At 34.0% G+C, this 60,948-nt stretch overlaps 3 protein-coding genes and 1 long non-coding RNA gene across 6 annotated transcripts; 2 read left to right on the top strand and 2 right to left on the bottom strand.

The window, feature by feature from the left end:
- Window positions 1–225: 225 nt before the first annotated feature.
- Window positions 226–27,924, top strand: LOC128996193 (translation elongation factor 2). The gene is made up of 16 exons (XM_054421332.1): window positions 226–336; window positions 8,802–9,016; window positions 10,035–10,437; window positions 10,695–10,819; window positions 11,192–11,300; window positions 12,472–12,585; window positions 13,068–13,214; window positions 14,091–14,192; window positions 14,630–14,768; window positions 16,584–16,669; window positions 17,171–17,362; window positions 17,831–18,010; window positions 19,274–19,483; window positions 20,237–20,552; window positions 27,173–27,297; window positions 27,551–27,924. The coding sequence occupies exons 1-16, from the start codon at window positions 334–336 to the stop codon at window positions 27,617–27,619; spliced, it is 2,535 nt and encodes an 844-aa protein (XP_054277307.1). The 5' UTR covers window positions 226–333; the 3' UTR covers window positions 27,620–27,924.
- Window positions 27,925–31,055: 3,131 nt separating this feature from the next.
- Window positions 31,056–35,124, bottom strand: LOC128996626 (uncharacterized). 2 transcript variants are annotated; one of them, XM_054422030.1, is made up of 4 exons: window positions 34,609–35,124; window positions 33,336–33,439; window positions 33,054–33,112; window positions 31,056–32,788 (listed from the first exon to the last, which is right to left on the bottom strand). In XM_054422030.1, the coding sequence occupies exons 2-4, from the start codon at window positions 33,415–33,417 to the stop codon at window positions 32,486–32,488; spliced, it is 444 nt and encodes a 147-aa protein (XP_054278005.1). In that variant the 5' UTR covers window positions 33,418–33,439; window positions 34,609–35,124; the 3' UTR covers window positions 31,056–32,485. The 2 variants fall into 2 exon arrangements, with proteins under 2 accessions (XP_054278005.1, XP_054278006.1); XM_054422031.1 differs by lacking the exon at window positions 34,609–35,124 and adding an exon at window positions 33,969–34,150.
- A 494-nt stretch (window positions 35,125–35,618) lies between these two features.
- On the bottom strand, window positions 35,619–48,191 carry LOC128997186 (uncharacterized). Of its 2 annotated transcripts, XR_008491102.1 has the most exons (4): window positions 48,076–48,191; window positions 46,889–47,059; window positions 39,162–39,449; window positions 35,619–35,807 (listed from the first exon to the last, which is right to left on the bottom strand). XR_008491102.1 is itself a non-coding variant. In XM_054422783.1 (3 exons), the coding sequence occupies exons 1-3, from the start codon at window positions 48,091–48,093 to the stop codon at window positions 39,213–39,215; spliced, it is 426 nt and encodes a 141-aa protein (XP_054278758.1). In that variant the 5' UTR covers window positions 48,094–48,191; the 3' UTR covers window positions 38,193–39,212. The 2 variants fall into 2 exon arrangements, 1 of the variants encoding a protein (XP_054278758.1); XM_054422783.1 differs by lacking the exon at window positions 35,619–35,807 and having other exon boundaries at window positions 38,193–39,449.
- Window positions 40,745–44,894, top strand: LOC128997187 (uncharacterized). The gene is made up of 3 exons (XR_008491103.1): window positions 40,745–40,860; window positions 42,244–42,346; window positions 42,829–44,894. It is a non-coding gene; the product is annotated as an uncharacterized LOC128997187 (long non-coding RNA).
- Window positions 48,192–60,948: the final 12,757 nt, after the last annotated feature.

The raw sequence follows: 60,948 nt of genomic DNA, 5'->3' as shown, positions 1-60,948 counted from the left end.
CAATTTTATTCCCAATGTACAATACGATAAAGAAATATAAACTTTAAAATAACAGTTGCGGATATATAACAGTACATAACTTACATTATATCAAAGGTTTTAAGATAAATAAATAAACACAGAGAATAATGGTTTGTCATACATATGAAGTTGTTGGCTAGTCACATCCATAAACTGCCATCACCTGACAACCGGGCTGCAACCGACAAACATCAATATCCGCCGGAAAGTTACTCTCTCCTTCTTCGTTAGGCAATCCTCCTTTTCGTGGGGAGTCTGCCTTCGTTGGCACGTACAGTTTTCTAGTGTTAAAGGAATCCCCTAACATCCACCATGGTAAGTTATTATTCTTTGTTTTATTACTGAATTATTATTTTCATTAACATTTTGTGTTACTTTATGTCATATTTGCTCTAATTCGCAATAATTCTACTTAGGTATGCCCTGGTGAAACAAAGCATTGCACCACCACATCATAAATGGTGGTCTGTTGGGTCCACGTAGTATTGTAAAATGCCCGTAATATTCGTTATTTACTCGACAAACGTTAATCGAATTGTAAATATTGCATTGAGTCATATTTGTTTGTAAATGTTGGACACATTGTTTGCAAAATAGTGTTGACTAATTAAAGGATCGGCTATGTTAATTTATTCTTGGTGGATCCAGACTCAGACCGAGCCTAACTCATCCATCGCCATTCATATCTGAGATGTTAGATAGTGAATAAAAACTGCTTGGATATGTTTGCCCAACTAACTTACCGCCGTACACTTTTAATCTAGCTAAGCCCTAGAGTAGGCTTCCTATTATTTCTGCCTAGGCCTAGGCTAACTTATTTCAAGACAAACTTGAAATCAACAGGCAGGTCATAATTATTGGCTGTGGCAATGGACCAAATTCGTCGAATAATCTCTTGGTTTGTACTTTAACATTTATGTTTATCAGACCTAGGTAACTTACTTAATTGTAGGGACAGGCTTCTTAAGTAAGTAGGCTAACTTAGGCCTATAAAGGACTTGTCTAGGTTATGCGACAGTCACCTTGCAGCTACTCTAATAACTTGGGCAGTAGACTTAACTTAAAGCTTGGTAATTGTATTGTTAATTAGGGTCTAAGTAACTTATGCCCATTTATTTAACTTAGGTAAAGTCCAATGTTTTGTTAGACCAAAGATAATAGGCTACCAAAGATTACATATGCTACGCAAAATAGATACTGCAGCCAAGCAATTTTTGTGATATATAAATTTCCATGCGAAGCCTAGCGATTGTCTTCACAACCTAAGACTTCATTGCCGACATGACCAGCTGTTATTTACGTATTTTTTGTTGTTGTTTATTGTTATGGTTTACCTAATTTGTGGTTATTTGCTTATGTAAGTAACAGGAGGTTTATAAGAAGATGGATTAGCAAGAGTGAAGAAGTGTTAGTAGGCCTAAACTTATCCCTCTGAGGGTCACGCGTCGGTTTTAAGACGCACAAACATCGTTTACGGCGAAGGCTCTATGACTGACTGAATCGGATTGAACTGGATCGAGTTAGGTATCGTTCTTTCCGTAATATTCTAAGCTTTCTCCAGAGGTCTGTCTCTAAGCGCTATTCATTTTAGTTCCGAAAATATTGTAGCAGACAGCTGACGTGCGTGTATTTGTAAACAGCTAGGTTCCCCCGGACCGATGACTGATGTGTTTTATTACGTTTATCATTGTTTTAGTGTTAAAAATCAAAAGTAGTGATATACGTGGTGCATTATAAGAAGATTTAAGTGGTTTTGAAGTGCTGGTTGATGATCCTGAAGAAGTAGGTAGTGATATTGATGTAAATTATCAGCCAGATAATTCACGGCGTAACCGTCGGCGTACCGACGCGTGACCTATTTTTATTTTTATTTTATTTTTATTATCCTAGCTATGGTTAGGCTATGCATTCTTAGCTAAACGCTATGTACTGAAATCCGTTTTTCGCTCATAACTTATTTATTTGATAACTTACCTCGCTATATGATTATATATTTGTAATCCTCATTAAATTTAGAACAAAGTGGCTATTTTCAAATATTTATAGGCCTATAATTTATACAATTTCATTGAGCGCGAACTTATTTTTTTTTTGAAAATTTTCGAAATTATATTTTTTTACCTAAAAATTTTTTTTTTTGAAAAAATGTTCTTTATGTTTTATATATAATATTGAAGCCCATGATTTTCCAAACAAAATGGTATATAGAACATTAGAATTAACATTGTTTTAAGCTTCTCAGATCCGTTTTAATAAAACCTTGCAAAGGGGCCAAAAATAGGTGGACATTAAGGCCTAAACTATGGACACTCGGAGGGTTATTATGTGTAGTGAATTACAATTAATTGTATTATGATGATGATATTTTTATGAACAATAACTTACCAGGTATTAAGACAAGTGTAACTTATGATAAATGGCCAACTTGGCAATCAAAAAAAGGAAAGGTCTTCCCGACACTGCTTTACATTCACGTTTAGTGTGTGAACTGCATTTTGAACCTAACTTTTTTATAAATAATATGAGAAGTAAAAAGGAAGCTTTACCGACATGACTAAGTAGTTATGTACTAACAAACTATGGATGTACACCAGTTGTCACTCAGCAGTCTGCACTCATTACTGCCTCTACAGAAGATCACTGCCGTCTCGCGGCAGCCCCTTCATCATAGCGATAAATTCACCAGTAGGCCTATTTCTACTGCCAATGTCTGTTTATCTTTAGAGTCTGCATAAAAAAAGTTTTGATAGAGTTCCGAAATATATTATTAACTACCTTCATCATACTATTATGCAATAGGTAATTTGTAATTTATTGTCAATTGAAAATAGACGAACGTTGAACGTTGTGGTTTAAGTGTTTATCGACGAAGACCACTAAGAGGGAAATAAAGTAACTTATCCTAGGCTATATATTTATGGGGTTCAATTTTGGAGAGGGGTGGTTACGCAATTTCTGCTCCCAATACAAACCTGGCTACGCCAACACAACAGGAACTTACCATAGCTATACTGGGAACGCGAACGAAATGCCTGTTGTAAAATGTAGTTACAGGCTTCCGGTACAAAGTATTCGACCTATTGTTTAATATAATGTTTAAAACAGGCCATACCAGTAAATTGGCATGTCGGGTCACTCGGGTTAGTTCTCTTTCGTGTGATTGAGAGTGTGACTGACCTCCAATTTCCAACCTAAATTTCGTTTTTACACGTGGTAAAGATAACCTCTTTAATTTATGTAGGCCGACAACTAAGGTTTCGCTGTTGTTAAAACTAAGTTATGCGTTTTTAAATTTATTTTATATAGGTAGTCGTCAGTTGAAAGATTTGTTATATAAAACAATCCAAATCTAAAATCTATATTTTATATCTTATGCTCTAGGTACTACATTTTCTTTAAAGCTCAGTTGCAAAAGGCACTTACAAAACACCAATAATGTGATGAGATAGGCCTAATACGTAGTTTGAAAACAAATGACGATCTGTGTAGGTAAATGTTCTTCCTACAAACTATGTGTACGGTATATTGCTATATGTTTAAAAAGGTCAAGTAGCCATTGAATGTTAGGTAGTAGTTGACTAACCATACATTCCTCATCGTGCGAGTTAGTAGCAAGATACTGGTATTGCGTGAGTCTATAAATCCGGAAGCAAACTTTGTGGATAAAAATTCCGAAAACAGAAAAGTCGACGATCTTACAAATAGTCACCAATTATTAAAACTTGTAAGATTTATAAATTTCTAAATTGTTATGGGTTCTCTAAATGTACGTTAAAATTCAATGCAGAAAAATTAGTAGCCTATAACATTGTAAGCTTATTACATCACTGTGACTGCAATTTTTAAGGATTTTTATTAATTCATATTTATATCAGTAGCCTAAACCTTTAGTATCCTTTAGTTCTTTGTTACTTGGTCATTTTAATATTAAATTAAACGAGTTGGTGGCCCGTCCTACGTACGGGAATCGAGTTGTCAACTATAAAACAGAATAGTTCAGAACATCTAGTTTACACGCATAGACACAAATTCTGGCAGTTTTAATGGGGAAGATCACCTTATAAACAAATGTAACGTGACCACCTATTTATTCCATTCGAATATAGACCTAAAATATGGCGATATGTATTTTAAATCCGATAATTTTACCATAAAACAGCATTTGTGTCGATTTGAAAAATCTTGAAGTGAGATTGGCGACCGATTCACACTGGTTTTGAGTAGAGTAGCTACATGCCACCTCCAATTGCATACTGTACTACTTATGTACTTACCGTAACTTATCTTACCTCCGTGACCACTGAAACTTTTATGAGGATTCTCTTCTATCACCTACCTCTTCAAAATTTAGATCCCAGTCTGAGGATGCATTTCATAACTTGATATTTCCCGTCTATTGTGTGGTACTCCTTGGAATATAGGCTACTTCTTAAAAGTTTATGCACAACCTGTCCATCCAAGCTTTACCTACTTCTGGAAAGCATCCCTATATTTGGGTGTTAACACATTTCTCTTAGCTCTCTGTTCTTTTTTATTTCGACCTCTGGGCCGTTATCTTGAACTGGTCTGTATATTTGCTCTTCACTTTATTATCGAACCCATCATTAAGGTTTTTCGGTTCTTGGGCAATCCCCAAGTTTCTGAATCATCAGTACTACACGGGGATAGTTTGTATGGTATGAGTAGACTTTGGTTTCTGCTGCACCCTGCAGTTTATTTAACAGTTTTATAGAGACCTACTACACCGATTGACGCTTTCATTACAAACCAAAATTTTAGTATGCCGACATACTCACATTCAAACATACAGAAAAAGAAGTATCAACACGTAAACCACTTATATCTTAAACAATTAAGCTATAAACTGCTGAAAAAATATTTCCCAAATATGAGTTGAAATTTGCAATGCATAAACTAAATACTTACACATAGCCTATTGCATTTACGACAAAACTTGATTAAACGCAAGTGTTTGAGATGTTTAGTTCAAAATAACACATTTCCTGATAACGCAGATCCTTCGCGGTAAGGGAAAACTACCTACATTTTAAAGTGAAATAGTGTATTTTTCTAGTAGGTAATCGTGGTATGTAAGCAAACACCAACAATCAATATTTTTGTAAACAAACAACTCGTAACATAAACATTTCAATGACAGTTATAAACCAGCTGTTAGTTAAACCAGCATTGAAAAGACTTTAAATTGCTAGCGTCGGCTGCTAGACTTTTTAAAAATTAAAACTTAATTTCTATAAAACTGAAACCCTGAACTAAAATTATGGCTTCGACATTCCCTAGTTCTCATAATTATCTTTCTTCCAACACAAAAATCATGAAAATCCATCAAGTGGTTGATTCAGAATCGTGAAATAAAAAAACACTATTTCGTTTTAATATTATAGATAACTGCCATTTTTGTAAAAAGATAAAGTTATGGTACATTAATGACAGCTGTGCGCTTTCAAACTAGAGATACGACGACGGGTCGGCGTACAGGCAAGTTAATCCCGAGCACGCGAACATTACCGAACTCACCCGAACTTGAATGGTAATGCAGATCGAGACTTGACACAGCGCCTCTGTTGAGGGACCACCCAACTACGTGAAGGTGGTACCGTCTAAAAACGACTTGGCACAAAATTGCCATAAGGTGCAATATCTATTTTGCGTAGAATATGTAATCTTTGGTTAAACCTAGTTCTTATCCAGTCCTAACTAAGCTCACCAGTCCTAACTAAGCTCAAGTTAGGCTTCTCTCTAGGGAGCAAAAATCAGCTGTTGTAAACTATAAGTTGACTAACCAAACCTGCTGTAAGTTAACATGTCAAAATTCCATTTGATAACTTATTCCCCACATGCATTTTCTGTTATCAAATGTAATTTTGAAATGGTAGCCTACCTACAGCAAGTTTGGTTACTTCCTAGTTTAAAACAGTTTTTAATTTCTTAATCCATGTATTATTTCGCCTAAAATAAGATCAAATGTACCTAGTCAATATGTAATTTAAATGCTTTTGATGATCAAAACAGAAAGAATATGGATTGTCCCGGAAAAGAAAAATATCAATAGAAAAAAAATCATCAATTAATGAATGTTCCCTTTAACGGAAAGTACCCTTATTTGTTACATTTATTATTCTGTTAACTACCTAGAATAAAAATGAGAAGTGACCTTTGTAATGATGAATTAACTGTTCTTACATATGTGTAAAATTTGTGTAATGATAAACTGACTTTCTGTTATTAAAAATTGACAATTTCCCATTGTAATTTTCAATTAATTTTTATTTAGAACATACAATCATCCAGACCTTGAATGAATGATTTGGACATGGGATTTCATAGGCCTAGCTGTTTTTAACTGAGTAAATTTTTTTTACAAAAGTAACTTGCATAGCTTCAATTTTTATAGCTTGTATTCAAAGATGCTAAAATAACTTGCAGGATTACATTACATTAAAGCTGTTAATTTAATTTAAAACTAAAACTTTGATTTTCAAGGCCCATGCTGAAACTTGTGTAAGTAAGATATACAAATGTTGCTAACAGATATGTAGGGGCCTACATCTTAGGGATCGGAGGTTTCAGAACACAAGTCTAACAGATGTGTGTTTGCACACAATCATTTAGCTGATGCTTGCTTTATGTTAATGAAAACGATTTCAAACACCTGAAAGTTGTAGCGTTTATTAAGGTGCTCTATACTAGTAGGCTAATGAGTTTGGGAACATGGAACTTTATTTTTTCAACTGAAATACCCAAATTAGGCTATTCTTTGTAATGGATTGTAATGATTTGAAGGCTCAACATAAAATTTCTTATTTCTAAAATTAGCCTAGAAGTAACTACATTAATCCTTAGTTGCCATTGGCTGTATTGGCTAGCCTATTAATTAACATTCAACCTAAAAAACAAAGTTGTTTTTATTTTTTTATTTTTTTTTGTTAGTTTATCTTTCTGGTTAACTTAGTCGAATTTAATAGAAATCAGCAGTCAGTTTCAGGATACATAATAAAAATCAAGACCTTTTTGTAGAACCCTCCATTTTTACACAAACCTTTTCCAGTAGGCTACTTATTTATTTTTGTTCAGTGTTCAGGCCTATTATTCATTATGAGAGCGGCTATAATTTACAGGCTGACTGACCATTAAAAAACAAAAGGATCCTAAAAAATAATTTAAAAAAATTGTCATCGGTAGCAATCTTTTACAGTACCTATTATATGAGAAACTTGGCACGTCACAACATGTTAATCAATATTTTTTAGATGAATTAACAATTGATAAGAGAGCATACTATCAGTTCAACCTCTGCACACCAGTGATAAACTCTGATCAATTATCTAAAAATTTTCTAAATCAAAGTGTTCTCGTTATGATTTTTTAAGCATATATGCAACACATACAGCCACGTTCACAAAAATAGACCAAGAGGTTAATTATTGTGTTTGCAAGTTGAATTGCCCATATGTTAACTAGACCATTTTGTTGATCTGTCATCTTAGCTTTAGATTTGTGTCAGCCTACATGAAATATGTAAAACCAATAATCACCACAACTGCATTAAAGCATTGTTTAAGTTGTGTCTAAACCCACTCTGAGCAAATGAAAATTTTACCCACAAGCCATGCAAGCTCTAAGTTAATTGCACATTTTTGAGGTTTTAGTCTGATGCATTTTTGGACATGTCTGTGGAAGTGTGAATTTAATACCTTATGGTAAAACTATTGATGCCCTTCTCACGTTGATGCAATAAGCCTTGAAATAATACCGTAATAACAATAATAAGGGTACTGTTAAACTCAGGGCTCCTGTTAAAGGGAACATTCTTTATTGTTATTGATGATGTTTTAAATATTTTTTTGAATATTTTATTTTTCAATCCTATGTATATTAACAAATCGAATCATATCAGCTGACAACTACGATAAGTAAATATTGTTCAGTATCAACAAACAATTAAAAAATATTGAAATGAAACTGTTCTAAACTGGCCTAGCCTAACTAACCAAACTTGCTGTAACATTTCAAAATTCCATTTGATATCCCTAGGCCTACATGTCTTTTCTGTTGTCAAACAAAATTTTGAAATGGTACATCCAGTTTGCTCAGTTGTTAGGTTAGTTTAAAGTAGTTTAGTTTCTTAAACCATATGGGCTACTGCATATTTTAACCCAAACAAGATCAGTTGTCCAATTTGTAATTTAAATGCAATTGAAGATATTAAAACTGAAGGAATATGGATTGTCAAAGAAAACAAAAATATCGATTTATAGAAAAAAAATGATTGATCATAATGAATTCTCTTTAACAGGAAAGTACCAAAACAAGATGTAATAGGCTATAATTTGTTTTATTTTAACTAATATTAATTTAACGTTGATTATACAGTAGCTAAGCCTAATCTTCATGGGCTTAAAGCTGTATAATATCTTCCAGCACAGTAGAAGCAGACTCAAGTGTAGCCATGTCATCTCCGGATGATGTGTCTGTATTGATGACAGTCTGTTAGTGCAATGGAAGTACAGAAACATGGACCAGCTAACACTGCCACAGAACCGCTCTCTTGATGTTCAATTGTGGTTTAGTTACACTGGTCTTATGACAGTTAAATTATTCTTTATTACAACAATAATGTTCTTTACTTTGACCAGCTGACTTTATAGTGAGAATTATACAGCATCATTAGACAAATCCAAAGATCAAGAACTGCTGTCTTTTGTTTGTAAACCTTTAAGTCATTAGGCAAACACTTAATTTACCACTTTGTTCCTTTGCAGGTGAATTTCACAGTTGATGAGATCCGTGTGATGATGGACAAGAAGCGGAACATCCGTAACATGTCCGTCATTGCCCACGTGGACCACGGAAAGTCAACTTTGACCGACTCCCTTGTCTCCAAGGCCGGTATCATTGCCAGCGCCAAGGCTGGAGAAACCAGGTTCACCGACACCAGGAAGGATGAACAGGAGCGTTGCATCACCATCAAGTCAACGTGAGTTGAAAAGTGGTATTGAGTAGGCCTGTGTTTACACTTTTTACCGAATTTCCCCACTTAGGAAGTACGTTTTGGGTGATGTGTGGACCTTAATTTTTACCCCTAGGGCTCGTTGCCATGTAATGCTATTTTATTTGTCGTTTTATCTGGATGCCATTGGTATTTTTGCGTTTTTTCGTCAGGGGCTGGTTCAAACCCTGGTCTCGTTACTATCTTATTTAGATCTTTTGTTACAGAGCTTAATTAAACTGATAGCCTCCAATGACTAATGTCACATGCGTTGGATGGGTCCTGAAGCAAATTCGCTTGAAATTGAATCAGCAATTTTCAGATTGCATATAGCATACTTGAAGCAACTTGCAGCTTAGCTTTAATTTGGTAGGCTACTCATAGTTCATTGTTGGAACAGTTTGTAATTTTGTCAGTGTTTAAAATCTGCCATTTAGGTTTTAAGGCTAAGGATCACTTATGTTCAAGAAACTGGTCATGAAATATTAATGTTTTGGGCAAACATTGTATCACTTCTAATAAATTCATCTACACCCTTGAAATCTTTCAGCACAGTAGAAGCAGACTCAAGTGTAGCCATGTCATCTCCGGATGATGTGTCTGTATTGATGACAGTCTGTTAGTGCAATGGAAGTACAGCAACATGGACCAGCTAACACTGCCACAGAACCGCTCTCTTGATGTTCAATTGTGGTTTAGTTACACTGGTCTTATGACAATGTATGAGAAGGCTCGAACTTAAAATTTTTGTTCAGTTGAGGTTTAGAAAATTCAGACAAATTTCTTTTGCATTGTAGGCTTAGCAGTCAGTGAGTTCATTATAACAGATTGACCTCTTGGCCTCATAATTAACCTCTAAAGGCCTTTAAGGTCTTAATTTTTTGATTGTTTAAAACTTAAGTCTTAGGTAGGCTTAATTACTTCAAGGTTTTTGGGTGTATAACTTTCATAGCCAATCTATGGTCATTGGATTTTACCTAACTTATCATTCAATGTTGGTTGACAGGGCCATCTCCATGTACTTTGAGCTGGAGGACAAGGACTTGGTGTTCATCACCCACCCCGACCAACGAGACAAGGGTGACAAGGGATTCTTGATCAACTTGATTGACTCTCCCGGACACGTAGACTTCTCCAGTGAGGTGACAGCTGCCCTCCGTGTCACCGACGGCGCTCTGGTCGTCGTAGACTGTGTGTCTGGAGTGTGTGTGCAGACCGAGACTGTGCTGCGACAGGCCATTGCCGAGAGGATCAAGCCTGTTTTGTTCATGAACAAGATGGACAGAGCTCTGCTTGAGCTGCAGCTGGACTCTGAGGACCTCTACCAGACTTTCCAGCGTATTGTGGAGAACGTCAACGTCATCATTGCTACTTACAGCGACGACAGCGGCCCCATGGGTGAAGTTCGAGTGAGTAGAACATTTCTATTTCAATCTATTACTTTCATCTATGTTTCTTAATTGTTTCTGTGGCATAGCCTAATGTGGTTTTTTCCAAACATAACTTGTCCATCCAATGACTAGAAAAATAGGTTACATTAAGAGTAACTTAATAGTTATTGGTTATTGCGAGTCAGAATCTTTTTATTATCATTAAGTACAAATTCTGTTTCACTTACCGTACCATTAACTAGGGCTACCTGTTCATTTTAGTATGTTTTGTCTAGGTTGACCCCAGCAAGGGAAGTGTGGGTTTCGGGTCAGGTCTGCACGGATGGGCCTTCACCCTCAAACAGTTCTCTGAGATGTATGCTGACAAGTTCAAGATCGATGTCAACAAGCTCATGAACAGGTATGGCCATCCATCCTTTCAAATCAAATCAAAATCAATATTTTTTTTAGTTTTTTGTTAGGCCTATATATACTGACTTGCTAATTCAACAGGGCTAGCATTATAACCTACAAGTGCAAGCCTTTTATTAGTTTGACTACACTTATTCTTTATTTAGCTTGTACTAATATTGAGTTTTGGCGTGATTCCAAATTCAACGTTTCATTTACGGCTTTGCTTTTGGGATTTTTTTTTAAGTCAATTAAAAAGATATACAACTTATTTCAAGCATAGGCCTAAGCGCTTTGAAAGGGAAGTTCATGACTTGGTCTGTAATGAGACTCTTTATACGTTTTCTACTTATTGTCACTAATTAATGCTATTGCTAAACAGACTGTGGGGAGAGAACTTCTTCAACCCTAAGACCAAGAAGTGGGCCAAGCAGAAGGAAGAGGACAACAAGCGATCTTTCTGCATGTACGTCCTAGATCCTATTTACAAGGCAAGTCATTTCCCTAAAATATATCATTGTGTTTGAAGTTCACTTGGTGATGGTAACTTTGTTACTTTAGAATCATTGAAGTCATTTCCATCAAGTTGACGATGTTTCAGGGTTATCTGATCACGTCCTCTTGTGAGGAAGTATCTAGAAACAAGATTAGTACGCAAATACCACCAAAGCTGGGATGCAACGGGGAATAAGAGCGATATCCCATATATTTCTCCGTGCCCATCTTATTCTCGGCTTCGGCTGTTTTTGTTTGCTAATCTTGTTATCCTCACCTGATGGGAATCAAATACCAGATCCCTAAACATTGTGATAAATTAATTAGAAATGTCTGCAATAATCCCTTGATTCACATCTAAAATAACATTGCAAGCCCAAAAAAAACCTGTCCCAAAAACCAGCTTTGTTATTGTAATGGTTTGTACCAATGCAAGCAAGTTTTAATTAAATTCTTTATGATGACTGTTCTATTACCAACTTCCTGAATTGCTTTGATAGACTCAAAGAACGGCCAACTGAAAGAATTTTAAATCTAGAATCAAATACCAGATTCCAATAGAAATGTCTGCAATAATCCCTTGATTCATATCTAAAATAAAATTGCAAGCCCAAAAAAACCTGTCCCAAAAACCAGCTTTGTTATTTCAATGGTTTGTTCCAATGCAAGCAAGTTTTAATTAAATTCTTAATGATGACTGTTCTATTACCAACTTCCTGAATTGCTTTGATAGACTCAAAGAACGGCCAACTGAAAGAATTTTAAATCTAGAATCTATACTACTTTAATTGCCAACAACTTTTGCAAGTTAGTTTTACAAATTACTTAAGCCTGATTATTGTATAAGTTATTATGTGCAACCTTTATTAAAACTCTTAATGATGACTGTTCTATTACCAACTTTCTGAATTGCTTTGAGAGACTTCAAGAACGGCCAACTGAAAGAGTTGTAGATCATAGCATGTTCATTTTCTGAAAACATTTTATAGTTTTTATTGATCTATATATTTTAAAAATATTACAGTACATTTAAAGTTATTTTAAAATTCTGCTTCTATTTGTGACTCTTATTATATGTTTTTACTGTTCCCCTCAATATTTTGATAAAAATGTTGCACTTTACTATTATTTTATATGTTCACAAGTCAACAATATGTCTGTTGACAGGTGTTTGACTCTATCATGAACTACAAGAAGGAAGAGGCTGCTTCTCTGATGCAGAAGCTTAACATCGAGCTGAGGCCCGAGGACAGGGACAAGGATGGAAAACAACTCTTGAAGGTAAACCATTTAACAAACCAATATCAACAAGTCTATTTTATCTAACAATTTGCGAATTGTTTGGTTATTTTAGTGATAGGTCTAAGCACTTTTACCTACAGAGACTCTTTTTGTTGATTTTTTTCAAAATAATTACCACCTGATAAAACAAGATAAATTTTGATTTGTTTATAACGGAGACAAATTACTCTGACAAGACCAAAGCTTGTTACGATCTGAATTATAAACTAGGGTTTGTCAGAAGAAAAATAAAACTTCCAATAAGAAAACCAAAACTGTTTCGTTTTAAATTTTTATAGATATTGTTTAATGCTTTCCTCTATATTACACACTTAACGACTACCTATTCCGAATGATGAATGTTCTATTTCCACCTAACTGATGTTAGTTGATGACACAAAGAACGGCCAACTGAATGACCAGTAGAGTGAGCACTGTACTGTCTACTGTAGATGTGGGAGACTGTAGCGGTGTTGTTGTAGGTCGTGATGCGTACCTGGTTGCCAGCTGGAGAAGCTCTGCTTCAGATGATAGCCATCCATCTGCCCTCGCCTGTCGTGGCGCAGAAGTACAGAATGGAGATGTTGTACGAGGGACCTCTGGACGATGAGGCTGCTATTGGTATCAAGGTGAGAACTCAGTAAGTCTATTTAGTTTGACGATTTGTTGGCACTTGAATCTTGAATCAACTCAGCTTGAATGCCGGACACAGATCAACGTACGCGGATTGTTGCTGTTGAATTGTAGCTAGTTTCTCCTCATAAAAAATCTAAATGTGGCTGGTTAAGGGGGTTATTAGTGTATTTCTTTTTCTTATGAGTTGAAATTTTGATCACCACCTGTTTTTAGCCAAGGCTTTGACTCGGTGATTGGGAGTTTGTGTTAAGCTTTTAAAAACAATCTTTATTTTACCAGGAAAAAGTAAACCAGACATTGCCAGAAGGTCTTTAGATGGTTGCATTTTGATACAAAAGTTACAGACTATACAATACAATAAAAATGATACCAATTAATTGTTTATGCTTTTAAAAAAATATTAAATATAAAACAAGAAAATAAGTATCACTTTAAACAAGTTGTTATTTTGTGTTTCAAACAATTTTCTTACCGTTTTAAGTATGTTTATGTAAATTTTGGGTAGTTACTAAAAATATAGGAATTTCAAGCTTCTAAATTAATCAAAATAGGCTACCTGTTTACCTCGTGGTTTTTAAACTGTAGACCTACATTATTTATTATGCAATATATTTGCGCATTAGGGCCTAACATTAGATTTTAAACCAGTTTTAAAATCAATTAAACATATAATTTGTCCTATCGTACTCCCTTGCTTGCAATCAATCAAGGGGCAGGAACGGACATAAATAATCGACTATTTCAGGGAGAGCTTTCTTTATAGATCGTTCTTTAATACGACAGTCAACATTTTATCTAGATGTATCTAATGATTGAAGGTAGTTTTCAGAAGAGTACATAAAAGTATAACAAATTTGTTTCTTTTTTAGAACTGTGACCCCAACGCTCCCCTTATGATGTACATCTCCAAGATGGTACCAACATCTGACAAGGGTCGATTCTACGCTTTTGGACGTGTTTTCTCTGGAAAGGTAGCGTATCTTATTTTATCTAGGTTAGGAAGTTTTTTTGGAAAGTGATACAATTCAGCTAGCTCTACCTTGTGTTAACTTATTCTATTCTATTCCAGCGAGTGTTGTAGCTATTTTGTACCCTGATCCCTGGATTTAACTTGACAAAATAGCCTAGTAATAAAAATATACTTCATGTCTGCTTGAGCAATGTAGCCTATAGGGCCCAAACTTTGCTTTTAAGTGTTTGGTTTTTCTTCTTCACTTTAAAAATGTTCCAATTATAGTCAATGTTTCTTTGTTCGTAGGTCCTATGTAAACAACTTGAAACTTTAGTAACATTAGCATGGTTATTTTATCATAGTGTCCTTGTTAATAGGAGTGAGTGGTCTGATATTCCAACACAAACCAAGATAGATGTCCCTAAACTCTCTAACAGTGTTTTGTGGCATTGTTAGGTAGCCACAGGAATGAAGGCCCGCATCATGGGACCCAACTACACCCCTGGCAAGAAGGAGGACCTTTACGAGAAGGCCATTCAGAGAACCATCCTCATGATGGGGCGTTACGTTGAGGCCATCGAGGACGTTCCTTGTGGTAAGTGATCTCATCTCTGACGTTTAATTGTCCTAACACCTCCATTGGTGTGGTGATCTAAACAAGGGTATAAAGGAACCTACGTACACTGGCTACTTGGTAGATTTAGCCGGAGAAAAAGTGAACGATCGTTGTCTTGGTTGAATACCTAAAAAATGTTGGAGCTTTGCTTGTCACCTAGTAATTTGTTATAGAATTTTACAAACTTCACCTTTACTTTTGTCTAAATATCGCTCTAATGAAATTCGTATTTGGATCTACATTGCCTTTAGAATTATCTAATGACTAAAAAAAAATATTCTTGATCCTTACCTGATATTATTTCCGAGTTAGCTCTATGTTAAATTCCCACTAGCCATGTTTTTATGTTTTTGCTATTAACCTGCGTTGTTTCTATTCAATTCATGAGAGAGGCATTTGATGATGAACTACACAGACCTGTACTGAATAATAATGAAGAAAATTAATCTAACACTGAAAGTGCTTCATCTCAACGTAGTCTATGAAACATGTATACAGTTTTATCTGTTTTGCTTTGTTGTCTTAAAGTTAAATTTCCTTGGAAGTGGAAGCATATAATGATGACAAAATATCACCTGAAAGTTCACGTTGATGGTAGTTATTCAGACCTGAATATGCTTCACGGTTCTAAATAGGCTATTAAAAAGTGTCAAATAGGTATTGTATCCACTGAATCCCCCTGTAGGCATACACAGTTCCAAATATTGAATTGCCATTTATCATTGGGAATTTAGGCATCAAACGACCTTTGTAAACGTCTACTGATATTATAGTCACTCAGCGCTTGTAAATTTTATTTTATACTTCAGACATTAATTTGAGCAATTTTGTAAATTGGTGAGAAGCATTTGATGATGAATAACACAGACCTGTACTGACTACTATTGAAGAAATATTCCGAATTCCACTGAAAATGCTTCTCCCAATGAAATCCTAAGCTATAAATTTTATAATTTCACAATTGAATAACTGAATAATGAGTAGGAGAGGAGTAGAATAATGAGTAGTGATATTTTCACCTATATCACTATTTAACTAGTTAGACATTTTATTTAACACGCCTACAATGTGAGATATTTGATTTAAAATAAGGGACATTTTATGATGATTCACTTTTTCTGATATTTAATGAAGATATACAATATTTCAGAGTTACCAAGTCTGAAAGTGTCCCTTGGTTGGTCCATTAAACTATTCACTTTTAACCTCCTTCCAAAAAAAAAAATATCTGTAATGTTAACAATCCCTCATATCAGCATATATGCCTGAGCCTAACTTAAATAGTTACAGGAACCTCCTTCCAATAAAAAATATCTTTAATGTTAACAATCCCTCATATCATCATATAGGCCTAAGCCTAACTTAAATAGTTACAGGTCTATGGTAATAGATCATTAGTCAATACTTCCTGTGAATGCGACAAATACCTTTTGGCAAGAGTGATATGATGACCCTAAAGTCCCGCGATAAACACATGCATTTCCAAATCAATTGTAATTGGATTTAGACTGTATATAATCTTCCAGCACAGTAGAAGCAGACTCAAGTGTAGCCATGTCATCTCCGGATGATGTGTCTGTATTGATGACAGTCTGTTAGTGCAATGGAAGTACAGCAACATGGACCAGCTAACACTGCCACAGAACCGCTCTCTTGATGTTCAGTTGTGGTTTAGTTACACTGGTCTTATGACAAGTCACTTTCCTTTTCTTAATTCTCCAAACGTTTTTTAGGGTTCAAGTTTGTGTGAATGGAAACATTTAAAAAATTAACATGTTAATTTTTTTTTCGCAGGAAACATCTGTGGTCTGGTCGGTGTTGATCAGTTCCTGGTCAAGACTGGAACCATCTCAACATTCAAGGATGCACACAACTTGAAGGTAAATAAATAACAAGTGACTTTTACCAATTAATACTAAACCTTAAAAAAGCGCAGTGCCTATGTTAAAAATTTTGTCTAGGGAATGTTTGAATTTCGGATAGTTCCCACAGCGGCCGTTAGGTAGCAAAGGCGCTACTATCGCGAGCGTGGGCCAAGTCAACTGACTGAGTGAGACAAATAATCGGCATTAAACGTGTAATTTGTCCTATATTACCCCCTTGCTTGCAATCAATCAAGGGGTAGAAACGGACATAAATAATTGACTATTTCAGGGAGAGCTTTCTTTATAGATCGTTTTTTAATATTGTAGTCAACATTTTATCTAGACACATCTAATGTTGAAAGGCAGTTATGCTGAAGAGTGCCTACATCAAATAATTTCAACAAATTTGTTTCTTTTTTAGAAGTGACTCTCAGATGAACATGTCAACTAGGGCTGTTAGTTATCTGTTATCTAAGTGAGTCTAGGCCTAAGTATTAATCGTGTGTTGTTGTGCAGGTGATGAAGTTCAGTGTGTCACCTGTGGTGCGTGTGGCCGTTGAGCCCAAGAACCCAGCTGATCTGCCCAAGCTGGTGGAAGGTCTGAAGCGTCTGGCCAAGAGTGACCCTATGGTACAATGTATCATTGAGGAGTCTGGAGAACACATCATTGCTGGTGCTGGTGAACTGCATCTTGAAATCTGTCTCAAGGTAACTTAAATACAAGTGACAAATGTGTGGGGCAAAATTATTTTATGAAAATAAAAATATTTTAGTAAAACCTCACTGATTTGAAAATTTGAGGACCCAGAGGTCGTAAAATTTGTAGGTCGTCGAGTTATCCAGAACATTGAAATTTTCAATGGATTCCGTTGTATGAATACATAACAGACAAATTTTTACATCAATGCAGTCAATTATTGAAATGTATGTCTTGTGCTGTCTGTTATTGAGTACTATCTACTGTAATATTATTCTTGCTTGTAAAAATAACATGGTTTAAGGGCGATATTACAGTACGTTTGTGAGTTCCTATGTCTGTTTCAATTTTTATATAATGATGATTACCACAGACCTGTTCTGAGCTGGTTGAAGACACAATTGTAATCTGACCAAATGCTAGTTTATTCAATGATAAGATGACACCATCACATTGAGTAACCCAAGTGTGTTTTGTAGGACTTGGAAGAAGACCACGCTTGCATCCCCATCAAGAAGAGCGACCCTGTGGTGTCGTACAGAGAGACAGTGTCAGAAGAGTCTGACCAGATGTGTCTGTCCAAGTCTCCCAACAAACACAACCGTCTGTTCATGAAGGCCTGCCCCATGCCTGACGGTCTGGCTGAGGACATTGACAATGTAAGTAGCCTAGTGCTGTAACAGGTAGAAAATTGTGATCCATTTTGTGTACCTCTTCACTTTAGTCCTATCCTACCCTTTTGAGTTTTATGACTCACGAGGCTAGGACGGACAAATATTATTGACAGTTTCAGAGAGAGCTTCCCTCAATGGGTTTTTCTTGAATCTTGCTGTCGACATTAGTAATTGTTTTCCCAATAACTTCCTCAGCACAATTCCGTTCTGTGGCTAGCTGTGTTTTTCTAATCCTTTGGCACTTGATTAATTCGTAGAAATCACTTAAAACTCCTGTGAGTGCTAGTGCCGCATTCTGGCTTTAGTAGCACTCTTCCAGTCCGGCTGACAGACACGGTAGTTGAATTTCTAGACCTAATGCTGTGCAATGCCGAGTGTACTTCTGAGGTCGGTCTACAAGTGTGGGTACAATTCCCAATTGTATGCAGTCTGTTTTATGATTATTAATTTGGCGCTTTGCCAGTTAAAGGCTCATCATAAATACGGTGTTTGGGTGGATGAAAGTTGACGGTATTAGAGCAAAATTCCCCCCTAAAAGAGTTCAGATTCTTTAACCTTGTGTGAAATGTACAATAGGCCTGTTAAAATTATGGATATTGGTTTAATTCAGCTTAGCCTTGTGTGAAATGTACAATAGGCCTGTTAAAATTATGGATATTGGTTTAATTCAGCTTAGCCTTGTGTGAAATGTACAATAGGCCTGTTAAAATTATGGATATTGGTTTAATTCAGCTTAGCCTTGTGTGAAATGTACAATAGGCCTGTTAAAATTATGGATATTGGTTTAATTCAGCTTAGCCTTGTGTGAAATGTACAATAGGCCTGTTAAAATTATGGATATTGGTTTAATTCAGCTTAGCCTTGTGTGAAATGTACAATAGGCCTGTTAAAATTATGGATTATTGGTTTAATTCAGCAAGTATACTGTAGAGAACCATTGTGCTTTTGCTAATTTTAATGTCACAATGTGTAGGCCTATGTAATACTTCAGTGAAAGGTTAACTATTTTGGTCTGTGGATTTAGTCCTATCCTACCCTTTTGAGTTTGATGGCTTACGAGGCTGGGACGGACAAACATTATTGACAGTTTCAGAGAGAGCTTCCCTCAATGAGTTGTTCTTGAATCTTGCTGTCTACATTTGGTAACTATTTCATGCAAGCTCCATAGCCAATTAGTAGTTAGATTTCATCTTATATCATTCATTAAGATTGTGATCTCATTGTAATACAGTTTTCCTTTTTTTCCAGGGAGAAGTTAACCCAAGAGACGACTTCAAAGTGCGAGCACGTTATCTTGGAGAGAAATACGAATATGATGTAACAGAAGCTAGGAAAATCTGGGCGTTTGGACCCGACGGAACAGGACCCAACCTGCTGGTGGATTGTACCAAGGGAGTGCAATACCTTAACGAGATCAAGGACTCCGTAGTCGCAGGATTCCAGTGGGCGACGAAAGAGGTTAGTGGAACTACCATAATAACCAATGTTTGGTTTCCCACGATATTCTCCATACAAACGTCTGTTTGTTTGGTTGCACAAAGTGGGGATAGTAACAGTTCTTAAGTTTCGGTTCTGCTGGTTTTAAGCTTTGCCGTAATAGGGGAACTAACATTTTAACTTTTTTTTATTTTAATGGGAATGGCTGGTAAGAATTTAGTTTAAAAGGAATTAAGGATCTCCAATTCCAAAATTAATTGAGTTTAGGGATAACTTTATTACTTTATAAATCGTATTGTTCAATTTTCACTTAACTTAGATTATTTAAGAAGAGGGTATTACAATTCTTTGTGGAATGTCACAGTAGGCTCTGAGTGACTTAAGTTACCAGTTCTTAATTATAATTATACCTTTTTGCTGAGAGTCATGCTAATCACAGAGTTTTTTTATATGACAAATTAAGCACATGCCTCCAATTCTGATTAATACAACTTTTTAGGTTGTCTATTTCAACAAAGTAATATTTGTACTTCATGTCAATGATAACTCGTTTTCACCACCTCACACCAATAACATAATTATCCTTTGAAAATCAAGTATTACTTAAAGGATTTCTATTTCAACAAAGTATTATTCATACTTAATGTCAATGATAACTCGTTTTCACCACCTCGCACCAATAACATAATTATCCTTTAAAAATCAAGTATTACTCAATATCTGAATGTCTAATGGTTATGAGTTTACCAACTTTTTACTACTACTGTTGTGTAGGGTGTGCTCTCAGAAGAGAACATGCGAGGAGTGAGGTTCAACATCTACGACGTGACACTCCACGCTGACGCCATCCACAGAGGAGGTGGTCAGATCATCCCCACCACCAGGCGTTGTCTGTACGCTTGCATACTGACGGCAGCACCCAGACTGATGGAGCCCGTCTACCTGTGTGAGATCCAGTGTCCCGAGGTGGCCGTTGGAGGCATCTACGGTGTGCTCAACAGAAGGAGAGGTCACGTCTTTGAGGAGATGCAGGTGGCTGGTACACCCATGTTTGTCGTCAAGGCGTATCTGCCCGTCAACGAGTCGTTTGGTGAGTAAAGATGGTGAATTGATAGTTAAAGCCATGTTTAGGGGTGTGCGATGCATCGAAAATGCATTGAAATTTCGATTCGATTCGATTCGATGCATCGAATCGCGATTCGATTCAGTGGTGGTCAAAAAACGATTCGATTCACGAGGGAGTCAGTATCCATATACGAAAAACGCCTGCAGAAAGTCAATGCAATATCCGCAATACAGGAGCGCGTTGCTGTTGCGTTTCCTTTACGAAGGCGTTCTTATTTAATACATTCTTTGCATTTAATATAGCTTTAATTGTTTTATATTTTTTTGTTTTGACATTGCAAATGATTAGAGGTTTTATTTTTTGTCTTGATGTAAGCAGTGTGTGAAATATTTTACTACTGTGAACCTAGCCAAAACAAGGTAGGTTACTCCAAAACCATTTTAAAAATAAGTCTGAAAAATTGTTACTTAATACTTAACTAGTAAGATCAATGTTATAGACTGATACATTTGGTATTTTTGTTAGGTGTCTGTCGGTCCCCGTCCCCGAATTTTTGTTGGGGCAAAAGAAAAAAAAGAATAATTTATTTCCAGAGAAACACTCTTATATTATTATATCTATTACAGAGGAATTAAAATGTTCAAATGAGAATTAAAAATTAAGTTGGCTCACGACCTTTAAGAATAAAGACACAACAGAGCAATTGCCGCACTGCCACTAGCCAGAGCCAGGTCTAGTCGTCTACTGATAAGAGTAACAAGACAAAAGCCGTGACGCAACACTGACAGTGCAAAGAAAACAAAGTCAAAAGAATAGAAAGACTATTTATCCAGACATACTAGTATAATCATTTATTGTTCATTCAATACCTAATTAAAAATATATTTTAGTATTTTACATAATAAATTATAAACAAAAGAAATATCTGATATAGTGAACAGATCTGTATCTTGGTTAAATAGGGTTAAAAAAATATATTTCTAAGATCCAATACAATATTTACAACTCACAAATTACATTGAATTAATTTCTTTGAAAATAATCTCTAACAGTTTTGTGTTTTTGAATAAAGAAATATATTTCTTTGTCTCTACTTCCTTGTTTCATCACTTGCATTTTGTCAGCAATTGAAGCAACTGGGTAGCAACCGGGGGTGTAAGAGGGGAGGGGGAGGGTCTATGACCTTGAATTCACACATGTTGCCCGGGCCTGGCTGGTAAGACTGATTCATTGTTTTTGTTGACATACTACTACCCTTCCTTAAGAGAAAAAGGCCCTGCTGTTCCAAAAACATTGAGGGTAGTTTAAAAACATTGACCTGTGTTGCCAAGGGCACTAGAAGATAGCATTTAACTTTCTTGTCTCTTGATTTAATATTATTTTAATCTTCTATATATTATTTAAAAGTTACTTTTCGGGTACCTAATTAGTTGTGATATTGTTTAGCTTCATTTTATGGATTTTTAATTCTTTTCATTCATTAGCTATCAAAATCAGTTGTTTTAGGATTTTAATCTCTTGCAGTACCGGTAGGTCTATATACTACTGTATGACATGATATGCATTTTTTAGTCCTTATTAATTATACCATAAACAATGTTTGTATGTTATTTACTGTTTTTGAGTTTTATAGGAAATTAGTTTACACAATATCTTTTCTTCAATGAGTTCTCCACTTGACATGTTGCTTCTAGCCTATTACTATTTTAGGCCCTATAAAAATAATGCCTATGTAAAGCTGTAGGCCTACTGATGCCAATAATAATTCTTTATTTATGATGATGTAACAAATAATGTAAGTGTGAGGTTATTATACTAAGGAGGTTAGGAGGCAGGGAATGAATGATACATGTTGCATGGTGGAAACATATTATTTTTATTTTCTTCTTGCTTGCAGTCCTGAAGCTGGTCCACAGGCCCTAAACTTGTGATATGTAAATTTATTTCTTAATGATCTTTTTATATTAAGTTCCATTCAAATTTGTTGTAATTTAGCTACCGGTACCTATTTAGTTATTTAAACAGTTATTAAAATGAGAATGAATGTCTTGATAAAAAAAATATTTTCTTCTTTCTTGCAGTTGAGCCAATTCCAAGTAAAAATTATGAAATAGGCAAGTAAAGCAGCTCACTGGTATTTCCAGCAGTTATTCTAATACATATGATTGAAAATAAATATTTTTTCACCTAAAATTCATATGTAAGTATGAATAGGCCTAATACCACATCAACAAAAATTTGTATTACACAAATGTGATAAATTTTAATTATTGTTAATCCACTCAATTGACAATTATGAATAGAAAAATACCGTATTGCTTCGAATCGAGTTGCATCGAATCGAATCGAAAATCTTTTGAATCGAATCGTTGCTTCGAATCGAAAATTTTTTGCTGCTTCGCACACCCCTAGCCATGTTATATTGTTCTGAACTTTTAACATTTACCTTGCTAATTGGAAGTACTACTTTAAGTCTATCTTAAGTGTGTTTTACTTGTAGACAAAAAAAGTGGCCACTGTTACTGACCAAGTGCTTGATATTAAAACGGTTCTATGATTTTTATGTCAAGGTTGTGGTCAATAAAGCAATCCAACTATAGTGGGAGAAAGTAAAAATTATGTAAGTAATTTGTCACAAGTGTGAAAATAATAACTATTAGTATTTAAACGAGTTAAAATTATTACTATGCTACCGATTTGACCAACAAAAACTCTTCTCGAAAGCACCAAATCGCCATAATGTCTGTTTGGTCGTCAAGTAGAAGTATATCACCTCAGTCTTAGTGGGGTGGACAGTGATCTGTTTCATTCTCAATCCGGACTGGTACATTTCTTGGATAAAAAAAATATCTACACTATTTTCTAGGGATGGACGAGATTAGATTTTTAGTTCGAGACGAGACGAGATTTTTTATTTCTCATAAAATTTCGAGACGGGATTTCCCTTCCCCTAACACAACGGGAAATGCACGTTCAAAATTTTTACCTGATTTTGTAACATTGTTAGATGACTGTTTATATACAAAAATAATGATAATAGGCAAGAATATTTACAATCTTTTATTAAAAAACATCAGCATATTATTGTTTTATTAATCACGCCTAACTTATTAAAAATGCCTACGATTAGGAAACATAGTGATATCAGTTAGGATAGAGTTCAACTTATCCTAAAATAAAATAAATCATAAAATAAAAGCAATATTAATTTTTATAAAATAGTTACTTGTTTTGACTTTTTATAGTAATAAAACATTCCTCACACTGCTTACACTTAACAAAACTTCTCAAATGTTATTAAAGTAATATTATTAAAATAATTAAAGTAATATTTACATTTAAAGAATTAATTAAATAAGAACGCCTTCGCAAAGGAAACGCAACTACAATACGCTCCTGTATTGCACATTGCATTGACTTTCTGCAGGCGTTTTTAATTTTTTTTTTTTTATATTCTCGTCTCGATAAAAATCTCGGCCAAAAAGAAATCTCGTCTCGTGTAAGGAGATTTAAAATTTCCCGAAATTTCGAGACGACCATCCCTACTATTTTCATACTTAAGATTTATAGTTTTTGTACTGTATCTAAAGAAAAGAAATTTCTTATAGCATTAAAGGAGGGTAAACCTATCGCCTAAGGAGCACTAGACAAAAAGTCATCTCGAGTTGTGTATGAATATCCTGCTGTAGTGGTGTGATCAAATACCAATTAAAACTCTTCCCAAAAGCACCATCTTGTATTTATTTCAATGTGGTCGTCAGGTGGAAGTACATAAAAGAGCGGTTATAGTGGGGTGAACAGTTGTCTGTCTCATTCTCAATCCGGACTGGTACAATTGTGCATCTTATTTTTGACGATTTTTAATAATGAAAAAAAAACTTCAACCTTAAGACAGATTATTGATTATTCCGAATTAGCGTTGAACTTAATTCCATCTAATCTTACAGAAAATATTTGAATTATTTTATCGCAGTGTCGCTGTTAGTAATTTATTGGAATGTAATCAAATATCTTCCTAAAAGCACCGAGTAGTCCCAATGTCTATTTGGTCGTCAAGTGGAAGTAAATAATCTCAGTCATAGTGGGGTGAACAGTCATCTGTTTCATTCTCAATCCGGACTGGTACAAGTGTACACATCTAATTAGTTAATGCAATGGTGATAAGAACTATGGCTGCAGCCTATATAACGTGAAAATTGACATAGTATTTCATTCATTCAGCTGTCTGTGTAGCCTTATTGAACCTAATACTAACAAATTTGTATTTTAAAGTTGTGCAACGGGTCTAAAACAATCTTTATTCAATACATACAACAAGTGTACATGAATGTGTCATCAACCTAAAACTACTTCACATGATTTCACCTACTTCCCTACTTGCTTAGTCATACAGTTTTTTTATTACAGTGTTCAAAACTTTCCAAACTATAAAATTCGCTATAAATTAAAAACCCCTTAAGTTTATTTTTGAATTTATTTACGCTACTTTCGTTTCTAATACTGCTGGGGAGGGAATGCATGAATTTGATTCCAATATAATTAGGACTTTCCTTAAATTTTTCTTTTTTATGTTTTTTAGTTATGAAGTTTAGTTTGTTTCTAGTGTTATAATTATGTACGTCTTTCTGTCTTTGAAGTTCTGATTCATGATTTTTAACATACATTATCGTCTTATAAATATAGAGACTGAAAACGGTAAAGAACTCTAATTCTTTAAAATGATTTTTACAGGATTCGTTTATATCAAGATTAAGGATACACCTAATGGCTTCTTTTTGTAAATGTAAAATTTTGTTTAAATTGAATTTACTTGTTCCTCCATAAATTTCTATCCCGTAAGAAATATGTGAGTGAATAGTAGCAAAGTAAACCTTTCTTAAGATTTCTCTGTTGCATAATGGATATAAGCGTCTAATAGCAAAAATACTTGAGCTGATTTTATTACATAAGTTGTCAACATGTGAGGTCCAATTAAGTGTGCTATTTAAGGTGAGGCCTAAAAATTTAGTTTCATAAACAAAATTGTTAAACAGTTCTTTTCTAGATTTTTTAGATTCAAACTCAATGAACGTTGTTTTATTTTCATTTAGTAAAAGATTTTTTTCATTCAAGTAATCTTTAATTAATGTGAGTGAATCATGAGTTTTATTTATAAGAAGCTCCATATTCTTATCATAAATCGACATACTTATGTCATCTGCATACAAGCACAGAGTATTATTTTCTACATGTTCAAATAAATGTTTTGGCATCCCTCCCAAGTAGCACAAGAACAAGAATGGGCCCAACACTGATCCTTGTGGCACTGAGTATTTTACTGTCCTAACCTCAGATTTAATATGGTACATTTTATTCCCACTTAAATGAACAATGTTAACAAACTGTTGGCGTCCCTCCAGATAAGATTCAATCCAGCTTAACTCTTTGCCACCAATTCCATACATTTTAAGTTTATCTAGTAACTTTAAATGGTGCACGCTGTCAAATGCCTTGGACATATCCAAAAAGGCACCAATTACTTTGTTGTCCTCATCCAACTTTTCCAACACATTTTCAATATAAGATATAAGTGCTGTAGTGGTGGATTTGTTTTTTCTATAACCATGCTGCTCTTTATCTAATCCAGTTTGGAAATTGGTGAAATTGTAGTAGATTGCCGAAGGTATAATATAATATCTTCCCAAAAGCACCAAGTAGTCCCAATGTCTATTTGGTCGTCAAGTGGAAGTAAATAATTACAGTCATTGTGGGGTGAACAGTCATCTGTCTCATTCTCAATCCGGACTGGTACATTGTTATTTTTACTACATTTTTTTGACAGTACACTTTTGTTTTTACTTAACGGATTGAAGGTTATCTAATTTTCCGGAGTGACGTTTTCCTGTAATGGACTTTTACTAGACAATGGTGTGCAACGGGTCAGAAATAATCCACTTTTGAGAATATTGAAACTAAAATAGTAGTTAAAAGGTTTTGTAATCTCTTCCCAAAAGCACCAAGTAGTCCCAATGTCTATTTGGTCGTCAAGTGGAAGTAAATAATCTCAGTCGTAGTGGGGTAAACAGTCTTCTGTTTCATTCTCAATCCGGACTGGTACATTTGTGCTCTTCTGTTCATATTTAACTTCTGTTCTCTATTCAACGTTTATAAAAGACCTTTCTATAAACGCAGATCATTGAATTTATCCTGTAATCGGCTAACTGTCTTCTTAGCCTTATTGAACCTAGTTTTAACTTATCTTACCTTACAAGACAATTTGCAACTCAGATTGGATTTATACTCCGGTCACAAAATTAAGACGATTTTAGGTGAGGAAATATTTACTCTCCAATTATTTACCATCATAATGTCAATCAGCTGCAAAATAGATTATGCACAAAAAGTGGTGGGGGAACTCTCCCTCAAACTGCCTAAACTTTGTGAACTTACTCAAATGTTACAGTTTGTAGAACGTATTACAATATCTTCCCAAAAGCACCAAGTAGTCCCAATGTGGTCGTCAAGTGGAAGTAAATAATTTCAGTCATAGTGGGGTGAACAGTCATCTGTCTCATTCTCAATCCGGACTGGTACATTACACTGTAGTAACAGTAGTGCTACACAGGTGTTGTGTTTCAATGATTGACAGACGTGTTGTGTTGCAGGCTTCACAGCTGATCTGCGTAGCAACACAGGAGGCCAGGCCTTCCCACAGTGTGTGTTTGACCACTGGCAGATCCTGCCTGGTGACCCCACAGAGAGCGGAACCCGCCCCTTCGGTGTTGTACAGGTGAGCATCTTTACCATAAAAATGTTTTGCTCAACGTTAAAAAAATTAAAAAATAATTTGTTTGCGTTTGGCATTTTTACCCTTGCTTCAAGTAAAAATATATTAAGTACTCAGTTTGTCTCCCTTTGGAACCCATTTGGATGTTAGTTGTGTAATTGTCAAATTTTGTCACCAAAGATTGAAAACTTTTGATTTGAATTTACTGTTAAATTTTGTTTTAACTACTTTAACTACTTAACCGTTTGTTTTCCAGGACACCCGCAAGAGGAAAGGGCTGAAAGAAGGACTCCCCGACCTGACACAATACCTGGACAAACTGTAAACTACAACTCCAGAAAGACAAGCCATGTAAAAAGTCGTTCCAGCCCGAGCGAGGCCACACAGACGATATTTATTTTATCATTCAAATATTATGTTATTTTTATATATATCGGGGGGCTGTTGTTATCTTGTTTCCATTTTTATTAAATATTTGTAACGTTTTTCCGTTCCAGTTCTTTTTATTACATTATTTGTGGATTTTAAAAAGTGTAATTTATAATGATGGTTTGACCTCAAAAAGATTTTTTATTTGAATGAGAGAATGTACGGAAGACAGAGTAAAAGAGATAGACCGGTTCAGTTGAATGGTTTGTTTTATTGCCCTTCTATCCTTATCAGAAACGTATTGCAGGGTCATCTTGGTAACTTTTTATCTAGAATTGGGGATATAAACGTCTTTAACTGAGACAATTTTCAAAATAAAATTATTTAATTTTAAATAAAGTTTCATGTCTCATTTTGAATTTGTCAGATTTTATTTTGTGATTAATAAAAGCCAAACATTTACTGAGTAATTTGAGATCAGAAAGAATTTTGTGACTTATTAACAACCCAAGATATAAATCTTTTGATAAAACCATAGACAAAAAGAATTAAATATAGACCGTCAGCTGTGCTGCGGTTACCATAGCTTCTGGCGCACACCGCTTGGAGCGCCATGTATTTACGGCGTCCGCGCTACGTAAACTACAGCGGTGTGCGCCGGAACCTATGGTAACCGCAGCACGGCTGACAGTCTATATTTAATTCTTTTTGTCTATGATAAAACTGATTTCTGAAAAAGTCAATTTAATATTGTGTTAGGGTTCTTTCTTAGCTGGTCTCTAACTCATCCGTATTGAATATGATCAATAGCTCAAATGAAAGCCCTTCACTAAATATTGTAAGGCTAGAATGAACTGCAAACTTTAATAAGTACTGGAGATATAAGAAAAATAATCACAATAAATCTTCAAAGTACGAAATGCCCACTAGAAATGTAGTAGTGCACCTGTCGCTTGAATTAGAGCAATTGCAAAGTATTACAGGCGTTATTTCCACATGAATAACAGTCAAAATTTTTGATGACTTAAAAGAGTCAACTCAAAGATAATGTAATCAATCACTCCATTCCAGTTATCGAAACTGAAAAACGCTCTTTTGTGTATCGTGTTTTCTATGAACAGCTGTAATTAATACAAATTCCTCTGTTTATGTAAACAAAATCTTCATAAGAAATACATCGGGATTTTGATGGCCTGTGGGGCAAAGCCAGAGGACTAAATACAGGAATTGGTGAAAGTTGGTGTCTACAAAAAAATACTTAATTTTTGACACATCGTTTGTAAAAATCCGTTTATTATTAACGGAGGAGTAGTGCTTTGTCAAAATCGCCTTTACAATATATATGAGGAAAGGATGGGGTAGTTTTTTTTTTACATATCTTCAAAACGACAAAGAGAGATTTCGGCATTGAAATCAGCGTGGACATCTAGTTTATAAAGATGTGTCCCAACACTATCATTGCATTTACAAATTTGTATGTATATCCAATAATATTGGATTGGCCATGTTATGGCGGCCAAAAAAATGTTCCCTAGGGAAAGTACAAACCACCAATAAATATCGGTTGTGTCGCTTGTCCAAAATGTGTTTACAATACAGTACAATGTTCTTTATTGTTCATTTGTTAAGAATTACAATAGTACATTGTACGTGTTAATTTCCATAATCTTCATAAAATTCCTTTATTGAGTAGAAAGGTCTTGCGATTAGCCACTTCTTTAACTCCTGGTGTAGCTTGTTGTCAGTCAGGTAGATGGTTCCTCAGTTTGCGGCTGGTGTAGGAAGGTTCTTTTCCTACAGTCACCCGACAAAGTTGGCTTCCTTGTACTGTTTATAGTACAGAAAGCTGCTAATTGCTGCACATTTATACTTTGCCGTACGGTTTATACTTTGCCGCACATCAGGATTCCAACGAAACAACACAAAACAGCATGGTTCCATTATGCACGTAATCCGTGTGCGCTTGGAAATAGGTTGGCAACACTTAAAGATAATTATACTATGAGCAGCTGATTGACTACTATAACTACGATTTAACCTGTCATTTCGTGTTTATAGTTTCGGTATTTCTGAACTTTCTGGACTTTTCTTTTAAACGTTTTTAAAACCTTCCTACGATCTTAATAAACAAGAAATTACCTTTTAAGCATTTTTTTAGGCGCGGAAACCACTTCAAATTACAAAAACATACGGAACTATATTCTCAAAACGCGGAGCACATTTCTTGCCGAGGAAAAATAGCGGAGTGATATGGACCGCGGGTACTAATTTCTCTAGGGCACCATTTGTGTTGCCAGCTGAACCTAAAAACGTGTTGCATAGTGTTTGAAAGACTAATTATTTATATGCTTTATATTGAATAAATAAATATAGGATGGAGAGGACACAGCTAACTCACCTGATGAAAGGTTGCAGATGAGTCAAAGAACACATAAAATCACACACACATAATATACTTAATATTTCGCCTCTTTCAGAGGCTTCTTCAGAAGTAGGCCTAGATGGTAGTTACAAAACAACGTGTGTGTGTTTTGTAACTACCATCTAGGCCTACTTCTGAAGAAGCCTCTGAAAGAGGCGAAATATTAAGTATATTATGTGTGTGTGATTTTATGTGTTCTTTGACTCATCTGCAACCTTTCATCAGGTGAGTTAGCTGTGTCCTCTCCATCCTATATTTATTTATTCAATCCAAGCTAAATGCTTTTTCCTAAAAACATAACCTTATATGCTTTATAGTGACTGTAGGAAAAATATAATGTGTAACACGAGTGAAAAAGGCCTTTGCTGCACTCGAGATCATTCCACACTCGCCTGCGGCTCGTGCGTAAACATTGCTCTCGTGTGCAGCAAAGTGCCACTTTCACCACTAGTTACACAAATAACTATTCTCAAACAGTGGTTTGGTGAACTGGTAGGGCAAATTTGGAGCCATGACGGGTGTTGTAGTGGTGTAGGTCTTGTTTTTTTGGGAGGTTTATTTCATCCACATACTGTATGGTTTGGTTTCTAGTATGTGGGTAGAGACACCACTGAGAGGATTCCTACGTTTGTGAATGCTAGTCTGCAAGTCTGTGGTGGGACAAGGTTGGCGAGGGCTCTGATGGCTTTCTTTTACTGTACTCGTCTCACAAGAGAACCCATACCCATATGGTAAACACATATTCTGAACCAGTAATGTAATATACTATTATTACATACCCACTTCTATCGCCAAATAATTTCATCTAACGGAATTAAATATTAGTTCAAAACCAAATTTATGACTATCACAAAGTTTCTCACATCATTTAATTCATTTTATGATGCCAGTTTAAATATAGTGTAGTACTTTATAGCATGTATTGGAGAAATAAAACATATCTGTGCGATAGATAATATTTATTTAACAAACTTATGATATTTAAATAATATATTTTCCATTCACAGTAATATTTTAATCCTTGGTTTCACAAATCATTTTAATTCTATTCAGCAATAACCTTGGTAAAGTAACGTTAAAATGAAACAAAGTAGAAATGGACTTGGGAGCTAAATCAATTACAACTTCTATTTTGTTCTTCCTACTAATGACAAAATCTAATTTTCACTGTAGTTACTGAACAGCTATTGATTGCTAGCAGATTGTATGTTACTCGAGGATTATGTTTTATAAGCTAAAGAAATAAATCAACACTTTGTAAAATGTGTGATACATCATCAAACCATTGATAAAAAAACTAAATGTTTTCACTACAATCTAATTGAATAAAAAATCTATTTTAAAAATATCTTTACTCTATCCAACGGCTACAAAACTGCAAGTTGAAAGGGAGCAAGCTATATCTACTCACTGTAAATTTACATAATCAATTGCTCCTGGGAGTTTGTTAACATAAGCAATCCCTATTCTAGCATTTTGGGTTAAATTGATATGGTATAATACTCTGCATACTATTATATGACCCGTTATCAATTATTTCACTGAGAGGTTAACAATAACAAAGCTTATAAACTAAGAGGTTTAGTCCTTGGAAATCAGTTTTTTTTTATGTTTTTGGTAAAAAATATCACTACTGTTTGAAGACTAGAGTAGGAAAGGAAAGGAATCTATATTTTTAACATCTAAGTATTGAATCAGTCAATCAGAGTAGTTTAAAATTAATTCAGTATTGTTTTACAGTATATGGTTAAAATTTTGCTATTCAGAAGATTTAGAGACTTCACTAACATACTAAATAGCTTGTATCTGGTTTTAATAGGAAAGAGCAAGAAGAAACATTAATGAAATAAATTGGATGATGAATTTGTTTGTAGATATGTAAAAAAAGAGTTAAGGGATGGATACACTTTAAACATTGAAAATAATGAAAATTCATTCAAACTTTTCCGATCTAAGAAAACTTGACATTTATCACAGTGAAACAAAGTTGTTTTTCACATAACATTCTTACTTTCTTAATACAACCATTACATCATACTTTATTGCTTAATATGAATTTACGGAAAGTAAATAAAGATACGTCTTATAACACTTAAAACGTAACACTTACGCTTATACTGTTACTCTTCGCCTATTGGGTCTGATGATGATTGGAGTGTCCAATCGAAATCGATCACCACTTACCATCTTTTGTATATTTACCGTCTTGTGAGTAACAGTATAAGCGTAAATATATGTTTCAAGTGTTATAAGACGTATCTTTATTTACTTTCCGTAAATTTAATAACACGTACAATGCTGATCAAGAAGTTATTTAATATGAATTGAAATTTTAAAACAATAAGGTTCCAAAAATCAAAAGAAAAGAACTTTTCAAGACTTACAACTCTGTTTAAGATCTCAATTGACTTCCAAATGCTGCGGGTGTTTCGGTATGTCGTACATATCGTAAAGATCGATTTCTCCCATCGAGGCTCGGAACAATTCTCTTCTCTTCTCCTGGAGCGATAGAGTGTCCCAGCGCTCCTTGTATGACTCGGACATCAGTGTTTGTCCGTTGTTTTTCCAACTCCATGGCCATTGGTACAATGTCTCGGACGGCGCTGTCTTATTGGCTCCTCGCACACAGAGCGTCCATTGCAGTCCGAGAGCTTCACCGAGCAGGAGCGACACGGCCGTAAGCACAACCAGGGTTAAAATCACCTACAAAACGGTGCTGGTTAGAAATCGAGGAAAGATTCGTCCATTGATTAGAAATATAACAATGTTTGATACTGTGAGGATATAATTTGTATGCGTTTCTGTAGGCCGCTGACACTCTGCCGTCTCGTACCAGAAAATTAAACAGTGTATTGTAACATGTGTATTGAAATATAAACAAGATAGTATGAAACTTGTCATTCTTCATCTTGATTTGTTACCAATAGTAGATTTAAAATATTTACTTAACTTCGAAGAAATAACTCACATATAATGTTATTCTTGCTGCTCTCTCTTTCGAACTGACCTCTGCACCTCCAGTTATTCCTGCAAATATACAAGTTTGGTTAGCCAACAAGCTTGAAGATGTAAAACTTACCAATGTCACAGTACTCATTTGTGATGCTGACTTTTTTGATAAGGAACTTAAACATATTTGTTATAAGATTTTACCGGTTAGAGGAAATTAATCTCTGTATGATCATTTTTAGTTTGCGGTCACAGTCTTGTGTAAAAGGGGCATGTAATGCTTTTATTAAAAAATCTTTACCTTGTTTCGATGTCAAGTCAAAGACATTCACGGTTTTCGAAGGTGGAGACAACGCTTGTCCATTGAAGAGGCCGGCAGTCATTCCTTTAGCACAAGAATTAATTCTGAAAAGAAACAGTAGTTATTTCATACAAATTGTTGACGAGTTTATAGAGAGTGTTAATCAAAATGTCATAATGTCTGAAACCAAAAAGCCAGTTATATTTTTTTGCTGTTTCATAATATCCGTAATTCATAGTATTTATATTTTAGAACATATATTTTAGACAGACACCTGACAAAGTGGCATTCCTTGCACTGATTATAGCACAGAAAGTTGCTAATTGCTGCATCTACTTACTTTCCCTGCGCAGATTGTTTTTGCCGCACACCAGTATTCCAACCAAACAAGACAAAACAGCGTGCTTTTATTAGGCATGTAATCCATGTACCTTGGAAATAAGATGGCAACACTTAAAAGATACAACTATCAGCTGGTGCAGCATTCCCAATTTTGTTCAATGTATAGATTTAACCTAACCTAAAAACGTGTTGTATAGTGTTTGAAAGACAAATTATTTTTTTTTATATGGTTTATAGTGTAACGCCAGTGCAAAGTTCCTTCGCTGCACTCGAGAAACTTTCCATACTCACCTGCTGCTTGTGCATAAACATTTCTCTAATGTGCAGCAAAGTGCCACTTCAGAATTTGTTTCAGGTAAAAGTTTGTAAATTCAGCTTAAATGTTAGTGTCCTACAACTTAACCAACTTGTAACCAAACCATGCCTTCAAGATTGTGTATGATTTTGCTTTAACTTTATTATTTTTTGGTACCTTATCACGCAAACTAATTTGAATTCAGAATTAAAATAATTTTCCTGAGTAATTCAGATGCAAACATTTAAACGCTAAATAGATCTTCAAAATGTTCATAATTCAATCATTTGATTGGACTTGGGCTTATTTAGTTTCCTTTTTCAGATCAAGAAAATTCATGGTACTGTATGTTCTTATAACCTAAGAACAAGCAAAACCTATATTGCTACACATCTCAAATGCAAAAATCAATAAAACCTGGTTGAACCAAACTGACACAGCCAAAGTTCTCAATTCATCTTGACACCTAATTAGTCAGGCATGTATCAACAGGGTCTATATTTAGTACCAAGTCTATAAATAGCACATTGCCCTATATATATCAAAACTGTTTTATCATGAACAGTGAACTTTCTTCTTTATCTTATTGTGTTTAAGGTTATTTAAACATGTGATTACACCATAATTAGGTCTTACCTGTCCAATCAGGCTTGCAGAAACAGAGAAATGAGTAAGTAAACAATAACTAGAAGTGAATGCAGCAATGGCTGACTGCATCAATGGTGTGGGGAGGTAGGTGAAAGGGAGGGTTGCCTAGCAACCAGGGGGAGGCAAATCTGTGTTTGAATGAATCGTATTTGTGTCAATTAGAGAAAATTCCCTTTGTGTTTTCTCCTAAAGCGTAAAATAACCTGGTTGATTTTTCATCGACTTGGTGAAATATTCTTGGAAATTGTGTGGTTAATTTTCCCTGCAACATCCTACTAATGCTAAAAACATAATTTCGTGTTAAGCTTGTAATTAAAAAATAAACCTGTACCTACCTCGTGAGTTTCATCTTCAACTTAATCTGGGCGTAAAAATACCCAACTGTTAATCAAATCAAAAATTATATACGTTTGTCAAATGAAAAACTGCTTTGCAAAAGCAAGAGTATTAGTTTTACAGGTCTAATTCATCTTCCATTTGAAATATCATTTAAAACTTATTTGAATATTTAATTATTTTTTCTGAAAATTTTACCCCATGAATGAGCTGTGTTGTATCTTCGATACTTTAGTATCAAAACATTCAGAGCTGGCAAGAGAAAAATGTACAATTTGAAAGTATTTTGTGTGAACCGAAGAACTGAAACCCAATCATTAAGTAGATGCTTTCAATTTTTTTTCTGGTCAATGGTATGGCTGTACATTGTTTTCCACATTTTGTCTTATTATGAGATTTGAAAAAAATTCAACAGTGAAATTTAAATCTGAAAAGGATTGCTTTTGGTCCAATTCCTAATTTGTCACTGAAATTGATTGCGATTTTTACTTACAGATCCACATAATGTACAAAAAAACAATCTAAAAGGATTATTAAAAAACTTACAAAATGTCCTAATTTTGGTGGATCAATTTGTTACCTATATTCCTTATATTCAGTTATGAAAAATAAAATCACTTATCAAGTACGTTAAAGGATAAATAAATGTCACATTTGGTTGAAATTTTTATTTTTTTAATTATTGACATAAAATAGCTACCGGTACATATAGATTATGTTTTGAGAAGATTTTTATGATTTATATCAACAATTAGAGAACTTTTTCATGATGGCGTTACTGTATGCGGATAATGGAGCTCATAGATCAGAAGGGATAACGTGCCAATCAGCAGTGTTAAGCCAAAAAGTATCTGGAAATAAAAATCATGTTTTAATTTAAATACAGTAGATCTTTTAATCTGAACCCCCGTAATCCGAATGCCCACTAATCCGAACACCTCATTGCTTTACTCTATACACAGTACAGTAGTTCTATATTGTATACTGTATTTAATATACAGTACTGTTTATTCACCGTTTACTACTGTATTAAATAACACTGTATTTTACTTTATTAAGTATTTTTTAACTTTTCCTGTAACAATCACGATCCATTTTAGCCACGTTTTAGCTATTGTTATGTATAGACAACAATATCTTCTGTAATCCAAACTATTCAATAGTCCGAACTACCCCTTGGTCCCAATTAATTAATTACATTTGCTATTGCTAATTACATAAAAAAAGTTTAAAAAATTTGTTTAGACATGATAGGCAATATAGGCATGATTGTAAAAATACTACATCCAGAATTGTATTCAACTACTATTACAAGTGTCACTGTTACAACAAATATAACTATGTAGCAATAAGGAATTTTTTATTTTCAATTTCAATTAACCCTCCATAAGGATACTGGGTATCAAAATCCTCTATGTTCATCACCTAAATTAATATCACATTATGTAACCAAATTGTAATGGAATTAATATTTGAAAAAGTAGATCGTGTAACAATCAGTTCCATATATTGGCACTCAGCATGATAACTACACAATTAGTTACACTGACTATATTTATGTCAAAAATATTTAAAAAAAAACTGAAAGAGCCTAAATAATTTGGAGCTAACCTCAATCCTAAACTTAATAAAACACAAGTTTGAAATAAAACACAAAAAAACTCACAATAAAAAGAGGTGACCACTGTTTCAACTTTTGCATGATCCAAGATGTTTCGTCTATACTTTCGTATGCCATTTCTTCCACTAATTATCAAGCTAAATAGTTTTCTGAGAGCTAAATGTAGGAACAAACCTAGTCACTTTAAACACAGAAACTGGATTTCCAGCAAGGCGTTTGATGGCAATGGTCCAACCAGCATCTTGCTGGACCAGTGGTTATGTAATCATGAATACTCTGAGTTAAATATTCACATTCACATGTGTCTGTTTATGTAGCCGACATTCAATTCAGCTTGCATTGAAGTTGATTGAGGAAGATTTCCAATTATAAAACAAATATTTTACTTGTATTAACAAAAAGTAAAATAAAATTTAAGACAATATTTTGATAATGGTTTTAAATATTAAAAAAAATAATATGACCACTGGTTAGTTATTTTTTTAGTACTATGAAAATAGGTAAATTTAACATTTTCACGAAGTTAATTATAGTTTGATATAAATTTAATATCTACGATAATATCTATCTTTACCTATCTATAATATGTCAAGCCGTTTTTTGTGAACACTACTCCTCCCTTATTTTTGGACCCATTTCAACGTTTGAGGTGTCAAAAAGAGTGTCTCAATTTGCAGTTTTGCAATAAGGTTTCATAATTTTTAAATTCTTACCCTTAAGGGCAGGAGGCGCTCTCAAAAGTCGTATTTCCCCATTAGAGTTACATAGAACAAATTTAAATACAGTACAAGAACAGCTGTTGTAAAAATAAACTCTGCAGCTTTTTTGGCAGTAAATATTGTTGTTTGAAATATTCAAAAGGTTAGGGACTATAATTTAAACAGTTAATCAGTTTGGTTTAAGAACTGAAAATGCCTTGAGTTCAAAGAAGAAATATTGAAAACGGAAGGATGAGATAATTAAAAAGAGACTAGTGGCATGTAGGGACAGTTCCTTAAAAGGTATATGGTTAGTATGTCTAGTATTTCCATTAGTTACCGGTACATAATATTTTATTTGAGTCTTTTAAACTGATCGTAAATTATGACTGTTATAACTGTAGTTTTAAAATAACTCCTTTATACAGGGTGTTTTTTTAAAAACTTGCATCTTTATTTATGTAAAAACCGCAATAGATAGAAATATGCAGTTTGCGGGAATCATCTATTGACGTAGGGAGACCAATTGTTTTGAATTCAACGTTACATTCACATTCCCCCCCTTTCCCCCCCTGCCACCAACTTATTTTTTTTAAATAGCAAGGTACCCCTTGTGACATATCAAATAAAAGAGCATAAAAAAATCTCACAAATTTATGAACCGATTTTCAATTTTTTTTCATCAAACATTTTCTTTTTTTATGCTCTTTTATTTGATATGTCACAAGGGGTACCTTGCTATTTAAAAAAAATAAGTTGGTGGCAGGGGGGGAAAGGGGGGGAATGTGAATGTAACGTTGAATTCAAAACAATTGGTCCCCCTACGTCAATAGATGATTCCCGCAAACTGCATATTTCTATCTATTGCGGTTTTTACATAAATAAAGATGCAAGTTTTTAAAAAAACACCCTGTATAATACTGGTACGGGACAATTAATGGCTTGATTTCGAGCAACAGCTACACTAGTTATAAAATAATAGATGTTTTTGTATGAGTGCCTGTGTTCCAAAATAAAACTACTAAATCAACTGGGCTGAAATTTTAAAACTAATGTTAAATCATTGACTACCGGTATTGGTTGTATCAATAGTCAAAGGTTAAATTAAGTTTGTAAGCCTTTATACCAAAGAGTTTAATTTGTAGCAAAATATATCATAAATTAAGAAACTGTGACCCAATTGCTGACAATGAGTTTGAGAAAAATATTCTGGCTAAAGCCGGGTTTTCTTGGATGCGGAAGAGGAACGCGGAGAGCGGAAAAGCAATTAACATGGCATTCGGCTCCGCTTCTAGGAAAACAGTAACATTAAATTACCTAAGACAAGAGGAGTCCGCTCTCGGCGTTCCTCTCTCCGCGCTCCGCTTCCGTGCCTAGGAAAACCCAGCTTAATAAAGAGTTCTGATATCAATTTGAACCTCAGTTTAAGCTGCCAATGCAAAGATTCATTCAAATTTATCAAGATTTTATGAAGATTTATTTAATTTAAATTGATCAATGTGTAGTTCATAAAAATAATGATTGCTGCAAGAAAAATGTAGCCTACTCAGATTCAACAAATGTAATAAATAGAGTGAAAAATATAAGAAAAGATTTAATGCAATTGTACATTAAATCCTGATAGGAGTAAATTTTTAAACAACACAGTGCTCTTAATAGAGTTTTGTTGAAATTAATATCAGGTATACAATCATAAAAAAGTTCAAAAAGTAACCTCCGTTAAAAAAAATTTAGAAAAATATATCAACTAAACAAGACAATCAATTTACTAATCAATTTAGTTGGTGTTTAATCAGTTAAGTTTCCCTAGCTGCTTCCTGTTGCGATATTTTCAAACCAGCTATCTTCAGTTTTTTTTAATGTACAAATATTTCTCTCTTTCAGACCATGTAAAGAAGTGGAATCTCTTTTCTACATTGGGCAGTATCTTCTTTTGACTAATCCAAAGGATGAAACCCGCAGTCGGGGTAGTTGTAATCGATTGTCTTCCGTTCCTGTTTAGCTGGGAAAACCATCGATATTGGATGAAAATCTTGAGTGTCACTTGGTATGTTGATTTTAATTGGTCCGTCATTGTCAACAACATGCGTCAATGTTCTAAACTCAGCCGTCTCACTCAGATTCACAGTTTTGCTAATGTTGAAAGATGAGAAGTTTGAAGACGTAGTTGATGTCTGCAAAAAAGACAAATAGGTAGTTTATTTATTACTGTATTACAAAATATTCTATTCAAAAAGTTACATCAACAAGACTAGGAACTGATGCCTCACTTGATTGTTTGGAAATGTGGAAGATACCCAGTCAGCATAAAAATTGTTGAAAAGCCAAAAAAATTGTTGTACAACAATTTTAAAAGAGTTTGCAACAATTTCAAAATAAGTTTGGATATAAAACAATTTTAATATAAGTTTTAAACAATTTCAAAATTGTTTTAATATAGATGGTTAGTAACTATATTAAAATTGTTTTGATATGAGTGTGCAACAATTTTAAAATTGTTTTAAAACAATTTTAATACTATTTCGAAAACACATATCAAAATTGTTTTGATATAAGTTTGCAACAGTTTTAAAATTGTTTAGAAACAATTTTAATACTATTTCGAAAACACATATCAAAATTGTTTTGATATAAGTTTGCAACAGTTTTAAAATTGTTTAGAAACAATTTTAATACTATTTCGAAAACACATATCAAAATTGTTTTGATATAAGTTTGCAACAGTTTTAAAATAGTTTTGAAACAATTTTAATAATGTTTCGAAAACACGTATCACAATTGTATTGATATAAGTTTACAACAGTCTTAAAATAGTTTTAAACCAATTTAAATGCAAATTCTAAAAATCATTAAAATAATAATTAATGTTATAAAACCAAAATGTTCTGGATATTATATTTATGAAAGCGGCTTTCCTTTCAGTAATATAAGTTACAAAAATTACAATGGCCATCCATAATCTTGAAATGGTCTGTTTTGTAAAAAGATTTATAGTGATTTTCGTGTTTTTTCGCCCAAATTTTAAATCTTTCGCAATTTTTTTCTATTTTTCCTTATGGGACACTTATACTTGTAGGATAATAGTCAGTGTGTTGTGCTGTGTGTATGTGGCAATGAATACACAAACTAGTTTGTGTATTCATTGTATGTGGCCAATGCGTCAGCAACGACAGCTCCCCGCGATTTTGATTAAAATACAGTACGATAGTGGTAAAATCAAGTGAAAGAGTCATGGAGGAGGGGCAGACTGCCAAACTCAAGTTAGACCTAGACCATCAATTGCGCGACCTGTATAAGTTTAATGGTTAATAACAACAGGTTAACAGTAGTGAAAATAAATTATTTATTATTTGTAATTGTATAAGTATACTGGATGAGTTTTAACATTCTTACAAGTATCATCTACTCTAGACTCTACCAGAGTTTCGCAGTTCACTGACTACAGCAGTCTCCAGTCTGTTGATGTTGATATTTGATCATGATCACGGGCTGACGGGCATCACGGCATTTTGTTTGTTTTAAAAGTTATTAGGTGCATTAAGTTTACTGTTTTTATCCTACATAGCTTCTTAAGCAGCAAACAAGGTGAGTTATAACTTACTTAGGCCTTTTCAGTCAGTGGTGATTCAGTTATTCTAAACTAACATATAGGCCTAACCTAAAATGAAATAGAGGTACTCCAATAGTTCCTGGTCTAAGTTAACCAATAACTTTGATAGGTATTTGGTAGGTAACATGATTATGGCCCATCTCTAGAATTGGCCTAGCCTATGTGAGCAAACTCTTATGAATTTCCTTTTGTTTCTCATAAATATAACAGGCTATGTTACTGAAACTGTAAGTTACCGTTGGGTTTTTAGTAAATGGTCGTTGCTAAATGATACAGTTGGATTTACAGTAACCAAAACTAAAATAACTTAGACCTAACTTACACAAGACATCTAACATTAAGTTTATAAACTCATAATTGAATTGAATTACTCACTTAGGTGGCGTCCCCAACTCAAATAGAAAATGACATTGTAGGGCCTGTCGCCTAATGCGGTAACTGCTTAAAAGTAATATGACTAGGTATTTAGGCTTATGCCTAGCTAAGTTACATCAGCTAGGGATTGATTTAAGTTAAGTTAGCCTATTTTTAAACTTGTTGTGTTAAGGGCTGCAGGGGTTTTTCAACTATAAGTTAAGTTTATAAATATGTTAACTTACTAGACCTTGAAACTTGGTTAACTCATAATTTAGCCCTCCGAGTGTTAAGCATCGCGTAATCGATGCACAACACATCCGCCGTGGTGTTATGCGTCGCTTTTGCGACACACAAACATCGTTTATGGCGAAGGCTCTGGAACTGACTTAATCAGATTGAACTGGATCAAGATTGGTATCGTTTTCGGCAGATTCTAAGCTTTCTCCTGATGTATGTTTCTAGACGCTTTTCATTTTAGTTCCAAAAATATTTTACCAGGCAGCTGACGTGCGTATTTGTAAACAACTTGGTTAACCACCGATGACTGATGTGTTTTATTAAACGTTTCCATTGTCTTAGTGTTAAAATTATAAGAATTTAATTATAAGAAGATTAAAGTGATTTTGAAGGGCTGGTTGATGATCCTGAAGAAGTAGGTAGTGATATTGATGTAAATTATCGGCCAGATTCCTAGCTATGATTAGGCTATGCATTCTTAGCTAACGCTTAATGTACGAAATCTGTTTTTCACCCATAACTTATTTATTTTCAATTTTTCTTCCTTATATTATTATATTTTTGTAGGCCTAATCCTTATAAAATTTAGAACAAAGTGGCTATTTTAAAATATGTGTAGACTTATAAATTATAAAAAAATATTGAGCGCAAACATACATGTTAGGCTATTCATTTATTATATAATTTTTAATAAATGTTAACGCCACAAAAATTGCAGAAATTTTTTTTGCAATGTTCTATTAAATGCATTTAGTTTTTTGAAGAAATGACGAAAAAGAGATGGGCCAACATTGAACAAAGCAAAATAGAGAAATCAGTTGCTTCATGGCTGCCACAGACACAATTAAAATCAAAGACTTAGAAAGGGTATGTATAGTGTGATAATTTGTATTACAAAATTCACTTAGTGAGGTTAAAAACATAGGCTAACAAAACAATATGCTACTAGCATTCTCTCTTAATTCCGGATGCTTCAGTTTTGATAGTAGGCTATATTGTTATACTAAAGCTCAGGTGATTTTATTTATCTCAGACAAATACTGCAACAATCATTAATACTTGACAGGGTTTTTTTATTTCACGATTCTGAATCTACCACTTGATAGATTTTCACTATTTTTGTGTCGAAAGAAAGATAATTCTGAGAACTAGGGAATGTGAAAGGCACAATTTCAGTTTAGGGTTTCAGTTTTTTTGAAATTAAGTTTTCATTTTTTTAAGTCAAGCTGCCGACGTCAACATTCTAGACTAGCTTTTGCTATAATGCCATTTGCTTAACGTAACAGCTGTAAACATTCAGGGGTCCCTAGTAACGAAATATAATATTAATCTGTGTGTTATAATTTTAGGGCAGGGTGTCAAAGAGCACCTGAAGAACAGGAAGATGAGGATCGTGAAGCCGCCGACGCTTGAATGATGTGTAAATAATGTATTGTCAGAGTGTCTACGAACCGGGAAATCTGGGAATGAACTTATTTTTTTACTGAAATGTACTGTTTTTAGTAAATATGGGTAATTTTTAGTGGTAATTGTCCTTAAATAATTGTGTGGGCCATTTTAAGTATGATATAAAAATTTGTTAGAAGAACATAAAAGGTTTTTTATAAAATGTTTGCTTACATTTTCATCATTTATTACTATGGAGTAATTATGCAATAGAAACCACATTAGCAGTCTCAAAGCCATAAATATTTTATCTCGACAATCACATCAAGTCAAGTACTTCAAAAAACTTATGACTCAGTAGCAAAGCTCATAAAAGTTGTATCACTGTCATTCCTTGACAACTTATTTATTTATTACTAGGGTAATTATCATTAGATCCCAAACCTTTTTGATCATGGGAATAATAGTTTTATATTAGCTGTTAAATTTAACTTCTTACTTGTACTTTCATCTTGAAGATTCAATTTGCCGCTGGCCGTTGCCTACTCCCTTCAAAGCTGTTTACGGTTTCATATTAACCCTCCGAGTGTCATGCGTCGCTGCAGCGACGCGTAACGCACTTTGTATAGTGTCGTGCGTCGCTACAGCGACTCGCGAACACTGTTTACGGCGAAGGCTCTATGACTAACTGAATCGGACTGTACTGGATTGAGTTAGGTATCGTTCTTTCCGTAATATTCTAAGCTTTCTCCTAGGTCTGTCTCTAAGCACTATTCATTTTAGTTCCGAAAATATTGTAGCAGACAGCTGACTGAGCTGACGTGCGTGTATTCGTAAACAGCTAGGTTACCCTCGGACCGATGACTGATGTGTTTTATTACATTTATCATTGTTTTAGTGTTAAAAATCAAAAGTAGTGATATACGTGGTGCATTATAAGAAGATTTAAGTGGTTTTGAAGTGCTGGTTGATGATCCTGAAGAAGTAGGTAGTGATATTGATGTAAATTATCAGCCAGATTCCTAGCTATGGTTGGGCTATGCATTCTTAGCTAAACGCTATGTACTGAAATCTGTTTTTTGCCCATAACTTATTTATTTGCAAATCTACTTCCTTATATTATTATATATTTGTAATCCTCATAAAATTTAGAACAAAGTGGCTATTTTCAAATATTTATAGGCCTATAATTTATACAATTTCATTGAGCGCAAACTTATTTTTTTTTTTTTAATTTTCGAAATTATACATTTTTTTTACCTAAAAATTTTTTTTTTTAAAAATCTTCCTTATGTTTTATATATAATATTGAAGCCCAAGATTTTCCAAACAAAATGGTATATAGAACAGTATAATTAACATTGTTTTTAAGCTTCTCAGATCAGTTTTAATAAAATCTTGCAAATGAGCAAAAAATAGGCTGACATTAAGGCCAAAACACGTGACACTCGGAGGGTTAAACTTCGAATTAATATACAGTGTTATTTTATAAGTTAAATCCTCTTTTATGGACATTTTATCTTTCAATTGACAAAACCACGAGCATTGTTGTTTGCATTAATTTTTTATCATAACACAGTCCTACTTGGTCTCAAAAAAATCATGTCCTTGCATTTCATGTATCTTTGTCTTTTATTGTTGGCTGTTTGGGTTTCAATATTTTTTTGTTCCTCATATTTATTTATTGAGTTGTATGCGTTAAGCAATCTAAATCTTATAAACAAGAATGATGATAATTTGCTGCTATTATAACCTCATTGTTTGTTACTTAGTTTGTACAAGCCCTCCTAAATAATTAGGTCTAGGCCTAGGCAAACTAATGATTGCTATATATGAATGTTAAATTTGCAATTGAAAAGATAATAATTTATTCTGTGCTGGCTGGTAGAGTACTTAAAGTTTGTCCATGAATATTTTATTTTTATATCCATGCACCCATTTCTATTTTCCAGAATGTAGTAGACTGTGTTTTTATTATTTCTCTACTTTTTTTTAATTTGTTTACTTCAAATAGAAGAATTTCAGTATACTTATTTGTTTTTATTTATTCACCATTGTTTTTGATAGTAAACTAATCAATTAATGTTATATTTAATTGGTTGCTTATAAGGCGTACTTATTATTTATGAACTCAAATAGAAATTAACCCTAACAAAGTTCCAAATTTGTCTATTTTAAAACAATTTTCAAACAACTTCAAAATTGTTATACAACAACTTTAAAAGTGTTATACAACAATTTTAAAACAATTTCAAAATTGTTTTAAAACAACTTCAAAAATATTTTATAACAATTTCAAAATTGTTGTACAACAATTTTGAAATTGTTGTACAACAATTTTAAACTCATTTTAATATAGACAAAATTCCAAATTTGTCAATTTTAAAACAATTTTAAAACAATTTCGAAACAATTTTGAAACAATTTATTTTCTTTTCCAACAATTTTTATGCTGACTGGGTAGGTGTTAAGAAAAATACACAAAAAAAAAATACTCTGGTACATTAATTTATTGTCTGTAAAACTGTAAATATCTTCTACATCTATAAATTTGCTCCTGATATGTTAAGCTGGGTTTTCCATGGCGCAAAAGCGGAGTTTGAAGTGCAGAAAGCGTGGTCTACTCTCCTCTTGTAATTGTTGGTAATTTAATGGTTATGTTTTCCTAGAAGCGGAACAGACTGCCAGTGGGCAAGCCGAAAATCTTCTTCAAACTCTGTTTCCACGCCTAGGAAAACCCAACTTAAAAATCTAAAAAGTATAAAACGGGTAGAGCTTTACTTTTCTTTTAGTAAGTAAGTAAGAGGTGAGGCACAGTACCCATGAGGGTATTTCAGATGAAATGAATGAAATGAAAATGATTTATTTAGTCAGGCAAAGTTAGGGCCACATGGCCCTCTCTTACACTTAACCTGTTTATACAAATCTAAACATACAAATAAAACAAAACAATGTACAATACAAATAAAATACTGTAATCTATTTACAATATTTAATGTAAAAAGAAACAATACACTTTTAAAACATACCACCTTACATAAACACCCACACACACACACACACCTACACACGTACACGCACACACACAACACACACTCGCAAGAACTAGCACACACACACCCACACCTGTCAGTGATCAACCAAGTGCACGCCTAGGACATACCAACCATGGCCATACGTCCAGAAAACAGATGAATATTATCATTGACTTTTAGGATACTAAATTAGACATATACGATCCATATGTATCAGAAATGTAGCCAATTATTAGTATCAAAAACAAATACTTCAATGAGCTACTCACAGTTGTGGTTCAGTCTAACACTCTATTTTCCCTGTTTGTTTTTATGTTCTTGTTAAATTTTATATGATCAAAGATAATATATTTTACAACAAGATATCTTTTCGAATTGGCTTGGTAAAAAGATTTTATGTAGTTGACAGAATTTGTGTATCATTCATCTACATCAGCACAATCTGCCAATCCAAACTTAACTACGGTCATTCTCGTCATTCTAACACTAGATAACACTTTAAAAGGGAAATGGATTGTCCACTGTCCAGTTTAATCAATAGCCAAAAAGGTGTTAGGGTCCGTACACACCGTTATGGGAACGATTTTAGTTTTGAGAGTTTTCCGCACAGGCAGCATGTGCCATGGTGGGATATGAGACCAATCACACCTGCGCGGTCTGCGGGAAGCGGTCACGAGGCGGGAACGGGACAACTGTGGGCTTCTGCTCTCCCCCCAGCATGCAGCGTTTGCAGCACTATTATTGCAGGTTAAAACTAAACTATAGTCAGTTTTCACCTGACTGTACTGGTGTTTTCACTGTACTGTACTGGTGTCTGCTTGCCATCTGATGTGCACCTGTGCAAAAGCACAAGCTCCCAAAAGCACAGCTAAAATTCCAGTTAGCCGTTCCACTTCCGATCCTGTTTCCGCACTAGTGTGTGTATGTCTTTATTCAATACAATGGGGAAAAGTAATATTGCAAAAGAATAAGGATTTTTTTTACAAACCTGACTAGAGTAGATAAACTGGGACAACGAATTGGGTTGTTCATCAGGTAGAGATTTGAGAGTCCAGTTTAGTGTGATGTTCCATCTCCCATTTTGTAAATGTTGGTCCAAAGAGAGTGCAAAATATATCTCAGCCAGGGCTACCAACAGCACCACCATCACCAGTGTTACCTACAAAACATATGTTATTATAAGAGAGGTTGGCAGTGTCTTTTAATCTTGTAATTTTACCGTCCACGATTGGCTTTGGATCTTTGACTAGGGATAATCAAGAAAAGAGTCGTCAATATGATTTTACACTCCTCACTCTACTGACTTACCTTAAAATGTATGGCATAGCACTAAACGAACTTAACCATTTAATGTTGCCACTTACAGGAATCATTAGTAAACAGAATGGAACCATTCCCAGTTCTGTCACTGCGGTGTACGCTTCGCTGTGTTTAGAAAATTCTTCCTGCGGCATACAAAGGTCTGTAATACGTTTCTTTTCAAGCAAGAAACATATCGGCTGCAGACATTTATCGCCAGAAGTTTATGTCTATAATGTAATAATAGAGGGTAAAGTGCAGAGATGGGTTAGGTAGATTTAAAATGGCTGTGAAAATGTCCATTTCGAAGTTGTGGCTTGTGGCTACAGAAAACCACAACAAAAAAGGTTTTCACAGACATTTTTGCACTTCCTAACTCATTTCTTCACTTACCTTTACTCATTGCACTACCATCGGCCAATACATCCAGCCATCTGGTGAATAATGTTGAATGTCGACACTGGATATGTTTCTTCCAGTAAGCGGCTAGGAGCTACTTGAGGCGTGAACACGAACTACAGAGCTATATGCAAAAACAGCTTTTCCTTAAAACCCTCGTATATATAAATTTCCATTATCATACGAAAAAAAAAAAACTATATCACTTTAATAGGTAGTTAATTTGATATATTATAGGATTTCTCATGAGCGGGTGCCTTTATCTTAGCATTTGTTAGGTTAAATCTGATTTTGAAAGTGTGTGGAATATTGACCTTATTATATTTTAGATTTCACACACTTATTGAACATTTTATACAAATATAAACAGCCGTAGAAGCTAGTAATATCTAAAGTTATTATTAATACTTTTTTCCTAATTAAAAGTGAATCTATTAACCAACTACTTTGTACATAAATTATTACAGAAACACTTACAACGACATATTTGTTCATAGTAGTTGTTTCCTATTCAAAAACACATTAGGACACACAAAAACACTTTTGAAGAGTAAATAAACAAGTTGCACTTGAAACTGATGAAGAGTCAGTACTGGTGAGAAAATTAACTGTCAGTTGTATCAGAATAACCTTTAACCCTGGTTGAAAGTTATCTTTTAGCCTTTTATGCACATATTGTGAACACATTCTAATCAAGAATTTAACTTTTTTTTGTCTCACCATTGTGAAAGTTAGCTATTATGTCTTTTAGTTGCGGCATAGAGTTTAGTTTATTTCTTATAGGTTTACAATGGTGTTGAGTGTTAAGAGCTACTTATTTACATCATGGTCCAAATTGAGGAATCTGACCCATGTGTTAACTTTAGAGTTGCATGTTTATCCCAAATGGTGGAGTAGGCTTCATAGGAACGGTTTAATAGATTACAAAACACACAATTATTTAAACTAGTGCACCTGTTGCTCGAATTCGAGCGATTGCAAAGTATTATAGGTGTTATTTCAAAACGAATTAACATTCATAATTTCCTATGTAAAAGAGTCAACTCCAAGATAATGTAACCAATCACTCCACTCCAGTAATCAAAACTGAAAACGAACTCACTCTAAAAACAAAAGCTCTTGTGTTCATCATGTGTTTACTATAAACAGATGCAATTAATACAAATTATTCGTCTGTTTATGTAAACAAAATATTTTCTTCACAAGAAATACATTGGGATTTCGATGGCCTGTGGGGCAAAGTCCGAGGACTTTTATTACAGGAATTGGTGAAAGGGGGCGTCTACACAAAAAATGCTTTATTTTGGCACGTCATTATTAACGGAGGAGTAGTGTTTCGTAGAAATCGCCTTCACATATTATTGAGCGGAGCGAGCGAAGCGAGCGAAGCTCTTTGGGATCAACTTCAATGCAAACAATATAACACCATCACTCAATAACGGCTGAACACATTTCAGCCAAACTTAACAAGACGACTTAGACTAATAATGAGATGGTTTGTAAACAAACAAATTTCAATTAGATAATGCTAATGCAATTTAAAACGAACTTAAAATTTCAAATTTTTAACATTAGGCTTATGGGACTAAAGTAGCTATGACAGTTTTTTTGTTTACAAGAAAAATGTAAACAAGAGAACCATAAGGTACCTATTTCTAAACTTTCCATACTTTTCTTTTAAACGTTTTTAAACCATTCCTATGATTTTAATAAACGAGAAAATGCCGTTAAAACATTTTTTTAAGGCGCGGAATTCTCTTAAAATCGAGAAAATATACGGAACTACTTTCTCAATGCGCGGAGCATAAACAAGGAGCGGAGGGATACGGACCGGTGACTACTTTCTTGGGAACCTATTTGTGTTGCCAGCTGATTAGAAACAGCCAATGTTAGAAATCAGGATTTAATAAGCGATATATCGAACCGCATCGAAATCGGTATCTAATCCGATAATACCTCATAGGTTATATTATGTTGAATTACATCGACGATACAGTAGGTTATTACACTTATTGATAAAACGCAGATTGAACACTGATCTAATTTAGGCATGTGGGGATGTAGGTCGGGGTTTATGAGTATTCGTGACTACATTAAGTGTTTTGAAGTAAGGTTAGATTAGGAAGGTAAAGTGTAGGTTATAGGTAGGTGATCGGGTTGTTTATTTGTGTTGCACTATATAATTTTTATCTTTTGGAATGGAATAGTTGGTTAAGCTCTTTGGGATCAACTTCAATGCAAACAATATAAAACCATCACTCAATAACGGCTGAACACATTTCAGCCAAACTTAACAAGACTACTTAGACTAATAATGAGATGGTTTGTAAACAAACAAATTTCAATTAGATAATGCTAATGCAATTTAAAACGAACTTAAAATTTCAAATTTTTAACATTAGGCTTATGGGACTAAAGTAGCTATGACAGTTTTTTTGTTTACAAGAAAAATGTAAACAAGAGAATCATAAGGTATTTCTGAACTTTCTATACTTTTCTTTTAAACGTTTTTAAACCATACCTATGATTTTAATAAACAAGAAAATCTTGTTCGTTATAATTTAATCTACTTTTGCAAGAGGTAGCCTATCTGAATCACAACAAGATGTAGTCAAGAGGTAAATTATTATAATTTTAATCAATAAAACAAGCATTAGTACATATATTGTTTGTTTGTTTTTTTTTATTTAGTTAGTTACACAAATATTAAAACAAGTTTTCTCCGCTCAACTGGCTTTCACCGCTCTGAAAGCAATCCTAGTATATAAGGATTTTATCAATAAAATTTTCATTTTTTTTTTGTGGGTTTCACAGTCAATAGGATTTTGTTTGCAGCAATAGATTAGTTAATACCAATTTCTATATCAATCAATACCATTAACTTAGTCCTTACTGGCACTGTATGTTGTTTGGAATAATAGGTTCTTACACACATTTTATTTTGTGTCTATTGACGTCATTGGCATTTTTAACGTTTTGAAAGGAAACAAAAAAGGCTTTTGGGGCACAAAATTCTCCCTTGGAATCAAACCAGAGAAGTGTTTTACAACCCAAGAAGTCAAAACAAGCCTTATTTTTGTAGAAGTTTTTTTACTAAGTTTACATAGTGGGAAAAGGTTACTATATTGTTTAACTTTATTTCCGTTCTTAAAAAACAAGATACTTTGTAGTCCTCTTTAGCTACTGACAACTTGAAACAATCTCATGGCACAAATGTCCCTCACCGTGCAAAATGCACACTCAGTACCGGTACCATATAAAAGGATTCCCTTATAATATTATTTATAACTATTTGAAATGTTTAAAAAAAAACCAAGAAGTATCAATCATTGAAAGTATAAAGTATACTGTCGGTACTGTATTGTTGATGCAGTATCAACAAAATTCAACAGATAGCAGGACCTGCATGGCTGAAGTTGGTAATGCAGATTGGAAATATCAGATGTTGTCAATTCAATTCCTATTATCATTCACTTTTGGATACTGAAGTTTAGTAAACATCCCATCTATATGGACCACTTAAGATGGTATATTCAAATAGAAAATGTTGAACGAGCCACAATTATGCTACAATTCAAATTAAAGTTTTCCCTTAGTTGCCTCTAATAAGGAGAAAGTATTATCCTTGTCAAATTTTTTGGGTTTGAGTTTTGGGTAGAAATATGTATGGATATATGTATGGATATATGTATAGGAGCTACAAACAAACTACACCTGTGCTTTGATATTGATGACATTTTGTATGTGGGTACCTACTAAATCTATGGTTTCTAAATGTGGGTTATTTACAATTTTTTTTATTTTTTGTGATGATTTTTAAAAGAAAACCCACAAAAAATAACGGAAAAATCTCATCATTACAAAAACGGCTCTATTGATTTAGATTACATTTGATTTGTTATGGTCCTTTTAACTATAAACAAAATGGTGCAACCCTCAATGCAGTAAAATTACAGTGCTATTGCACTTTTTGTGATTTTACCCATAAAATTGCATTTACTTGTCATAAGAGTTAAATTCCAACTTGTGATAAGTTGACACATAGTAGCTACATGACAATGTGAACTTGCTTGCCATAATATGGGAAGTTAGGAAGATAAGAAGTAAGCCATTGTTAGGGTCATCTATCAGTAAGTATTGACAACACATTGTACTGAGGCCAAACCCATCAATCAAACAGAAATGCTAAACTTTGTGATGTTGTACAGCATCTGGAGAAGTTTAACCTTTTCTCACTTTAGACTTTAGGTTTACAGTAAAGCCTTCGTTGGGAGTTTTAAAATGAGAGAGTTGTTATTCTTGTAGAATATTAATATGTTTCAGGAAAAAGTGTGACCGTAAACTGTGATTTCAAGGCGATTTAAATTAGGATGATATTTACTTTTTATGTATTTCACTTTGACTTGTTTTACATCTTTTTGCTAGGGTACAGACCAAACGCTGGTTTTGTTCATGTGTAACATTGACGTTATGTTAGATTTATGGCTCAATCACAAATTACCTAGATCTAAAATTACCCACCTAGGTTCAAACCAGCGACCTTCAGATTTGAGGCAAGCGCTTTATAACCACTCATTGGCTACTCAAATTATTGAGTGCAGTTATTTATTTGATCCTCTTCATGAGGAGTTTTCATGGTAGTAGTATACGTGAATAATATTTGTATTATATTAATAAATAATACTAATAATAAATATTTTAACACTTCATGAGACACATATTGTTATACTCCACCCATCTTCTCAAAGCCTAGAATTGTACTTGTTCAGCATTTAAATTCTTAAACAATTTTCAAGAGCTTATTTAAAAATTCTAAACTGGACTTATTGCTTTTTAAGGACTCAATTGGACTTTCAGTAAAATTATGACTTGATACTTACTTGATATGTGAAGTCTTTAAGCGACTGGATATTCCAGATTGATTATATTATATTATTATCATATTACCAATTGAGATGAGGACTCCACCTAGGTGTGTCTAGCCATAGACAAAAAGAATTAAATATAGACTGTCAGCCGTGCAGTGGTTACCATAGGTGCTGGCGCACACCACTGGGAGCGCCGTGTAGTTACGTAGCGCGTAGGCCGTAACAACATGGCACTCCCAGCGATGTGGGCCAGAACCCATAGTAACCGCAGCACAGCTGACAGTCCATATTTAATTCTTTTTGTTTATGGTATAGCCCAAATATGATTGAATGATGAGTAGAATGTGAATGGTGTGAGATGATCCATGTAGCTTTGTTACTGACTGAGAGCAGCTGTTTTCTTAGCCAGGATCAATTGTTCCACAATGATCAGAATTGCGTCCGGTTTACTCACATTTTCTAAAACTACATTTCCTCAAATTTACATAGGGAGAAAATAGGTCCATCTATATAAGTATTGAAGTGAATTTCTTCTCTGGCTGAGGAATTGGCTGATATTATAGCCAGGAGGAGCAAACACAATAATATTTGTTTTATTCTCTTTGGTTGGATAAAATCCATAAGGTATCACTAATTTCATAACAAAAGCCAGTTAAGCATGTGAAAACTGTATTTGAACACACAGAAACATTAAAAGAGCTTGTGGATCTGCATTAGACCGTTCTGAAACAATATTATTTACATTGAAATAGGCAGCATTAAAACGAATCACCACTTAAAGAGCTCTAAGTTTCAACAATGGCAAATAACACTTTCCTCAAACCTTTCAGAGTCTATATTGTTTTAACTTAACCTCTGAAATTGTTATGTTTTTTACATTTTTTAAAAACTACTTTGGGTTAAAAAATTATACAGATATTGAGGATGAAAAAATTATTTTTATCTTTTAATTTTTTTAACCGATATTTATGAAACTTGGTAGGCCTATGTATGTAAGGGTAGAAAAGACACATGTTAGAAAAAAGTTCACCTTGATTCAACTAAAAATTTTAAAATGGCAGCCATTTTATATTATTAAACTTATATTACTCAAAAACGGCTGATTTTGTGAAAAAATGTCATGAATTCTTTTTTTTTTACATTTTGAATTCCCTATCAAACGATACCAAAATTAAAGAGATAAAATAAGAAATAGCTAAAATATTAAGTATTTTAGTTGTTAAATGGGGTAGAATAAGGCAGAAGCTAGTCAGGTTTGCCGCTTTCACAACTAAAAAGCGTAATTCAAGCTTTATTTTTCATTAAAATTATACAATTTAACTTTTCAGCGTTCCCTGGATGAAAAAACAATGTCACTCCATTATCAATAGAAGTTATTCCTTAGTTTCCTTGATCAAAAGTTCGGTTGTTTTAAAAGCTCACAGAACAGTTTTTAACTTTGCGATCCATAAAACTTCATCACTTGACTTCACAAACAGGCTAAACTTTCAATAGAAAAGTATCGTCTTTGATTCTTTCTTTGAATTTGATTTTAAATTCAAATGTTCTTGAGAGTTAAAGAATATGATGGAAAATTATAGGTATCTACTCATATTTTTACGTTTAATTTTGTAAAATAATTTTTGCTGAACAACACAATATTGTTGAAATTGTTTCCATTGATTTTGATTAGTAGAAGTAGACTTTAAATATTTTTGAAAAAATCCAAACCATGTTTATTTGTTTCTAGTTTAAGACGTTTTGCTAATGCTCCAACATAATACCTTCTCTTATTTTATGGTAGACTAGCTGTACCCGCAGGCTTTGCCCTGTTTAACTTTATAAGTCAGCTCGTTTGCATGGCTCAATCACGTCCTGGTTGAAGTTCGTTCGCTACGCTCACTCACTTTTAGATTGGAGCTCGTTCGCTGCGCTCACTAGCCTTCAGGTTAGCTCGTTCGCTACGCTAACTCGCCTCCAGGTTGAAGTTCGTTCGCTACGCTCACTCACCTTTTGGTTGCAAATTAGCTGTTGTCATAAATGTAAAAGAAATAATAGTGCTGCACCCTGTTGGTAATCCTTGTAACTTTAATGCTATTGAACATCATAGAACAGAACCAACTTGTTTAATTGAAACAGCTGTTAAGAGTCATTAATTCCATTTAAATATGAGTACACATAAGGTTAACATGGGAAACTCCAGAGCCACTGGGGCGGAGCCTGAGAGTCCAATCAGAATAAAAACAGCTTAGTTTTCCTATTTAATGCCTAAAGAATCAGTGTACCAAATTTCAGCCTCCTAGGTAAATGGGAAGTAAGAGAAGTAGTGATGAGTGAGTAAGTGAGTCAGTCAGTCAGTGGGGGCTTTGCCTTTTATATATATAGATTTTACAATTTGTCCTTTACTCTTTGGTTTAACTACCATAGAATTAGCAATAGCTTTGGAATATTTATTTTATTTTGCTAAAAATAGTTAAAACCGTCCACTACAAGGATAATTTAATTTATCATCTATATATTAAGAGGCGAGCATGTTTCTTTAAAAGTTTTTTTCTCAGCTCATGTGAAAGATATTTTCCTGTAGATGTGCAGAATCCCTTTATAAATTGAAATAGGCTAAAGAAAAACAGAAAAAAATATTTTAAAATAAAAAAAATAACGTAGACCTTATGGGTTGTGATGTTGGTGATGAAATATCAAGGAAATACAAACAGAAAATCAAATAAATGGAAGAAATTCCAATTAAATGTTCTATTTGCAGCGTGGGGTGAAAATGGAGAAGTTCGCACATTACATATTTTTGGCCGAGTTTTTGACCACGGGGTGACCTCTAGTTACCTACTATAAATCAAATAATGATCTTTTTGTATATAAATAGGCCTCTAGTCTATATATTAATAGGCAAACATGTTTCTTTAAAACCTTTTTTCTCAGCTTGTGTGCATCGCAGGGAAAATCTATGCATACCGTTTGAAAAATATTTTCCTGTATATGTGCAGAATCCCTTCATAAATTCAAATAGGCTCAAAAATAAACACAAAAAATGAATTTAAAATTGTAAAAAAATAACATGGGACCTTTTGGGTTGCCATGTTGGTGACGAAATAACAACGAAATACAAACAGATAATCAAACAAATTAGATAAATTCCAATCACATGTTTTATTTACAGGGTATGGTGAAAATAGAGAAGTTCGTACATTACATATTTTTGGTTGAGTTTTCAACCACTGGACGACCTCTAGTTTGGATTATTCTAAAGTGCTCAATTTTTGTTCATAGTTTATTGTATTTTCTCTAAATAATTTTACAGATGTAACTCACGTCCATAGACTAACCAACACAGTTTAACATGTTCAAACTATGTCACAGCCCGTCCTCTTAGAAGTAACAATTAAAAGAACGGCGCTGTCTAGCAATATAGGGCCACGCGTGTATTGCGTGTATTGCGTCAAAAGAATACAAAGGCGCTAACACGGGTTCTTATCAATACTGTATTCTAAACAATTAAGGTTTTGTATGTATATGTATGCTTGTTCGTTTGCACAGTTCAGAAATAAATCTGAACATTTTTATAACGTAGTTTTAGGATAAAAATTTAGGCTTTATTGGAGGATAATTTAATAGTTTGTGAAACATATTCCGATTTTCTAGGAAAAATCTGAAATTATAGTCAAAGTACAACCCCCGTACTCAAATACCAGATAAAGATGCAATAGTGGCCGAATGATTCATTGATAGTACTGCATTACTCAACTAAACCTAAATTGTATAATTCACGTGCTTTTCAAATAAACCCAAAAGATTAATTTACCACAATGATCCCTTAAACACCATTGTAGCCTTTTCCGTGAAAATAAGGTTCGAGAACCGTTCAGAATATTGTTGAGAATAGTTGTGTCATAGAGACCATCCATGTTATTGTGGAATGATCCATAAAACATGTTGTAGAATATTCTATACATAAAATCTAATATGTCTGAATTTCCTATGGATACCTATTACCAACAATCTACATAATTTATCAGTCCAGGAAGCAGGAAGCATTGCTCTACCTATAAGTTTTAAAATATTTCTGTATTACTCCCGGGTTTTCAATGCTTTGCAGATTTCTAGAGCTCTTCCTTAGGGATTTTATTGATTAGTTTCCATTGAAATGGCAAAAATGTTACAATTTTTACATTCGTTTCCATATTTAGATCTGTTCACTTTTCACCCTGTAAATCTTTTTACTTTACTAACTTTATTCTGTTACATAACTGATCCAAATCCACAACGAGATAAAATTAAAATTGTTTGAGAACAAGGATTTTGTTAAATTTGCTCTACAAGATTTTTAAGTATATTATTTTAACTTGCATTCTAACCTAATTCCAAAGCACGGGGAAAACGAGTAGGGATAACTGTTTTGTTGACTTGAAAAATATTTAATTTAGATCATTTTCAAGGCGAGGGTATGATAAAAATTTAACTGCACGGACGAAGCCCGTGTAGTTATATATAGTCAATGATATTAGCGCGTGTTAAGACTATTACAGTCACATTATTTTAGAAACGTTAACTGCAAACAAAGTTAGAGAGCGAAAATACATTCACATTATGTTGATAACCAAATTACACTCAATGTTGGTGTTTAAGCAGTCTGTAAAAGCAAAGTTGTTTCACTGACAGACATTACTCGCTTCAACACAGAATCAGTTGAAATCAAGTGTTGCAACAAATTTAAGCTCAAACGAAGGATAAGCTGGAGTATATTTGTTGGGAGGAAAGAGCAAGCAAAGTTGGTAATATTTCAGAAATACGTCTTCTTATAAACCAGTTTCTATGTCGTGTTGTGTTAAATTTGTAAATTTTAGGTCTAAATGAACACTTTTGTTTGATTGGACGATTTAGTAGACCTAACTGGTTATTTATGTATAAAATATTGACAAAATGTATGTTTCATAGCTTTCCAACCTGTATTGATACTATGGGAAACGATATTATAGTAAGCTGTTTGTGATTGTATATTGAATCCTCACTTGTAAAAATTTAAATTAATTCTGATTTCTGAAATTCTTTTCACTGTTCCTATGCATATTTTTACAAATCTATATAAAAGGCAAAGCCCTCACTGACCGACTGACTCACTCACTCATCACTAATTCTCTTACTTCCCATTTACCTAGGAGGCTGAAATTTGGTACACTGATTCTTTAGGCATTAAATAGGAAAACTAAGTAGTTTTGATTCTGATCGGACTCTCGGGCTCCGCCCCAGTGGCTCTGGAGTTTCCCATGAGTACTCTTAAATGGAATTAATGAATCTTAACAGCTGTTTCAATCAAACAAGTTGATTCTGTTCTATGATGTTCAATAGCATTAAAGCTACAAGGATCACCAACAGGGTGCAGCACTATTATTTCTTTTACATTTTATGACAACAGCTAATTTGCAACCAAAAGTGAGTGAGCGTAGCGAACGAACTTCAACCAGGACGTGATTGAGCCATGCGAACGAGCTCACTTATGAAGATAAACGGGGCAAAGCCCGTGGGTACAGCTAGTAGGTGTATATAATAAAGCTTATTGATAACGATACACCTATTTAATCTCAAAGTTTGTTTAAATTACAACAACGAACGGGTAATATTCTTTATTTTACCTGAAGGTTTACTGAAGTTAATTAAAAACACTTCGTGAAACCCGATGGTTCTATTCTTGAATTTAGATTGAGCGTTGGAGGTTGTAAGAGGTGAAAAAAAACACGATCGGATATTGGAGATTCACAGGAATTGGCTTTTTTAATAAGTGATTTTAATCCTACGCGATTTTTATCCCGAAAAAAAACTGATAAAAAAGTTCCGCCGATGTGTGCAGTTGGATATAATTTAAGTCTTTCTTATATTTAAAAATAACATATGCAATGTATATTTTATAAGTTCTGAACACAGTAAAAGTAATAGTTTACATCCAATTTTCTACTTATTTTAATATTTTACACATAATAAGTAATTGATAAACATTAAAATAATAATGTGCCATTTCTGGTCCCAAATGGCGTTTGTCAATGTTATACCAGTTAATGGTGTTACCCAACAAAAGTAACCATAGATTTGGAACATTCTCTTAAAAATATAAAGGATTTCCACTGGCATGGATCAACACAAAACATATAACGAAATGGAGCCCTAAAATTACAGATATAAATTAAAATTTGACTTAGCATAACTAAACCAGTCTAATCGTTCAGGGGGAAAAAGTAAAAAAAAACTTAAAATAAAAAGTAAACATTTTAAGAATATAACTATTCCGGACTTGGTTTTTCTTCCCTATTTGGTTTGTGATTCATTGACAGAACTGTTTTGTGTCAGAGTACAATGGCATGACATGTATTGTTGCATCACTCCTAAAGATTAAAACTGCTTCGGCACCACAAGACTCAGTCTGTGAATGTTCTCAAGGCAACATTGTTGAATAGAACGGGGAAAGTCCAGTTCAACAATGGCTCACAACTATTGTTAGTTTTCACAAAAATATCTTAAAATATTATCTATGAAAACTGGAATAGATTTAATAAAAATTAGGACTGTAAAAATATCCTCCTTTCAAAAAGTGCATTTTTAAACATTTCCAGAGCGTCAATGACTGTACTCGTAATACACACAAGATTTTTCCTACCACCATAATAACTTATTATAACACACAGACTTAATTTTTAGTTGAATATAAAATGCCATTTAGGGTATGTTTGGGTTTGTTTTTTGGGTTATGTTATTTGCTTACCGGTTGTTAACGTACGTTGCCTCTGGTTGCTGTAGAAACTCTAACAGTGAAATTAGCTGATTAGCAAGCGGGAATAACTCATTCCCGCTCTAGAGCGTAAATGATCCATTCCCGCTCTAGAGCGTAAATGATCCATTCCCGCTCTAGAGCGTAAATGACCCATTCCTGCTCTAGATCGTAAAAGATCCATTCCCGCTCTAGAGCGTAAATGATCCATTACCACTCTAGAGCGTAAATGATCCATTCCCGCTCTAGAGCGTAAATGAGCTATTTTGCGTACTGTTTACGGGCGTGGTAATGTGATAATTTCCATTATATTTACAATTTTACAGGAATAAACCAAATACTGCAAGAATATTAGGTGAAGTTGATACCTCTGGGCCATCCAGCTGAATGAAAATAAAAACATGCCTTAATGTTCGTTTACCATGGAACTCCTAGATAAGAAAACCTCTGTTATCAGTACGTAAAGTAATTACTTTAAAGATAATAACTAACTGTATAGCTAAATAGTAACACTTGAAAACTACGAATAGAGTCGGTGAGTGTTTTAAATCTTCAACATAGAGTATAAAGGCCAATATGTGTAAAAGGAATGCAATAATGCCCTGTTATGTCGGCGTTCCGACAGTTTGTAGCTAATACAGGTCCAAAGTGGAAAAGTCGCTTTTCAACCTGGTTAATCGGATACAAAAACTATCATAATATTACAACATTTTATATGAATACCTAGGTATTTTATATAAAATTAAATCATGTATATTTATAGAGATGTTTAAGACTTCAACTCTCTAGAGTGTGCTTTTTAAGGCGAATATGAGTGTATTCATAAAATGAGATTACAGATTTATTATTTACGGAGATCAGCTGGTTCTTTTGTTGAAAAAAATATTAAAGCTCAGTGATAAAGAACAGCTGATTCCGCTTTTGAACAATCGAAAAGTAACTAACATCTCCCAATTAATGTGTCCTACAGTCACCCGACAAAGTGGGCTTCCTTGCACTGATTATAGTACAGAAAGTTGCTAATTGCTGCATTTACTTAATTTGGCCACACGCATTTTTTGTCACAAGTTTTTTTTTGCCGAACAACACAAAACAACTAGCTTTTATTATGCACGTAATCCGTGTACGCTTGGAAATAGGTTGGCAACACAAAGATACTACGACTACGATCAGCTGTTGCAGTGTTTCCCATTTCGTTCAACTTTTGGATTTAACCTTTAACCTAACCTAAGTTGTTTAGCGCTTGAAGAAATAATTGTTTCTATGCTTTATAATAACTGTAGGAAAAATATAATGTGTAACACGAGTGCAAATTGCCTTTGCTGCACACGAGAGAAATGTTTACGCACGAGCCGTCTCTAGTTACAAAAATAACTATTTAATCGGCGGCCTTCTTATTTTCAAGCGAACTCTTTATCCTGCTATAGCTGTTTGAAATTTATTTTTTTCGTTTTTACCTCCTGATTGTAAAAGGGTTTGGCCAAGCCTGTGTAAATTAAGTATGCCAGTACACCAATATTTGGTCACGATTATGAATGCAAACGCAATCATAAGCGACGTGCACCAATATAGTCCTTTTACTTGGAAATCGCACTTTTCTTTTGCAAACAAGATAATTTAATACGTATATTTTCGAGATACGCATATAAAGTGCCTATAGTGCGGTTAGCAAGACATGGTAGATTGTGCCAAAATTGAGGTTTACCAAGACAAAGCATATTTAATTTATAATGT

Source organism: Macrosteles quadrilineatus, unplaced genomic scaffold, assembly GCF_028750875.1.
Source record: "Macrosteles quadrilineatus isolate MER2022 unplaced genomic scaffold, UCM_ALF_1.0 Scaffold_6__1_contigs__length_79288215, whole genome shotgun sequence".
NCBI classification, from domain to species: domain Eukaryota; kingdom Metazoa; phylum Arthropoda; class Insecta; order Hemiptera; family Cicadellidae; genus Macrosteles; species Macrosteles quadrilineatus.
The sequence above is the reverse complement of the archived record's forward strand: the minus strand, read 5'-3'. Positions and strand labels throughout refer to the sequence as shown.

Excerpts from the sequence above, each read along its gene's own strand:
- LOC128996193 (XM_054421332.1), top strand. Across the intron at positions 14,193-14,629 it reads GACGTGTTTTCTCTGGAAAG|GTAGCCACAGGAATGAAGGC; the intron begins GTAGCGTATCTT and ends TGGCATTGTTAG. Across the intron at positions 20,553-27,172 it reads GCCCGTCAACGAGTCGTTTG|GCTTCACAGCTGATCTGCGT; the intron begins GTGAGTAAAGAT and ends GTTGTGTTGCAG.
- LOC128996626 (XM_054422030.1), bottom strand. The coding sequence starts at position 33,417 with ATGACTGCCGGCCTCTTCAATGGACAAGCGTTGTCTCCACCTTCGAAA. Across the intron at positions 33,113-33,335 it reads TGACTTGACATCGAAACAAG|GAATAACTGGAGGTGCAGAG; the intron begins GTAAAGATTTTT and ends GTATATTTGCAG. Across the intron at positions 32,789-33,053 it reads CAGCAAGAATAACATTATAT|GTGATTTTAACCCTGGTTGT; the intron begins GTGAGTTATTTC and ends ACCGTTTTGTAG.
- LOC128997186 (XM_054422783.1), bottom strand. Across the intron at positions 39,450-46,888 it reads AGTTTATCTACTCTAGTCAG|ACATCAACTACGTCTTCAAA; the intron begins GTTTGTAAAAAA and ends TCTTTTTTGCAG.